This window comes from Solanum dulcamara, chromosome 5, assembly GCF_947179165.1.
Source record: "Solanum dulcamara chromosome 5, daSolDulc1.2, whole genome shotgun sequence".
Classification (NCBI taxonomy): Eukaryota; Viridiplantae; Streptophyta; class Magnoliopsida; order Solanales; family Solanaceae; genus Solanum; species Solanum dulcamara.
Window position 1 is genome coordinate 69,764,399 of NC_077241.1, and position 72,089 is coordinate 69,836,487.

Sequence of the window (72,089 nt, forward strand, 5' to 3'; positions counted from 1 at the left end):
TACAACTGTAGAAAGAAAGGGCACTTCAAGAAAGATTATCGGTTCAAGAAAAAGAGTGAACACCCTAAGCCATCAAATGCTCAAGGGAATGTTGCATGTACCTCGGATGATGGCGATATTTTATGTAGTGAAGCAATATCAAATAATGAAGGCAGAAAATATTTCACTAATGTTTAGATCATGGACACAGGAGCAACAAGGCACATGACTTCTTGGAGAGAATGGTTCCATCAATATAATCCTATCTCAAGAGGGTCTGTGTTCATGGGAAATGATCATGCTTTAGATGTTATTGGTATTGGGTCCATCAAAATAAAGATGTATGATAGCACGATACGCACCATCCAAGAGGTACGACATGTAAAAGACTTGAAAAAGAATCAATTGTCTTTAGGACAACTAGATGATAATGGATGTTCATATAAGACTCATGGTGGAGTCATGAAAATATCCAAAGGAGCGCTTGTAGTGATGAAAGCGGAAAAACTTGCTGCAAACCTATATGTTCTTAAAGGTAAAACACACCAAGAAGGAGAAGCATCAACCGCATCAGCAAGTTCATTTGAAGAATCAACGATGATATGACATCGTAAACTTGGCCATATGTCGGAATGAGGTTTGAAGATTCTTGCTGAGCAAAAGCTTCTTCTAGGGCTCAAAAAGGTTTTACTACCCTTTTGTGAGCATTGTGTTATCAGTAAGCAGAATAGACTGAAGTTTAGCAATTCCTCTGCTAAAAGCAAGGAAATATTAGATCTGGTCCACTCTGATGTTTGGCAAGCGCCGGTGGAGTCCCTAGGAGGAGCGAAATATTTTATGTCATTTAATCGACAATTACTCCAGGAGAAGTTGGGTGTATCCAATCAAGAGGAAGGCAAATATTTTTTCTGTTTTCAAAGAGTTCAAAGCGCTGGTGGAACTTGAATCTGAGAAAAAGATCAAGTATTTGAGGACAGATAATGGAGGAGAATACACTGGTGATGAATTTACTAACTTTTGTAAACAAAAAGATATTAAACGGTAGTTCACGGTGGCATATACTCCACAATAAAATAGAGTAGAAAATCGGATGAACAGAATCTTGTTGGAATGGACAAGAGCTATGTTGGAAACTACAGGGTTGGAAAAACCATTTTGGACAGAAGCAGTCAAAACCGCCTATTATGTGATCAATCGGTCACCATCAATCGCAATTGATCTGAAAACGCCAATGGAGATGTGGACAGAAAAACCAACTGATTATTCTCGCTTACATATATTCGGAAGTCCTACTTATGTTATGTACAATACCTAAGAAAAATCGAAGTTGGATCCAAAATCCAGGGAATGCATTTTCTTAGGGTATGCTCATAGAGTCAAGAGGTATTGCTTGTGGGATTCCACAGACCGCAAGGTGGTAATCAGCAGGGATGTTGTATTTATTGAAAACAAGATACAACAAATGTTGATAGCACTTCAAAAGAAAAATCAGAGACTACTACAGTTGAAGTTGAAGAAATAGAAGTTCCAGTTTCTTCTGAAACAGTACCAAAGCACGAAGAACAAGAGCAAGCTGAGATCGAAACTCCATAAATTTGACGGTCAACTAGGGAGAGAAGAGAACCAGCTTGGCACTCAGATTATTCTATGGAGAGCAATGTTGCATACTGTCTATTAACAGAGGATGGAGAACCTTCAACTTTTCACGAGGCTGTGAAAGGCCAAGAATCATATCTATGGATGGCAACAATGCAAGGAAAAATTGAAACTCTTCATAAAAATAAAACATGAGATCTTGTTCAATTACCACAAGGAAGGAAGGCCATTGGAAATAAATGGGTCTACAAGATCAAACGCAATGGTAATGATTAAGTGGAGAAGTATCGTGCAAGATTGGTGGTAAAAGGATTCGCTCAGAAAGAAGGTATAGACTTCAATGAAATATTTTTTCCGATGGTTTGACTCACAATAATTCGAGTGGTCCTGGCGATGTGTGCTACATTTGACTTATACTCGGAGCAATTAGATGTCAAAACTGCATTTCTTTACGGAGAGCTTGAAGAAGAAATTTACATGCTCCAACCAGAAGGTTTTGAAGAACAGGGAAAAGAGAACTTGGTTTGCAGGTTGAACAAATCTCTATATGGTCTCAAACAGACGCCGAGATGTTGGTATAAGAGATTTGATTCCTTCATTATAAGCCTTGGATACAACAGACATAGTTCAGATCCCTGTGTTTTTTACAAGAGATTTGGTGATAATGATTTTGTTATTTTGTTGTTGTATGTTGATGACATATTGGTAGCAGGCCCCAACAAAGATCGTCTCACAAATTTAAAGGCACAGTTGGCTAGGAAGTTTGAAATGAAGGACTTGGGACCAGTAAACAAGATTCTCGGGATGCAAATTCACCGAGACAGAAATAATAGAAAGATTTGGCTTTATCAAAAGAACTACTTGAAAAAAATCTTGAGACGCTTCAAGATGCAAGATTGTAAGTCAATTTCTACCCCACTTCCTATTAATTTCAAGTTATCCTCAAGTATGAGTCCTAGCAATGAAACAGATAGGATGGAGATGTCTCGAGTACCGTATGCATCAGCAATGAGAAGTTTAATATTCGCCATGGTATGTACAAGATCTGACATTGCACAAGCAGTGGGAGTGATCAGTCGATACATGGCTAATCCTGGTAGAGAGCATTGGAATACTGTTAAGAGAATCCTGAGATACATCAAGGGTACCTCAGATGTTACAATGTGTTATGGAGGATCAAACTTTACTGTTAAAGGTTATGTTGATTCAGATTATGCAGGTGATCTTGATAAAAGCAAGTCCACCACAGGTTATGTGTTTACTCTTGCTGGAGGAGCTGTAAGCTGGGTTTCAAAACTGCAATCTATCGTGGATACATCTATGATAGAAGCAGAATATGTAGCAGCTACACAAGATAGCAAAGAGTCAATATGGATGCAGATGTTACTAGAGGAGCTCGGGCACAAACAAGAAAATGTTACTCTATTTTGTGACAGTCAGAATGCTTTGGATCTTGCAAAGAATCCGGCATTTCATTCAAGGAAAAAGCACATACGAGTTCAATATCACTTTGTTCGTGAGAAGGTGGAAGAAGGCAGTGTTTGGATCTCTGCTAATGACAACCTAGCAGATATGTTTACGAAGCCGATCAACAGTAACAATTTCACATGGTGTTGATCTTCTATTGGCCCAGTAGAAACGTAATATTGCAGTCGTTGGGTAGAGAGAATGGTGTGAAGACTTAATTGATTCTCAATTAAATCTTCAAGTGGGAGAATGTAAAAGTCAAAAAAGGGGGGCAAAAGTTGCTGTGAATGTAAAAGTCAAAAAAAAGGGGCAAAGTTGGCAGCAACTTTGTTTGACAAAGTTGGCAGCAATTTTGTTTGACACAGAAAGAAAACGCGTATACGCGTTTTCTTTCTGCTATAAATAGAGGGCCTCTTGCCCTTATTTAAATCATCCCAGAAAGAAAGAGTAAGAATACAAAGAGAGTTATACACCAAGATAATTATTGTAGTCTTGAGTGTCCTTTTTAGTAGTTGTTCCTTTTACAAGAGAGAAGTGTTAATTGTTGTTTTCTCCTTGTATTTGAGAGCTGTGTACTCCATGTTAAAATAGTGAGATCCTTCTACCCCGTGGTTTTTTCCCTCTATCAGTTAGAGGGGTTTCCACGTAAAATTCTCGTGTTCAGTTTATTTGTCATATTATTTGTCATATCAAATTTTAGTTGTGGTGCTTCCTCCTCCAATAGTGAAATCTCTTAGATATTTTTCATTAGGAATACATGTCTTTATTGGTAGTTGATTAAGAGCTACTAGTACAAAATTGGAGAATCAATCAGAGCGTTGAATAAAACTTTTATTATTACTATGCATTGCATTGATTTTTATCAATTATGACCAGAGTTTGGAAATATTAATAAAGGTTGTTATCATATTTTCTACAATCTGCTAATGCCATAGAAAATATAAAGAATATCATGCAAATTCGCTCCGATATCATCATTTTATTCATAATTCCTGCAAAAATAAACAATCATACTATTATATTAAAGAGTTTCATAATCACAATATTTTTTTTTATAAACTAAAAATATTGTATAGTAGAAAGTGCAATCATGTCCTTAGATTACCACTTCAATTGATTATTAAAGGAATAATAATGTAGGTAGATATGATATAACGCCTAAAATCACATTAGTAACAAAGATCAATTTTGCTATTACATTTGTATGGTAAATGTAGTGAGCAATTGCTTTTCCAAAACTCATAATGTATAAATTTAGGGGTGGCAAAATCAAATTCAATTCTTCCAATCCGTTTAAGTTTGCACCGAGTATTGATCCATCATATACTAGCTCAATCCATTTTAACTCATTAAAAATGATTGGTATTTAACCCAAATTGACTCATCAGAGAGATCATGTTAAAAATTTCTAAATTTTTTTTTATATAAAATTTGAAATATTGTATATAACAATAATAAAGAAAAAAATAATTCTATTAAGTACTAAATATTTTAAAAGAACATATAAAACATTTGAAACTAAGTAAAAAGTAGATTGTATTGGGTATTGAACCATTTTATGACATATAACCTCACCCATTTTGATCAAATCCATTTTTTCCCAAAGAAATTTGAATTGAGTGAATATGATCTATTTGTTATTTTGACCAATTATAATTCATCCAAATTTAATTTGACCCGCCCAATCGCCCCGGGTACATCAACTTAAGTAATTGTTGCCACCCAACAAATTTCGAGTGTAAAGAGTAAATATTGTTTCAAATATAGAAGCATGGATATCAAGAACCAGCTAAATAAAAAGGAGAAATCCTCTTAAAAAAACACTTAAAAAGAAATTTGTTTACCTTTTTTTTGACAGAACAATAATGAATGATTTAGACTTATCTTTTTCAAAGGCAATGTTGGCGTGTATATATAGTGAGAGCAATTAACAAAATTAAATATGTGTCACGCGTTATAGATGAATAAATGGTTCGTTAATTTTAATTAAGAGAGGAAAAAACTCTTAATTAAGTTCAGATGAATCAATCTGTTGGGCCCTCTTCATTCAATGTCCAAAAGGGACCATTAATGAAGTTTCATTAATATGAGAAAAAGTGCTAACAATTACTGCCTCCGTTATACTAAAAATATAAATTTCATTTTACATGTTCATTTTAGTAAAATAAAAGATTTCTTTTTCTTTCTACAATACCCTTAGTATTAAATTAATGTACTTTCTCTGGTTCATATTTAGTTAATTATTGGTGTATGGCCGGTGTTGGAATAATAATTTAAAGTTGGAGTAAAAATCTTAAGTTGTTCAGGATTTGTTTTTTTTTTATTATTTATTTAATTAATGTCTTGTTAAGATTTGTTTGTCCTAGTTCATATAGGAATAGATTTTCTAGTCCTAATTTAATTTGATTCTTACTATTATAAATAGCATAGTCCTAGTTTAATTTGATTTTTTACTATTATAAATAGGAATGTTGCTAGGTTATTTTTCAAAATACAGAAACTGAGAGAACTTGAAGTAAAACTCAAGAAAATTGAGTTTATGAATAAAATATTTTTCTTCAAATTGGTATCAAACCATATATGATCCTAGTAGAGAATCAAAGAGTTTCTACTGTCGGCCGGCAGCTATGACCCATATATGTCGTCCGCCTGACCAATAATCATGATAACAAGCGTCAGACGAATGATATATGCATGAAAACATCATGCTAGGGAAGGACTTACAAAGACATTGCAGTGTAAAAGAAATGCAAGCAAACATGAATGCAAGCAAACATGAATGCAAGCAAACATGACACAAGAAGAAGAAAATTTTCTCTAATTAAAAGTTGGAGAAAGTTAAAAAAAAATTGATGGAAAGGGCATCAACGAGAGTTCGAGACAACGTGCTCCAACACAAAAAAAATTGGTGGAAAGGACATCAACGAGAGTTGGAGACAACGTGCTCCAACACCAAAAAAAGACAAAAAAAAACCAAAAAAGGGAGTTGGTGGGAAGGGCGTCAATGCGAGTTGGAGACAATGTGCTCCAACAACTAAAACAAAAAACAAAACAAAAAAAGAGTTGGTGGGAAGGGCATCAACGAGAGTAGGAGACAAAGTGCTCTAACACTAGACCGAGCCTACGGTCCGGGTAGACCGTACCTATGGGACGGACAGATTGTACCTACGGGGAAGCATATATGTATTACATCACTTGGAAGTTGGAGAGAAAGTGTAAATTGAAGATTGAATAGAAGTTCTCCAATACAACAACAACAACAAGAATGAAACTGAAGATTGAAGAAAGGTGCTTTCAAATACAACAACAATGACAAGAAGAAAAAGGCAAGAGTATACAACTTTGAATTACGGATGAATGTTGGAATAATAATTCAAAGTTGGAGTAGGATTCCTAACTTGCTTAGGATTTTTGGTATTTATTTAATTAATGTCTAGTTAGAATTTGTTTGTCCTAGTCCATATAGGAATAGGTCTTCCAGTCATAGTTTAATTTAATTTTTTACTATTAGAAATAAGGATGCTGTTAGGTTATTTTTCAATGTACAGAAAATACAGAAATTGAGAGTACTGAAGTAAGATTTTAGAGATTTTTAGTTTATGAATAAAATACTTTCTTCTGCCGGTACATCCTTAAGAAAAATATATGAGGAAAAAATTAAAAGCTACTTCTTCTAGTCCATATTAAGTGAATTCTTGGGGTTTGACACACCCCTTATGAAAAAAATTTAAGGACAAAAATGAAAAGGCTATTTTCCACTACTATCCTTTTGATTGTTCCTAAACTATTCTCTAATAAAATGCAAAGTAATTAAGAGCTTCATTAAAAAGAAGGGTAAATATGGAGGAAAAAAATCTCAACAATTCTCTTAAACTTTGAAAAATCACTTATTTTGAATTATGAAAAAAGTTTCAATAATTCACACAGGGATTGTTTGGTAGCTGGTTAGAGTTATGTGATAGATAATTAGTTAGTCACACAAATCAATTTTGCTATTGCATTTTCATGGTAAATTGCAGTGAGCAATTGCTTTCCAAAAACTCATAATGTATGAACTTAAGTAGGTGTTGCCATCCAACAAATTTCAAGTGTAAAGAATAAAGATTGTTTCAAATAGAAGCATGGATATTAAGAACCAACTAAATAAAAAGGAGAAGTTTTCATATTATGTTTTTATTAAAAAAAAGACTTGCTTACCCCTTTTTTGATAGCACAATAATGTATGGTTTAGACTTATCTATTTCAAAGACAATATTGCCTTGTATCTATAGTGAAAGCAATTAATAGAATTTAGATATGTAACACACGTCATAGATGAATACATGTTTCATTAAATTTAATGAAGAGATGAAAAAACTCTTAATTATGTTCAGATGAATCAATCCCATGGTCCCTCTTCATTCAATGGTCCAAAAGAGACTATTAATGAAGTTTCATTAATATGAAAAAAAAACTGCTACCAGCTACTCCCTCGGTTTCATTTTTTTAATTGACCATTATATCAAAAGTAGATATTTCATTTTACATATTCATTTTAGCAAATTAAAAGATTTTTTTTTCCTATTTTACTTTTAAGTTTAAGTGACTATATAAAATAATAATAGGCAAAAATACACCTGAAGATAACTCTCAAACTACTACACTAAGGGACCGAAAAAGTGACTAAGCAGCCTATTTAGGGACAACGCGAGCCGACCAACTTTTTCCATACAGTATTGTCTTTTAAGAACCAAAATTCCGGTCCTTAAAGGCCGTTTTTCTGGTAGTGAACATTTGTTCGTTAATCATCATAATCAAAACTCATTTTAACACATGACAACTCTTATTATTCTTATTTACTTCGTTACTGTGTATGCATTTTACTGATAAATTAAAATTAATTATGGTTCTTCAAATTCATATTCCCTGCAATGCACCTCAAATCTACCGATGTTCTTATGTATTACGCGCGCCTTTAAGCATATTCAGGATACTTTTTATTGAGGCCTTGCTGAATTCTTTTCACTGAGTCCATTGATTTTAATATATGTTGATTGGAAAGTGTTAATTTGATATATATGCCTAATTTTGTAATTTATTGACTAGAGTAGTCGTATCGATTTTTTTTGGTGTGAGTATGTCGTATCACGTATATATGTATGTAAATACCTAACATTTCTTATTGAGGTTATAAGAGAAGGAACAATACATTTATTTACTTTATTCAAAACCTTTTTAGTTGCTCTGCATTTTGCGGATAATTATGATGATGATGTCTTTTGGAATTACTTTTTAATTGAAATGAAAATATATAATTGCTTCTGGGATAAACAGTTTTCAGAAACATCAATACTTAATAGTGTAGGGTTACATAGATTTTTATAATACTTTGATGGGACACATACATAAACGAAAGAATGATGGCTTGGGTAAAATTAAATTGTTTGTGTAGGATGGCAAACTCATACAAAAAAAACTTTGTGATAGAGTTTTCTTAGGACTTTAATTCACATTCAATACACTTTTAACATTTAAGACTTGACCCTTTTTAACCTAGATACAATTAAATTCATTGGGTTAGGATCTAATCCCATGCGTAGCTATGAAGATACGAGGTGTTACAAAGTGTATCCATTATTAGTAGTTGATTAAGAGCTAGCATAAAATTAGAGAATCAATAGTAGAGCGTTGAATAAAGCTTTTATTAATATGCGTTGCTTATATTTTTATTAATGGTGATCACAGTCTGGAAATACTAAATAGGCTGTTTTATCAATGGCATTGCCATACTCATCCTTAACGTATCGTAACGATTAAAATCAGAAAGTGATCCCTCTCTTCACACATTTTTCACCCACGGTGTAGGAATTTCTTGTCTTGAACCGATCCAATAAAGAAAAGCACGCATATCCGCTCTAATATCATCATCCGTTTATAAGCCATCATTTTATCATAGTTTCTACGAAAATAAACAATTAAGTTAAATAGCTTCATAAGCACAATTTTAATTTCTTTTATAAACTAAAAGTATTGTATTAATAGAAAGTGCACACTTCAAATGATTATTAAAGGAATGATGTAGGTAGATATGATATTATACGCCTAAAATGTAATGATCCTCCAGGTCATTTTAGAAATAAAACATTCATTTCATTGTTTAGAGTGTTCCTATTGCGATCCCAAGTCATTTATGAATGGCTGACACTGACTGTTCGATCGCCAAGTCGTTCGTTTGAGTTTTAGGCCCGTTTTCCTGTATTGGAACTTTTATAACTTGAAAAGTTGACTTCGGTCATAACTTCAGAAAAACGACCTTAGAAAGAAATTCGGACGGTTCCATCAGCTCTGAAATGACCAAATTAGGCTAGTAGCATGGTCGGCATGAGTATCAAGGCAGTCAATACGAGTTTGGAACTATTTGACACTTTTGCCTTTGAAATTTGGCCTATAATTGACTTTGGTCAATATTCTTGGAAAATGCATTCGGATAAAAATTTTGACAGTGCGATTAGTTCTGGAATGTCGATTTTAGTCTAGAATGACCTTATGTTTGCTACCCGAGGCTTCCAGTCTAATCCCGAGGCTCGTTATGAAATTTGGCTTAAAATGACACTTGGATGTGGGACCTACTTTTTATTAAAATGAACTCATATGAAAATTTTAAATTATCCATTAAGTCTGGAACGTCGAATTTGGTAGGGCAACGTATCTTGTTTGTGCGCACGGGGTTCCGAACGAATTCCGAGTAACCCGTCGGAGATTTTGGACTATGACAAAAAGAGGTGTTGCAGCAGTGTTGGTGCAACCCATTTTTGGTCTTTGTCTCCAACTTCAAAACCCCATAACTTGAGTTTTAGAGCTCCAAATTGGGTGGTTCAAGGCAAATTTGTGAGATTTTTTTAGGAGAACGCATTGATGAGCTTAGAAACTGATTTGGGGCATTCGATTGAGGTAAAATCTTGATTTTAGCTGCTGCGCTTGGTATTTTCGGATTGAATTTTTGAAGAACTTTGGGAACTAGTTTCTTGGTCTATATAAACCCCATTTTTGCGATTCAAGGGTTTAACTTCAACGAAATTTCGTGCAGAATCAATTGGTGATCTCGGAATCATGAGGGAAGACTTCATGTGAGGTAAAATCATGGATTTAACTGTTGTTTTTAACATTTTCGAGTTGGAAGTGTTGTAACAACCCCTAAAATGTTGTACGTCGGTATTTCAATTCTCGATGAAAATAATACAACCTTTGTATTTTGGGCATAACTTTTCATAGAGTAGTCCAAATTAGGTGATTCAAATTTCGGAGTAACCACAACATCATTACCTACAACTTTCATGAAGAACATATCTTAAGATTCGGAGTATAAGTAGATCAAATAAATTAATCTTTGCAAGATATAGTGCTGTGATGGAATTGGGTGTTTATAGAAGAAAATTCATATCTCACTGTAGGTTGCTCCAAATTGGTTGATGCTTGAACGATATAAAACTAGACTTCCATATCTATAATTCTTATGAAGACACCAAATCCTAATAAGGAATTTATCTTATTCAAACGCAGCTCCGAAAAAGAGTATTCTGTTAAAAAGAACTCATCTTATCTACTATGGAAAGATCTAGATACATTTGGCATCACTCATGACATAAATTGTCCTCCATTTAACATCATCCATGATATCAATATATTCCATTAAATTTTCAGATTTTTTTTATAATTATTTTATTTATTGTTAGGTCCCTCTTTCCCACCTATAAATACCCACCTTATTCCCTCATTTTATTCATCAAGCTTTCTTAAGCAACTCTTCTCTCTATATACTTCTTCTCAAATATAGTTTTAGTTTTAATAGTATAAAAATACTACTCCGGTGATTCTTATACTCCGGGTAGTACACAAAACGCTCCGGCGAGAAGAAAAAGCTAGGGGTCCAAAAGTGTTCTAATTCGGAGTAAAGCTTCGGATTTAAGGTATGTAAGGCTTTCATAGCATTGGATTGAGTTCGTCCATGCGCTCAATATTTAAATTCATTATAATTGAGTTATAGTTGAGTTTTATCCAAATCTTGAATTCTAAATAAATAAATTCTTCTTCTATTGAGTTTGATATATTTATGCATTAATATTATTATTATTGTTATCTCTCATATTATTGGAATTATTGTTCATGACTACTTTCCCATGAATCCTAATTGATTTGATGTTCATGAATATTTTTACACATGTTTTGAGTAAAGATGTTGGCTTTTTATTACTTTCATTGATAAAAAGAAAGTTATATGAATTAATACTATATATGTATTTTATTGAGTTTTGAAAGAGCAAAAGAATTGAGTTTGAATGAATTTGAGCAAATGATATTTTGAGCAAGATGTTTTGATGAGATGTAAATGATGTTTTTGGAAGTATAATGATTGATGAACATGAAATGAGATGAGTTTGATGATTTAAATTAAAGTCCAATGAGACTAGATGATGAGTTTAATATGAGCACATATTTTGGGAGTAGTATTGAGCACCGAGTTGGGTAAGAGTTTAATTGACTCAAACCCCAGAACTACGTAGCCAGCGTAGGATGGAGGCTATGCCTCTTAAGTCCCAAAAAGAGGACTTTGATGAGTGGATCCAAGATGGTAATGTCCTTTACCCTGGCAAGGTATTGGATGGATGTGGCAATAACATCGCTTCGTTGTATCATCGCTAGCTCATAAGTGATGGTTGTCGGTTAGAGAAACTCCCAACTGAGTAAGAATTGCTTATTACTATTATTTTTATTATTATATTTTAAACTTGTATTACATATTGATGTTGAGATGATATTGAGTTTTGAGCTGAGTTTTCTTGAGAGGAGTTTATTGATATCTGTCCTTACCTTCTTTCCATTTTACATACTCGTACATTCCACGTACTGACGTCATTCGACCTGCATCATAAAATGATGCAGATACAGGTGTTAGAGATCCTCAACAGGCGTTTCGTTGAAGATCATTATTTTTCAGCTATTTGGTGAGTCCTTCTTGTATTCGAAGGAACTCTTTATATTTTATTATTGTTGAGTATTATATTTCTTTTAAGGTAGCCATGGACATGTCATTGGCACCATCTAAGAGTATTAGAGGCTTCATAGACAGAGTTTGATGATGTAATCGGAGTAGTTCTCCTTAAAAACTACTTCTTCTAAGAATTATCTATTTTTCCTTTGATTATGACAAGCCTACATTAGTATTCTTAAGTCTTCCACTGATGAATAAATAAGAAATGAGACCAAGTGGTTCTCTCGAAAGCCAGAAATAGTTTCTGAGTACCGGCCATGCCTAGGGTACCCTCTCGGATCGTGACAAGTGTGTTGAATTTTGAGGTCCTATTTCTTGACTATTGTAGATCCATTTTCAGCGATTCTTGGGGCTAAGTTGTGCGGTTTTCTACAAGAAATATCGTGGTATAATTTGTTTGGATCGTGGGAGCTTCATTTTCAATAATTTTCTTGTCCCTAAATGCTGCCTCATTTCATTTTTAGCTTAAACTTGGGATTGTGTTGCATGTTTGGTTGTAGCTGATTTTTATGTGTGAATTGTGTTCCTTTTTGGAAATGAGCTGAGGGTAGTAGTTAGAACCTATTTTTGGAGTCAATTCCGTGAGTTACAGAGCGGGTCCCACAATTTCTGATTTGACTCCGAATTAGACCATCTTTGAATTCAATAATTTTAGTGTCATAACGACCGTATTGACATTGTGATTCTATTGTTGATAGTGTGGCAGCGTTCAGAGATTGTTCAGAAATAAAATCTCCGATTCTGTGAGTTGGAGCACGCTCGGTAGGCCTACAGGTAGGCTACAGTTTTTCCTTCTTTAGATTAAGCATGTTTAGGCATTTGTATACTAAATTGTGTGAGATTGGAGGGGTTGAGGCATCGAGTATGCTAAGTTCCTAGAATTCATGTCCTAGGCGTTATTTTTGGGGAATTTTTGGACTGTTAGAGCATGTCTTCTATTATTGTTGCTCATCCGTACTTGTGGTGTGTGTTGTGCCTTTGGTTGATATCTTTTGAAGCATGTTTGGCCTTAGACTAAGCTTAGACTAGTGTTGCCTTAGATTTACGTGATTTTGGTGCTATTGGGCCTTAGAACTTCTCCGACGTTATTTCGGACAGTTTAGCTCCCTGTAGATTGATATAACAGACTTGAGTCTGATAGTCTGAGTTTTAGATAAGAAGTAACATAGACTGGGAATCTTACCTCCATTATTTCCTATTCTTCTATTGGTCCCGTATCACTTGGTTCTTGGTTTCGGAAGTCTATTCATCAATTCTGGCTACGTGTGGTTCATGCTGGAGTGATTTATTAATGGTACTCGGAATAAGGGTACTCCCCGTGATGCTCGGTTGGCCGCTGATCCTAATTCTAGCCGACTCGCCTCTATTCATTGTTCAAGTCCCTAATTCACTCCACCGGATGGGATTCAAGTCCCTAGCTTGGTATTATTGCCTCGGTTCAAGTCCTTAGCCTTACTTAGCAGTGGTTTGAGTCCACCGCCTTTATCAACTTTGGTTCAAGTCCATCTCTCCTCACTAGCATTGGTTTGAGTCCTTAGCTACCATTACCCGATTTGAGTCTGTGGTCTCTTTTGCATGTGGTTCAAGTCCACGATAATCTATTACCGAGGTTCGAGTCCTCGGTCCCTTTTACATGTGGTTTAAGTCCACGATTATCTATCACCATGATTCAAGTCCTTGGTTGCTTTCAAATCTCGGTACGAATCCCTGATCCTCTAATGAATCTTCGGTTTAAGTTCTTATCTATTCTCAGATTTGGGGTTAAAGCTTCAAGCTTTAAGGATGGTTCGCTTCAAGTCTGTGGAAATTTGTGGCATTATTTGAACTTCATCAGATCAGTTCATTTTATGAAAGTCCGTTCAGATTGTTACTTTTAGACTTGTGCACGAGCGTATCCGTTGGATTTAGGGGAGCCCGTCGGATTTAGTTAGCTACTCTACTTGTCTTTTTGTGTTGATTACGCTCATATACATACCTAATGTGATTTCTTGTTCTGTCCTTAGTTGTGATTAGTTTCTCGCATTTCAATTTACTTTTGCTTATCTTGTTCAGTCGGTCTATGATGTCTACTGGGAACCTGTTGTTGTGGTACTCATACTACACTCTGCATCTGTTTTCGTGTGCAGGTCCGAGTACTAGCTATCGGCGTTGATTCGAGCTAGATGTTGTCTTGATCGGAGGCAAGGGTGAGCACATAGCGTCTTGGATTTACTCGTATCCATCTGTACATATATTTTGCATATCTTTTACTTTTTGAGACAACCCTGTTTCCGTGGTCCACTTTTGGAACTTGTACTCTTTTGTAGTAGCTTTGTACATATGACTTCCAGGTTCTGGGAGAGATCTATTATTTGTGTATATTTTCTTTTGATTCCGCCGTTCAGTTACATTCTTGTTATTTCAGTATTGTTTTTAGTTGTATTATTGGTCTTCTACCCTAACATTTCATTACTAACAGTTTCGAGATATGGGTTGGCTTGCCTGCTGGTGGGTCATAGTAGGCGCCATCATGACCTGAGAAATCGAATCGTGACATAAAATCACACTAGTCACATAAATCAAATTTGTTCATTTGTACAGTAAATTGCTGCGAGCAATTGTTTTTTCAAAACTCCCAAGTGTTGCCAACAAATTTCAAGTGTAAATAATAAATATTGTTTCAAATATAGAAGCATGAATATTAAGAAACAAACAAATAAAAAGGAGAAGTTCTCCTTTTTTTTTAAAAAAAAACAATCAAAAAAAACTTGCTTTACCTTTGCATAATAATTTGTGGTTTAAACTTACATTTTTTAAAGACAATGTTGCAGCGTATTACGTATATATAGAGAGATCGAAATTAATAGAATTTAGATACGCAACACACGTTATTAGATGAATAAATTAAGAGATGAAAAAACTCTTAATTATGTTCAGATGAAACAATCCCTCTTCATTCAATGGTCCCAAAGGTACAATTAATGAACTTTCATTAATATGAGAAAAAGGTGTTAACAGTTACCCCCCTCCGTTTTGTTTTTTACTTTACCGTTATACTAAAAATAAATATTTTATTTTATTTATTTATTTTCTCAAATAAAAGAGAACTTTATTTGTTCGACCACCTCAAATTTATCACTGTTCTTTTTATATTCCGTGCGCCTTTAATTAAGTATAAGATGAACAAGCGAGAATACATTCTATTGAGGCTAAAAAGTTTGTTGAAGTCGTTTCTCTTAGTCCATTGATTTTGATATAGATTGGTAGAAAAGTTTTGATATTCCTAATTCTGTGATTTATTGACTAGAGTACTAGAATAACTAATGTCAACAAGTGTCAGGCTGAATACACCAGATGGATGAGGATGTAAGGTAACCTCCTCAGAAAAAAATCTCGAGTTAAATAGTTTGAGGGGGGAGATAAGAATACCAAGTATCTCAACAGTGTGATTAAGGGCAGAAGAAGCAGATTGAAGATTCATACTATCAAAAATAATAGAGGAAACTTCGTAACTTCAGAGGACAAAATCTCTAAGGCTGTTGTCAATCATTTCAGTAGATTCTTTAATCTTCTCAAAAAAAAATTGAATCTCAATATTCTCGAATGCATCATCAAATTAATTAACGAGAGGATGATAATGAAAGGATCACTGAGATTTCTGGGGAAGAAGAAATCCATGATGCTATTTTTATGATGTCAGGAGACAGATCAGCAGTTTCAGATGGTTTTAACGAAATATTATACCAAAGTTGTTGGGAGATTATTAAATTTGACGTGATCAAATTTTTTCAATCTTTATTCAATGGAAAATATATCACTAAGTTCTTTTCCTACACTTGTTTAACTTTGATTCCAAAAGTAGAGACTCCTTCTACCTTTTCAGAATTCAGACCCATTAGCTTGAGCAATTTCTCCATTAAAATTATTTCTAAGATATTGACTAACAGGCTTAATTCTTTTCTCTCTAACTTGATCTCAGAAAATTAGAGTGATTTTATTAAAGAAAGATCGATCACAGAGAATATTTTACTATGTCAGGAGATTACACATGACATTAAAGAGAAAAATTCAGGGGGTAATGTGTTCTTGAAATTAGACATAGAGAAGACTTAAGACAGAATGACTTGGGATTTCAAAGCAGCAGTTATGAGGAAGTTTGGCTTCAGTGAACAGTGAATAGATGTACTGAAAACTTATGTCTAATGTGTTTGATACTCATTAATAGTCAATGGAAATAGATCAAGAGGATTCTTTACACATCTCAAGAGCCTAAATAGGGAGATCCTTTATCTCTTCTTTATTCATTTTGTGTTCAGAAGTGCTTACTTGACTTCTTAATAATTTATATTTGGACATAATTTTATTCCTTTCACTATGAAACCAAATGGGCCTCAAATTAACCATATTGCATATTTTGATGATCGGGTGATTTTCTGTGCAGGAAAAATAAAGACCATTAAAATGGTGATGAAACAAATCAAACTCTATAAAAGAGCCTCCGGCCAAAAGCTGAATGTGGACAAAAGTTGTTTCATTACAGAACCAAACACTAAGGCTACGAGGATCAACAAATTAAAATCAGAAAGGTGACAGATTTCATGGACAAACAATTACCTTTCATATACTTGGGTTGTCCTATTTTCCTAGGGAAAAAAAGAATATGTTATTTTTATTATAACATGGTCTCCAAAATCTCTAAGAAAATTAGTGGAGGTCAAGGTAAAATGTTTTCCTTTGGTGGTAAGATCCTCGAATTTCCTTTCTTGTATGTGTGGGTGAGTAATGGAAATGAGGTGAGGAGTTATTATTCATGTAAATTAACCTTAACAAAGTAACGGGGTTAACAAAAAGGCAAGTGTGCTATTGTTGTGATTGAAAATGTGAAGTGATTTGAAATTGATATTGATGTGAATTTGATGAAATGTTATGATAGCTCATTGTGATTGTGATCTTAATGAAATTGTCATATTGCTTATAATTGATAATGAGAATTGGCTTGAAGTGCTTGCTCATTGGCTGAGCCTAATTGTGGTGATAACAGTGGTGATAAATCGGAGATTTTATGAGTCATTTGATGTGATTTATGTAAATGATGGTGTTGATATACTAGTGAAAATGTGACATGATTTTTCTCAATATGAATTGCGTGTTATTGTGGTCATCATCATATTCTCATTATTTGTGTGAACATGCCTATTTGCATTAAATCTGGAGCACTATGATGAGATTCGAATGATGGTTATGCCGAAGGAAAATGGTGCTGGCAAGTATTATGAATGAAAAAGAAAGACAAAAATGAATCGAGTGACATGCCACACGCCGTGGTAGATACTATATAATATTTGAGAGACGTGTCACACGCCGTGGGAGATACTAAATGATATTCGAGGGACGTGCCACATACTGTGGTGGAGATTATATGATATTCCAGGGACGTGCCATACGTCGTGGTAGATGCATGGACAGATATGACCCCATGAGTTTCAAACTGAGTTACAACCGATGCGTATCTTTAGGAAAGACATGCATCACTTTACTTGACATCACATTGCATTGTATTATATTTTATTATGTCATCGGTGAAATAGTGTATACCCTTTTTGTCTCTGTGATTGCCATACTTGATATTTGGTGATGTTGATGAGCGCGCTATTGTTGGCCTATGTGCCATGTGAACTGTGAACTCTAGGTTGGGCTGATTTCTGTACAGATTGTAGTTGAAGAGGTTCGGTTGGGATGAAAGGAGTTCATGTGCTCTGTTAGATTTGCCTTTTTTGTTAGTTGACTTGTTGAGTACCGTATTGTTTGGTACTCACCCTAAGGTTCCGAGCTCGGAGTATGAGTTGAGTTCTATTTCTTTTTATCCGAGGCTTGGAGGTGACTTGAGAGGTAGTTGATTGAAGCCTGGTAATCTCCCTTGTCCTTTTTACTTATGCTTGGTTCTATTTGAGAAACAAAGACACCGAAACTTGTACTTATGTTTCATTTTCATTTTAAGTAGAGACTTGTACACACGACAACCAAATTTTGAGGGTTATTTGAGTTTATTTAAGTCTTTCGCATTATTTTCGCTTTGTTGGGTTTAGACTGACTTGTCCTGACAGAATAGGACAAATGACATCACATCCAGTTTTGGATCGTGATAGCTGCCAGCAACAACAAAGGCAAACTTTTGCACTTTTTATTATACAAAAAACAACGAATTTATCCAAAAAAAACCTTTGCTAAGATTTCACAAAAATATATGACCAGCGTATATTGTTACAGTGGCAACAACACCACGAATCGATTTGATCAATAAGAGTCCCCAACATTGCTTTGTCATAAAAGGAATTTAAACGATGCCAGAAAAAAATATCAATATCAATTTCTTTTCAGCAAATAGGACTTCACCCCGATATCCATTCAGACTAGAAAACAAATAAAGCAGGCTTTAATGTCAATAAAGAATCTAAACAAACACTTAATTTGCAGGATCATTAAATTTGTTTCACTAGTCAAAAAGTATAATCACATGTATATAAACACGAACTATACCAAAATAGCCACAGTCTAAAATCTAATCTGTTATAGTCGTTCGCTTTTCGAAGAAAAAATCTCCACAAGAATCTTCACAAGAACTTTACAGGAATTGGAGAAGGAAGCTAGAAGGAGAAGACGGATGCATCTTTTCTTTTTTAATTCTGTTTTGAGAAAGGTACAGTGTTTTTCCGTGAAAAAAAAACCCTTTTATAATTCTAAAGAAACACAACTTTTCAAATTACTCATAGTTGTGTCTCTTCCTTTTTAATAATAAATAAATATAACAATTATATATTATTTATATCTTAATACGGATCCTGATTGATCCACATGGTGACCCAATCCAATTTCCTTCAATAACATTAAAGAGTTCCATAAGCACAATTCTAAAAAAAACTAGTATAAACTAGAAATATTGTATTAACAGAAAGTCCACTTGCCTATATATATTCTCACTTCAGTTCATAATTTTTGGAATATTTAAATTGATTAATTGATGTAGGTAGATATAACGTCTAAAATACGTTGATGCTTGCTTCTGTCGAAATTAAGATATAAAAAAAAACTATTGCTCACTTTTTCTTCTAATTAATATTTTGATAGTTAATACACTTAATGGATGAATAACTCATGTTTTATTAATTTTAATGAAGGATGAATCATTTGTTTGGTCCCTATTCACTCAATGGTTTCAAATGGGACATTAATAAAGTATCATTGATATGAAGAAAAGAAACTGCTAACAATTCAATGACATTACGATAGTACTTCCTCTAATCCATATTAAGTAAATTCAATCAAACAAATCACGGTAAAATCAGAAACATTTGGCTGGTTGTTGTTGAAGACCATTAGTTTTCCAACCATTAATGCACTTTATGGCCTCTTCTTTTTCTTCTTTGGTTGTGATAATTAATATCATTCATGTTTTTTTCATTTTACCCAAATGTTATGTACCTCTAAAACTCATAAAAAACTTACCAAAGATATTTTGCTCCTTTTTTATCTCCTTCATTGACCATTAATCACATCATAGATATTTGCTTTCATATTTAGATAAAAGCTCAAAAATAAAAATGATCTTGATCCAATTTTTCGCTGAAGGAGTGTTTTGATGAGTATAATAAGCATTTTATGGAGTTCTTTTAGTTTTGGAATGATAATCGTCATAAGGTATTTTCTCTTTATCTACATTTTACTAACTTTGTCAAGGTTACTTTGTTCTTTTTGTTACCATAATCCAATTTTTCGACATGCTTATTTTTGTCTACACCCTTCATTTTATATCTTTAATTGTGTTCCCAAGCAACACGAGAGGTGCTTGTTGAGTAAGGCCAGCTTTCGAGCACAAGCCCATGTATAGGTTGGGTGCTTGAGCACATCCTTTTTATACCAATCAAGGATTTTCTTGAATTTGAAATAAGGAGCAAAAATCAAAGGTGTAGCAGCTACGCGAAAGTCGTTGTGTCTTAGGGCATCCCTTTTTTTTAGGAGTGCTAACGCGCGACCTTACCTTTTCTTTCGCTTGCTCAACAGGAAAAGCCTCATACAGAGCCACAGTTCTTTAATATAATGAGCCTATTGCTTAAAAAAAATATGACAAAGCAGATAAATTATATCCACCCATTCTCAGGGGGAATATAATTTAAAATTACCTTATTTAGAGTGTAGACTTTTTTCGTATAAATCTAATTCCTATATCTTGGTCTTGTTTAAAGATTACATCGTCAAGACACCTATAGTGTTGCAGGTGAAATGATTAACGATTTATGCGGAACACCACTATGAAAGCTTTAAATTAATAAGACATTCAGGTAAACATCTCACAATAAATTTAGAGCTTAATTGGTTTGAGGACGTGGTTTTTAATTTACTGAGCTAGAGAAATAAGATCAATGTTCATCATTTTTAACAATTCAAGCTTTTCTTGATTTCTATTTTTTTTATGTTATAAATCAAACACTTAAGTACTTGCGCATTTTTGAAAATTTAGATGAATATAGAGTACACGCGCAAAGCGCGTGCCTCAGTGACTAGTTTGCTTATAAATAAAGGTAAACTCAGACCTTCTCATTCACCTCTACTAAGCTTGTACCCTCACAAGCATTGTACGTTTGCTTTCTCACTTTAATTCTCTTCATTCCCAGCCCTTTTAAGAAGAACAATAGTTTCTTGATGATAACATATAATATTCATCATTCACATGTCTAATTTGTTTCACTTTTTCTTGTTTTAATTCTAGAACTTGGTAATGATGCCTCAAGTATAATTTATACTTGTTTTTTTTGATTGTAGGATGACAACATTTCTATTGGCTTTGCTAGCATGTCTAGCATTATTTTGTACAACTTATGGTCTCGACGCCAAAGATGATTATTTATATGTTAATATCACAATACTCCAAAGCGCAACTGTTCAAGGCGCAGGTAATGTCTAGCTAGTGTACATATGTCTATACTCTTAACTCTTCAAAGAAAATTAATCAGATAATAGTCATTTGTTTTGTCAACAGTATGCCTAGATGGAAGTCCACCAGCATATCATTTGGATAGGGGACATGCTACCGGACTTAACAACTGGATTATATACTTGGATGTTAGTTATTTACTTCTTAACTAAATTTTTTTTATTTATATTTCATATTTAACATAACTAATTAGTCCAGAGAAATAATTCATATTTATAGGGAGGTAGTTGGTGCGACAGTATCCCAGATTGTCTTGATCGTTCAACTAAGTTATTAGGTTCTTCCAACCATATGAAACAACGAGGTTTTTTCGCCGGTATACTTCATAATACTTCTAAACAGAATCCAGGTGATACACATTATTATTTATATAAATATATCTTGTTAGCTATGTTCTTTTTTCTTTGTGTGCATATATGAATTTTACTCCACCTCTTCTAACTCCAAAACATTGTTGGAATTGGTAGAGTTTTACAATTGGAACAGGGTGAGGGTGAAGTATTGTGATGGTTCATCTTTCACCGGTGATGTTGAACAAGTTCACCCTGTAAGAAATATATATATATATATACTACACACACATATATATTGATTTCGTAATTTCTGATTAAATTGCCAAATAATGTACATTAGGAGAACAAGTTATATTTTAGAGGAGCAAGAATATTTAAGGCTATTATGGAAGATTTATGGAGCAAAGGAATGAAAAATGCTGAAAATGTAAGAATATCTTATTGAATGAAGTCATTGTCTAGCTTCATATTTCTAATTACAAGTCATATATGTACTACTACCTTATTCTATTATATCATCTTCTTATTCAACAAAATCCTACTTGGCTATATCTTGACTATCAAAATGTTGTCAGGCAATTCTCTCAGGAACATCAGCAGGAGGGTTGGCAACAATCTTGAACTGTGACAAGTTCAAATGCCTCCTTCCAGAGAGTGCCAGAGTTAAATGTGTCGCAGATGCTGCCTTCTTCATCAATAGGTCAACACACTTTTCTTATATATATTCTACAAATTCCATTAATTAACTTTATTAGTGTCTAATCTGATTCTGTTGGCACGTTCATGATTCAATTTATATGCAGGAAGACAATCTATGGTACTTCATATATTCAAGAGATGTATCAAAAAATTGTTAATCTACATGTGAGTCACATCTTTTCTTTTATTGTTTTAGTAATTTGATGTGCTTAAAAAGTAGATACCAGGGATGAATCTTTTCCTCTTTCGTTCTCAGGGATCGGCTAAGAATTTGCCGTCAGCTTGCACTTCTGTAATGGAACCAAGTCTTGTAAGAGCTTAAGCTTTGAAAACAAAAACAGTTCCCTTAATTATATGCTACAGTAGTATAAATATTTCCCTCTAATTATAACATTATATTTCCTAATTAATGATATATGGTGCAGTGTTTTTTCCCTCAAAATGTTGTTCCATACATTCAGACTCCACTTTTCATAATCAATTCAATTTATGACTCTTGGCAGGTCAATTAGATAAATGCTAATTTCTCTCGGTTTTAATTCTTTCTTTCTTTAGCTTCTATAAATCTAAACGAAAATAATTATTCTGTAAACTCTAATGAACTCCAGATTAATAACACTTTGGTTCCTCTATACCTTGATCCTCAACATGCCTGGAAGGACTGCATCAATAACATAAGTAGATGCACATCCAAACAACGTATACTTATTCAAGGTTAACATTTCTCTTGTGATTAACTAATGTATTACGACGTTACACATGTATAATGGCTCTTCTTCTCCTTTGATTCTTTTTTAGTTTGTTTTGATTTAATTTAGCTTTTGGAGTGAAGTTCTTGAAGACATTCGACGGACTACCTCCTTGTTGTACAAGAGGTTATTTCCTCACGTCTTGCTATTCTCATGGCGATCTTCGTTTCCCGACATACTGGTTCAGTACTAGCTCTCCAAGGCTACTTAATAAGGTAATGTTTCATTTGTTTGTCATATAAAGTTTGAATACACACTTCTTTTTCTTTTTGAAATGTTATCATGTGTCTATCATTCTTAATTTTGATGAGTTAATAACAAATTTTAACTTTTTGTAACATTTTATGTGTAGACAATTGCAGAAGTTGTTGCGGATTGGTACTTTGAAAGAGCAGGGTTTCAACATAAAGACCCGTACCCTTGTGCTAGAGATTGCAAGTTATAATAAGTTAGTGAAATTTTATAATGAATAGGCTTGCAGATGTTGTACCTACTGCTTATTTGGTGTTATGTAGTTGTTGAGGAGTAGCTAAGTTGGAGTTGAAAGTTTTTGTGTTACATGAGTCATATTAGATTTTAGTAGATAAGTTTCTAGTTGTTCAGTTTAACCTCAAGTTTAATGTATTTCAATTTAGTCCACAAAAAGATTAAGAAAACATAGTCCATTCGTGTAAGTTAGAGATTGTGGATACAATGTTGTGGTTTTATTGTAAATGGAAATTCTTATCCTCCTCTCTTTCAACTCTTTTCTTTCCTCGTTTGTCTTTCTCATGATTGGTTTAGTAAACCTGATACCTTTGAAAGTTATCATTATTCTGGTTTGGCGAAATACATAAGTAGCCCCTTTAAGTTGTCCGGTTATTTCTTACAGGTACCTCAACATAGTTTTGTTTTTATTAAACTCTTGAATTCATAAAAAAGTATGCCAATTAAACACACACGGCTAACTTGGCACTCAACGTGAGCTTGCATTTGTACGCATGATATATAAATTACCTCAATTCCTTGTAGTTGCCATTGTTCAATTGAATCAGATACAATTTCTTTAACCTTTCGCTTATTTTTTGAAATCAACACATCATCTCTGTTGTGTTTTTTCTATTCAACTCCTTTTTTGTTCTTCTTTGAAGAATTAGTAACGTGCAAACTTTGTTGCATCTTCAGTGGGTCATTGTGGTGCTTTGATCTAATCTCTTGTTGCTTAAGTTGAAATTTAACAATAGATCCTCAAATTTCTTGGAAATTCTGAGTTAGGCCTAAAGAAAAAGATGGAAATTCATCCAATTTTTGTTGAATCGTTTGTATACCTTTAGTGATTATCTTAGAAGATGTTTCTTCATCAATGGTTTGATTGTATCTAGAGATAAAACAGAAAACAAGAGAAAATCACTATCATATACAAAATACAAATAAAAATAATGAAATCGTCGAAATAAAAAAATTCAAAAAATAAAAATGATAACCGCTCAACAGTGGACCTAAAAATTTGAAAACGCGAATTGAGAGGGAAAGGAAAAGAGAATGAAATTTTCAAATTTTGAAATTGATTTGAGTTGAGCATATTAAGGAGAAAATATGGTAAAAGGATTATGGAGAGAGAATGTCTGATATGTATAATTGGTTCAAAAGGAAAAGTGATTCCTTATACAAAAGCAACATGTCTGCGCATAATTAGTGTAACATGTTAGTTGTAATTTAGTGAAACTATAGTTATGTTAACTAGTTAACTAGTACATGTTTGCTTAACCACATAATTTACTCTTTTGAAGGAACTGGTCCTTTGATTATCTTATTAAATGGACCAAGTCAACCCTTCAATATCCCAACTACTGGATCCACCATTAGTAGATCTGGCCCAATTTTATTCAAAACTAGTTCAGGCCATATTTTCCCTTAACCTCTTTCCTCTTCTGGAAACGTGAGAAAATTGAGCAATAGATAACAAAAAAGTTCTCAATTAAAAAAATGTGATATTGACTTGATCAAATCAAATTAAATAAAATATGAACTTGATTCGAATGATTAAAAACTTTGAGGTACATATTAAAATTTCAAAATTTTAAAAAGTCTTCCCTTTTGTTTCAAATTTCAAAATTTGAAATTACCCCCTTTTTTATTAACTATCAATCACTCTTTTTTTTCTCCTTCTCCTCCTCCTCCTCCTCCTCCTCCTCCTCCTTCTCCTCCTCCTTCTTCTTCTTCTTCTTCTTCTTCTCACCATTGTCATCGCCGCCGTCGTTCATTTTTTTTCACTTTTTCTTTTTTGTTTTTATTTTTTACGAATTGTTTTGCTTTGATTTTGAGAATTTTAAAAAAAAAATTGTTGGAAAAACAAATTCTGCAAAAAATCAAGCAAATATGATAGTTGTTGCAGCAAATGCAATAGTTGTTGCAACAACTATTGCAGTTGCTACAACAACTACAATAGTTGCTTGATTTTGTACAATAATTTTAACAATTGTTTGAGTTGTTTCAATAATTTATTGAATTATTGTAGCAACTTCTGCATAGTTATTGCAGTACATTCGACAATTGTTAATTTTTTTAATAAAAAATAAAATATCAAAGGAGCTGGTAAAGGAGATAGTGGCTATGTAGGAAGAAAAGGCCAGTGGTGTTGGTGGTGGCAGTGGAAGAAGAGGTGACAGTCGTATTGGCTATGGTGAAGGAGGAGGAGAAGTAGAAAAATATGGTGAAGAGGAGGAGGTGATAGTAAGAGTGGAGGAGGGAGAAAATTGTGGTGGTGATGGAGCAGGAGGTGACGATTGTAGCGGAGGAGATGATGAAAACGGCGGTGACGGTAGAAGGGGTAAGAATGACATTAGCGATAGAGGAGTGTAATGACCTTGAGGGTCATTTTTAAAAAATTGCTCAAAATTATCATTTTACCCCTATCATTAGCGCCCCTGAGTATTATTTGTTTAGTTTGTGTGGTTGAATGAGTTAAAATCTTAATAGTTAGTGAAATTGGTAAATTTTTGAGTTCTATAGAGTTAAGTTGAGAAAATGTGGTTTTTAGGACCAAACGGAGCTACGGATTTCAAAATGGGATTTCATCAGATCCATCAGCTCCGAAATGTAGAAGTTGGTATAGGAGAATCGTTGGAAATAAATTTGGAGTGGATATGTGAATTTGCGATCTTGCTTAGTGACTATCCGGGGTTATGAGACTAGAGTTGATCTCATTCTGCTAGATATGATTTATTTTGATGTAATTTTGGGCATCGACTGGTTATCCTCCTACCATGCGGTCTTAGATTGATATGCTAAGACTGTTACCTTATCCATGCCTGGCATTTCTCTGGTGTTGTGGCAGGGCTCAGCAGTTGGATTCTTTTAGGTGTTTAGCTTATTTGGTCCATGTATGAGATTTTAGTCGAAAGGTCCCTTTAGTTGATTCGGTTCCTATAGTCTGGAAGTTTGCAGATGTGTTTCCTACATACCTACCTGGCCTACCCTTAGAGCGTGATGTTGATTTTTTCATAGACTTGGAGACAAGTACTCTCCCTATTGTTATTCCATCTTATCAGATGGCACCTATAGAGCTTAACGAGCTTAGTGTTCAGCTTGAGAACCTCTTAGGTAAGGGGTTCATTTGACCGAGTATATCATCGTAGGGTGCTCCATTCTTTTTGTGAGGAACAAAGATGGGAAGATGAGGATGTGCATTAATTACAGACAGTTGAATAAGGTGATGGTGAAGATCTGTTACCCCATACCTCATATTAATGACCCATTTGATCAGCTTCAGGGTGTCACGATATTTTTGAACATTGACTTGAGATCTGGTTACCATCAATTGAGGATTAGTGCACGGACATCCCTAAGACTATAGTGAATACTCGATACAGCCATTATGATTCCTATTGATGTCTTTTGGGTTGACTAATTTCCTTGACACCTTCACGGACTTGATGACCTCGTGTATTCAGGCCATACCTTGATTTCTTTGGCATAGTCTTCATTGATGATATATTGGTATACTCGTGGAGCTGGAGTGAGCATGAGAAGCATTTGAGATTAGTGGTCCAAACTTCGAAAGATCGGCGGCTTTATGCCAAGTTCTCAAAGTGTGAGTTTTGGCTTGATTCAATAGCATTTTTGGGGCATGTGGTGTCCAAGGATGACATTATGGTAGATCCAAAAAAATATTGAGGCTATTTGAGATTGGGCCAGGCCCAACCCTGTTACTGATATTTGCAGCTTCATCAAACTAGCGAGTTACTACCATCGCTTTGTTGACTCACCAGGATGTTCCATTTAAGTGGTCTGAGGAATGTGAGTTGAGCTTTCGGAATCTCAAGGAGATACTTACCACTGCTCCTATATTGACTCTTCTAGTTGAGGGCGAGAGCTTCACTTTGTACTATGACGCATTCGGTGTTGGTTTGGGTTAAGTATTAATGCAGCGTGACTAGGTTATAGCATATGCGTCGAGGCAGCTTAAGTTGCATGAGCGCAACTACCTCACTCATTACTTGGAGTTGGCGGTGGTAGTTTTTGCGTTTAAGATTTGGAGACACTACCTACATAAAGTTAGTTGAGAGATCTACACTGATCACAAAAGCCTTCATTATATTATAAGTGATCGAGAACTTAGTTCAAGGAAACACCATTGGATTGAACTCCCAAAGAACTATGAACTCTCTATTCTCTACCATTCAGGCAAGGCGAATGAAATAGTGGAAGCCTTAAGCTGAAAGGCGGTGAGTATGGTTAGTCTAGCCTTTCTTTCTATGTCGTAGCGGCCTTTGGCTTTGGACATCCAGTCCTTAGCCAATGATATAATATGATTTAATATTTCAAATTACAGTGGAGTGTTAGGCTATATGGGAGTTCAGTTATCCCTTCTACATCAGATCTGTGGTCGATAGTTTGAGGATGAATCTTTGGTGGTACTCAGAGACAGAGTATTGGTAGGTGATTTCGGGCATGCTACTTTAGATTCAGATAGAGATTTGAGGTTTTTCGGCCGATTATGTATACCGAGAATTAGAGATTTGATTCAGCTGATCCTTAGCGAGGCCTATGATTCCAGATATTTTAACCATCCGGGCATCGCTTAGATATATCGTGACTTGAGGCAGCATTACTAGTAAAGTGCTATGAGGAGAAGGTATCACCATAGACTTTATTATGGGTTTGCCTCGGACTTCTAAAGGTGCTGACAACATTTAGGTCATTTTGGATTGATTGACCAAGTCAGCATAATTTTTCCCATTTCATATTTCTTATAGTGCCGAGAGATTAGCTCGTATCTACATTCAGGAGGTAGTTCATCTTCATGGTGTGCTAGTATCTATCATCTTTGATCGGGGTTCATAGTTCACTTCTAGCTTTTAGAAGGCTTTTTAGGAGGAGTTGGACACCCATGTCGACCTTAGCTATGCATTTCACTTGCAAACTAATGGCCAGTAAAAGCATACATACTATTTAAGCCTTGAAGTATATGTTGCGGGCCTATTTTATGAATTTTAGAGGTCAGTGCGATCAGTTCTTGCCTTTGGTGGAGTTTGCGTACAATAAAAACTACCACCTATTATTCAAATAGCCATGTATGAGACCTTATATGGTAGACATTATCTCTCTCTAGTTGGTTGGTTTGAGTCTACAGAGCCTAAACAGTGTGGTACAGATTTGCTTCAGAAGGCCTTAGATCATGTGAAAGTGATTCAGGATTGGTTCAAGACAACTCAGAGTAGACATCGCAGTTATGCGGATCGTAGGCATCGACCTTTAAGGTTCACCATCGGTGAAACAGTATTTCTTTGAGTATCTTCCATAAAAGGCTTGATGATATTTGGGAGGCGGGGCAAGCTTAGCCCCAGATATATTGGCCTTTTGAGATCTTGAGGACAGTTGGTGAGGTTGCGTATGAGTTAGCTTTACCTCCATCATTCTCAGGTATTTATCCGATTTTTCACGTTTTGATGTTGCGTCAGTATGCTCTAGATGAATCTCATGTTCTCTAGTATGATTCAGTTAAGTTAGATGATCGTCTAATCTTTATAGATGAGTCATTTGTCATTCTTGGCATAGATGTGAGGCGGTTGAGGTTGAGATCCATTTATGTGGGTAAGTTCCTTTAGATACATCGCCCAGTCGAGGAGTTAAGGAGGCTACTTGGGAAACCAGCCAGGAGATGTGGGAGTAGTTTCCAGATTATTTGAGCCTTCAGGTACTTCTTGACTTTTACTTTAACGGATGAAAGTTCTTTTAGTAGTTAATGTTGTAATGACACTCTAGGTCAATTTTGAGTTAATGCATTTATTTCAAAGATTAGAGCATTCCAATAGTGACTCCAAGTCATTTATGACTTAGTGGCACTAATCGTTCGATTGTTTGGTCGTTCATTTGGATTTTATGTTTGTTTTCTTATTTTAGAGCTTTTGAAACTTAAATAGTTGACTTTATTCAAAATATTAGGTTAACGACCTCAGAACGGATTTCTGGCGGTTCCATCATCTCTGAATGGCCAAACTAGGCAACAAGCATGGTTGGTGCGAGTCCCGAGGCTTTTGGTGCGAGTTTGGATCATTTTGCATTTTAGCCTTTGAAATTTGGCCTAAGTTTGACTTTGGTCAACATTCTTAAAAAATACGCTCATATGAAAATTACATCAGTGCAGTTAGTTTTGGAATATCAAGTTTGGTCTAAAACGACCCTTCATGCGTTTCCCAGGGATTTCAGTCTAATTTCGATGCCCGTTATGGAATTTGGCTAAAATAGTACTTGGGTTTGAGACCCACTCTTTGTTGAGATGACCTCGTATGGAAATTTCGACTGCGCTATTGAGCTCGTAACATCAAATTTGGTGAGGAAGCATAGTCTATTTGCGCACACGGAATTCTAAATGAATTCCGAACATCTTGTCAAAGAATTTAGAGTTGGAAAATCAGCTATTGCAATTGATGCTAGTGTAGGCGACTTTTGTCCTTTACATTCGCGGGCCCTCATTATCGCATTCGCAAAGTACTGGCCTGCTAGGCCTTCGCATTCGCTTGCCATTGGCCACGATTGCGGACCTCAATGTCTTAACCTTCATGATTGCGGTCCCCTGGCGGCGTTCGCGGAGGGTACCTCTACTAGGCCTTTACATTTGCGGGCCACTTGGGTCGTGTTTGTGAAGGGTAAATCCCTGATTTTTTAATTAACGCCAAGGAGGGAAATCAACTCACCTTCAAAGTTTCCAACTTCGATTTCTCCCTCAACTTAGGGCCAAATTGAATGATTTCACACCTAGGTGTCCAGATTGTCGTGTCTATGTGGGTTAGTGATCGTAGAATGTCGGGGAGGCACTTTTAGAGGTAAATTCTCGATTATAGCTGTTGTCCCATAGCTTTTTTGTTGATCAATTATTGAAAATATTGCATATTTGATTTTCCACTATTTCGAGCCCTGAATTATGCTTCATTTTAGAAAATAAGTTCGGGGAGGTGTTTTGAACCTTTTTAAGAAGTCAATTTCAAAATTTCTGCCGCGGGTCCCACTTTTCCATTTCAGACTCTGAAAATTGGTCTATCTCCATTTAATGTAATTTTAGTGTCTAAATGACCGTGCTAATATTGTGAACCTATTTTTGATAGTGTGGTAGAGTTCGGAGATCGTTCGAAAAGGAAAACCCTTGATGACTTAATTTTGAAACGTGAATGATTGCCCTACAGGTAGGCTACGACTTCTCTATTCCTAGATTGAGCTTGTTTATGTGATGGCATGAAGATTATTTAGAATTTGGGGATGGTTAGGTGATTGATCATGCCTAATAATGTAAAAGTCTTGTTTTAGGTTTTTTCTGGTAGTACCAGGTGCTTGTGAGCATGTTTTTATTTTAAATGCGATCATCCTTACCTTATGGCTTTGAGTATTATTATTTTCTACTGATATGAGCATGTTGGTCTTAGTCTAGGCTTAGAGTAGTATTGCCTTAGACTTGCGATAGTTAAAACCCTTAGATCTTGTTATTAACCCAACGTCGATTCGAACGGCTAGCTCTTTATGGACTAGAGTAGCAGACTTGCGTCTGGTAGTTGAGCCTTAGATTAGCCGTTGTCTTAGCTTGATGACCTCCTACCTTCCTCTCTCTCTCCATATGGCCTGTGCGTGGACAAATTGAGTTGTCGGACTTCGCTTGGTATTTTGGGATCAAGTTCTGGTTCAAGCCTGGAGTGCTAATACTATTTGGCAGCCACTGTCGTCGTAGATTTAAGGACTGGTCATGCTTCCCTCTTATCCTTTAAGACTCATCCGCGATTCGAGGTTAGGGCACTGAGCTTCATAGTTGGGCTGACATTACTGGTTACTTGGAGGCTACCCGTGGTTTGAGGTCCGGGCTACGCTTTCTGACTCTGGGCTCACATTTTCTCATTCTTAGTAGTGTAGCAATTATGTACACCCGTGGGCTATAGGGGCCTGATAGAGTTTTTACTTAAACTTGAGCACGAGTGTACCTTCTCTTAGTTAAGTTTAGTTAAATATACTTCCTTACACTCGTGCATGTGCATCTCCCTTATTTTCTAGCTCTTACAGTCATTTAACTCAGATTCTATCTTTTTTATTGCTTTTACTTTCCAAGCCCATTCGACCTATAATGTATACTGGGCACCTGTTTTTTTTGTACCCATACTACACTATGCATCTGTTTTCGTGATGTAGGTTTGAGCACCAATTACCAGCGTTGATTCGAGCCAGTTGCAGTCTACACTAGAGACGAGGATGAACACTTGGCGTTTTGGGATCTTCTTGTCTCCATTTGTACATAGTTGATTAGTCTTTTGCTTTTTGAGACAGTCTTTGTTTCCGTGGTCCACTAGTAGCTTTGTACTTGTGATTTCCAAGTTCTGAAAGGGATCTTAGGTTTTGATGTACATATTTATTCAATGTTCTTCCGCTTAGTCATGTTATTCTAGTCATTCCTATTATTGCTTTATTTTTGTTTAGTTTCTACCCCTAATTCCATTACTTGTAGTGTCGGGATACAGATCGGCTTACCTATTGGAAGGCTATAGTAGGTGTCATAATGACTCGAGAGATAGGATCGTGACATTGATATATCAACTTATTATTCTTTTATAGATATTAAGATCAAACTTTACTTTCTGATCTTCACAGGTAGAATATTTCATGCATTACTCTAATTTCTCTTTTAAAAAATAGATGTAGACCTTGATTAGTTTTAGCTTTTGCTTTACATAATTCAAGTTCAAGTATTTGTTTTTAAAAAAATTATTCTTGATCTTCACAAGTAGAATGTTTCATGCATTACGCTAATTTCTCTTTCAAAAAGTAGATGTAGACCTTAATTAGTTTTAGCTTTTGCTTTACGTAATTCAAGTTCAAGTATTTTTTTGACGTAATGGTACACTTTATTGAAGGGAAACTTACATAAATATACAATATTAAAAAAATATTTATTATCTATAGCAATAAAAAAATCACTGAACACTTATAATATATTTATAATACAATTTTAATACATATTGCAGAGAACTATTTATAAAACATATATAATACAAGTTTCATAGATGGATAATACATTTATCACATACTTTAATAGACTTATAATACATTATATTAGTTTTTTACTACACAAACATAATATATATATTAAAACACTTATAATACATTTATATTATATGCATAATTCACTTTTAATACAAGTGTAGATTTATCATAGTATTGCAGTATTGCTATGTATTGCTATAAATGGTAATAAATAAAAAATATCGCTAAAATCAGTAATTAATTTTTAAAAAACACTCAATCAAGTAATTTTTCTATTATTGAATGTTAAGTTATTTATCCATAAACAGAGATCAATTCTATTTAATTCTTTCTCTTTTTACTTTAAAATTTGCGGAATTTTATGTAAGGAAATTGTGTGAATGACAAAGGCTTATGTTATGAATGAGACAGGAACAGTTTTGGGAAATAAGCCCAACATTAAATTATTTGGCTATGTTAGAGATTTTGGTTGATAAATAGAAGGGATAATTACGTCAAATGACTATTTGGTTATTTTAATTACCACAAAAATGGTTATGTGGTGTAGATTCATGTATACTTAGTGTATATTTTATGTATAAAGTGTATCATAATATTTATTCGGTGTATAACTTAGGTATAAGTAATCTATATTGTTTAGTCTATGTATACTTTCTATGACTTTTGACAAACTATATTATATAGTCACTATATATTTTCTATGATTTTGACTATTTTTTATATAAATAAAACATTACTATATTTATTGTAAATTAATTAATTTATTGTATATTTTTAAAATTCTCGATAAATAGAAGTCTTGATGGATAAAAAGTTATGATTATGCTTAGGCAAAGTCAATGCTCCTCATCTTTACTCTTCTGATGTTTGAAACTTCTCATCCCCTTTTAATTGTCCTTTTCTAGTTCTTATAATTCTCAGTTAATTGTTGTTTTAGTATTTGTATTTCAGTGTAATTCCGTTCAGTGATTATAATATACATCAATCTTTGGAGATAAAATATTTGCCCAAATAAAGAAAGCTAATAGTAAGCCATACGTAACATGACAAGTTGATTTTGTCTGTTGATTTTTTTTTTCATTTTATGATGTAGTTATAGGATAAAATATTTCTTATAATTATATGAAAATTACACTAAAGTTTAAAATTTTATTGAATTTACAATTTTTAAATTTTAATTTGTTAGGAAAATATTAGTTACATTTTTATTTAAGATATTGTATTATTTTTAATTAAGTTTACAAAAAAAGAATTATCATAACCAGCCTGGATCCGGATGGTATAGCCCGGCCACACAGGCCAATTAAAGCCCTTTCAAACCCGGACCGGTTGGAACCTGACCAACCCGAACCTCAGACTAGCCTGGTTAAATTTTTTTTGAACCGGACCAGGTCAGCCTCTTGAAAATTAATCCCACTTAATTTGCATCATAGAATATTTTCAAATTTAAATTTGTAGTATGTACATTTGAAATCACCAAAGTAGCTTCTACTTAAGTTTTTATCCTTATTAAGATGTGGTATTTATTAATAATATATTATGTTGTTAGTTACATGTATCACAGATTATCTGCCAGAAAACATATTTTAAAGGTTTTCCAAAATTACCTAAATTGGTATTTTGGTATATTCATGAATTAAATTTGTAGTATGTACATTTGAAATCACCAAAGTAGCTTCTACTTAAGTTTTTATCCTTATTAAGATGTGGTATTTATTAATAATATATTATGTTGTTAGTTACATGTATCACAGATTATCTGCCAGAAAACATATTTTAAAGGTTTTCCAAAATTACCTAAATTGGTATTTTGCTATATTCATGAATTAAATTTGTAGTATGTACATTTGAAATCACCAAAGTAGCTTCTACTTAAGTTTTTATCCTTATTAAGATGTGGTATTTATTAATAATATATTATGTTGTTAGTTACATGTATCACAGATTATCTGCCAGAAAACATATTTTAAAGGTTTTCCAAAATTACCTAAATTGGTATTTTGCTATATTCATGAATTAAATTCCACTTACTTCACTGTCAAGAATCCCAATTCACAAATATTCCATTTATGGCTTTAGTTTACACTTTATTACTTGATATAAAATCAGTTTCTTTGTTAAAAAACGATATCAATATATATATATATGTGTATTTCTTTTGCCCATCTTTAGCAATATTATTTTATTAAGAGATATTAAAGTAGCAAAATGGTGACTAATTTTTTGTTCTTTTTTGTTTCTTTGCTGAATTTTATTACAACAGAAAGTCTCCTTGTTAATATCACTATACTTCAAACTGCCGTTGCAAAAGGAGCTGGTGATTAACACTTCTCTTTTGTGTGTTTGTAGATACATATATAGACACGCACACATGTGTATAAATTATAATTATTTTTGTTATTTATTTATTATTATTATTAATGTGTGTTTATTATAGTTTGCTTGGATGGAACTCCACCAGCATACCATCTTGATAGAGGATCAGATACAGGAGTAAATAATTGGGTAATATCAGTTGAGGTTAGTTTTGTTTTTTTAAAACTCCGTTTATCTCTATGGAATTTATTTCAATAATAATGAAAAAAATAATTAGTATTCCAAAACCAAACCCCCATCCTTGAGAATTGAGATTTAAATAAAAAATTTACTTTAAATCAAGGAAAATGATTTACTAGAAAATATTTTCTTCAAAAATAAGTGAATCTCTTGCTTATTTTTTTTTATAGATTGTAATTAAGTAAGTAAGCAAGAAAATATTGTCGTAAGAGCATTTATATGTTATTAGCAAAATGTTATGGAGGCAGATAGGGATGGAGAGTGGAGGTTTGGGGGTGACAGGGGGTGGGCTAGGATGGTCAAGGAGTGAGTGTTGGGGGGCGAGTGGATGGGTGGAGACAATAAGCTTTGGAATGTTATTTATGCAACTTTTTTTCTCTCTTTTCGTGAGAAAAGTCATTTTCCTCACTTTTAAGGAGCTTGTTTTTCTAAAGAAAATATTTTTCAAACACTTTGATTAATCAAACGTAAAAAAATTGTAAAATATTTTCCTTCCGTACCAAACACACCCTATATATTGTTGTGAATTTCTTCTATCTTAGAATATCAACTTATCAATTAAATTTTGGATATTTAAGGGAGGTGGATGGTGCCAAAATGTTGCACAATGTCTGCTGAGGAAGAATAGTAAGTTGGGATCTAGTGCAAAAATGGAAAAACAAGTTCTTTTCTCTGGGATGTTGAGTAATGATCAGAAATTTAATCCAGGTAATATTCTAATTTAATTTTTAATTCATGTTACATTTATTCATTATTTTAATATTTTATGTATTTTTTTATTTTTTAAAAAAATTGGGGATAAGGGAACGGGAAATGAGGTGGGCTTTACAAGGTGGGAATCAAACCCTTACCAATAGGGTAAGGGTAAAAATTCAGGTAGCCAACTAACTGAGCTACTAAAATTCTCCTATTTAATGTATATATAAAGTGTAGTTTGATTAAGGAAAAGTTACACATTTGGTCGATCGATTGGCTAAACTAATTACATTCACTAGACAAATATTAGGGGGGAAAAACACACACTATTATATATAAAAATATTTATATTTATAAATATGATACGTTAATGTATATGCTAATTTGAGCGATGACCTTTCGAAAATAGTATTTTTATCTTCATAGGCAGGGTAAGATTTGTGTACACTTACCCACTTCAGACCTCACTTGTGGAATTACAGTTTTGAATATGTTGTTATTCTTATTATGTTATACATTAATGTACAAAAATTATTTATTTTTCTACTATTATTTTGATGGACTAATATACAAGGTAAAAATCTCTTTAATTAATACAATGATGGTGCTTTTGAAATTTGTAGAATTTTACAATTGGAATAGAGTTTTTGTTAGATATTGTGATGGAGGATCTTTCACAGGAGATGTTGAAGCAATTGATCCTGTAAGTCACTATATATATTCTTCAGAACTCCTAATTTGTTAATTAGTAGTACTTGTTATAAAAATAACTAGCTTGGCAAAATTAAGTAAAATTATTGAAAAAGAGATATTGAGGGAAACAGAACACAAGAGAGAAAGAGAGGAATTGCGTATATGTATTTCTGTTCTTCACTTTCTTTCATTGCCAATTCATGGCAATATATATAGAGAAATTAGTGTTAGAAGATGATTAGTGGGCTGCCCACTTTTAGTGGGCCCCACTTTAATATATTATGTAGTGGACATTCCACTTAATATGTGGACATTCCACTTAACACTCCCCTTTGAATGTCCACGTGTAATGTGTTTACATAAAAATATTTTACAAGAAATAATATACTAAGTTATTCTGATGTTGTGCCTCGTTAAAACCTTACTAGGAAAAAACCCAGTGGGAAAAGCCTAATGAAGGAAAAAGAGTACACAGATCTGGTAATACGCCTTGATTGTTGCCTCATTAAAAACTTTGCCAGGAAAACCCAGTGGACCAAAACCGTGGTTAAGGGAAAAAGAGTGCAGCGCGTATTTTACTCCCCCTGATGAAAACTTCATTTGATATTTTGGAGACGGCGCATTCCAACCTTATGCCTTAACTTCTCAAAAGTTGATGTTGGTAATGCCTTTGTGAATAAATCTGCAAGATTATCACTTGAACGAACTTGTTGTACATCAATTTCACCATTCTTCTGAAGATCATGTGTGAAGAATAATTTTGGTGAAATGTGTTTCATTCTGTCTCCTTTTATGAAGCCACCTTTCAATTGAGCTATGCACGCGGCATTGTCTTCGAATATAATTGTGGGTATTTTAACATTATTTTCCAGACCACATCTTTCTTTGATGAACTGTATCATCGATCTCAACCACACACATTCTCTACTTGCTTTATGAATTGCTATTATTTCAGCATGATTTGAAGAAGTAGCAACAATAGACTGTTTTGTAGATCGCCATGATATAGCAGTCCCTCTGTGTGTAAGCAGATAACCTGTCTGAGATCGAGCTTTATGTGGGTCTGATAAATAACCTACATCTGCATAACCAATAAGGTCTGTGCAACCTTTGTTAGTATAAAACAAACTCATATCAATAGTACCCTTCAGGTATCGCAAAATATGTTTGATACCGTTCCAATGCCTTCGTGTTGGGGATGAATTATACCTTGCTAGAAAATTAACAGAAAATGTAATATCAGGTCTAGTTGCGTTAGCAAGATACATAAGTGCGCCAATAGCACTGAGATATGGTACTTCAGGACCAAGAATTTCTTCATCCTCTTCTGGAGGTCGAAATTGATCTTTTTCCACTTCAAGTGATCGAACAACCATTAGAGTACTTAATGGATGTACTTTGTCCATGTAAAATCTTTTTAAGATTTTCTCCGTGTAGGCAGATTGATAAATAAAAACTCCGTCTGCTAAATGTTCAATTTGCAGACCTAGACAAAGTTTTGTCTTTCCAAGGTCTTTCATTTCAAATTCTTTCTTTAGATATTCAATTGCCTTTTGTACCTCTTCAGGGGTTCCAATGAGATTATGTCATCAACATAAACGGCGAGTATAACAAACTCTGATTCCGTTTTCTTAATAAAAACACATGGACAAATAACATCATTAATATAGCCTTCATTTATTAAGTACTCATTTAGGCGATTATACCACATGCGCCCTGATTGTTTCAGACCATATAATGATCTTTATTATTTTATTGAGTATACTTCCCGAGACTTTTTACATGCTTCAGGCAATTTTAATCCTTCTGGATTTTCATATAAATTTCATTATCAAGTGAACCATAAAGGTAAGCTGTAACCACATCCATTAGGTGTATTTCAAGATTTTTATGTACAGCTAAACTGATGAGATATCGAAATGTTATTCCATCCATAACCGGTGAATATGTTTCTTCATAGTTGACTCCGGGTCTTTGAGAGAATCTTTGTGCAACAAGGCGTGCCTTATATCTTACAATTTCATTTCTCTCATTTCGTTTTCTAACAAAAACCCATTTATAGCCAACTGGTTTTACACCTTCAGGGGTTTGGACTACAGGTCCAAAAACCTAACGTTTAGCAAATGAGTCTAATTCTGATTGAATTGCCTTTTGCCATTCTGGCCAATCACATCTTCGTCGACATTCTTCGACGGATTTAGGCTCAAGACTTTCACTATCTTGCATGAGGTTAAGTGCAACATTATATGCAAAAACATTATCAACCGTGATTTTAGATCGATCTAATTTTATCTCATCACCAAAAGAACTTATTGAAAGTTCTTCATTCACTTGAGTCTCGGGTTCACTGATTTCTTTAGGAATATCAGGTTTACTCAAATCTTGACCTTCTTCAGGAGGTTCTATTGTAGTATCATCTTTATTTTTTCTCACGCTTCTCTTTCTAGGATTTTTATCCTTTGAACCCAACGGTCTACCACGCTTTTGGAGTGTTTGGGATTCAGAAGCTATGATACTTGTAGATGATCCTTTTGGGACATCAATCCGGATAGGTACATTCACTGCAGGGATATGTGACTTAGTTATCCGTTTCAAATCAGTAAATGCATCTGACATTTAATTTGCTATTTTCTGTAAGTGGATGATCTTCTGGACTTCTTGTTCACATGTGCGGGTACGTGGATCAAAATGTGATAGTGATGAAACTTTTCACGCAATTTCTTTTTCTTTTTCGGGTTCCTTTTTCTCTCCCCCTAATGGCGGGAAAATTGTTTCATCAAACCGACAATCTGCAAATCGAGCAGTGAATAAATCTCCAGTCAACGGTTCAAGGTATCGAATAATAGAGGGTGAGTCAAACCCAACATATATGCCCAACCTTCGTTGAGGGCCCATTTTTGTACGTTGTGGTGGTGCTACAGGCACGTATACTGCACAACCAAAATTCTTAAATGGGCTATATTTGGTTCATGACCAAATACTAATTATGACGGAGAATATTTATTATAATGTGTCGGTCAGAGACGTACAAGTGCTGCAGCATGTAAGATAGCATGACCCCAAACAGTAATTGACAATTTTGTTTTCATTAGTAAAGGTCTTGCTATCAATTGTAGGCGCTTTATAAATGACTCTGCAAGGCCATTTTGAGTATGAACATGAGCAACAGGATGTTCAATTTTTATCCCAATTGATAAGCAATAATCATTAAAAGCTTGGGATGTAAATTCTCCAGCATTATTAAGGCGAATGGCCTTAATTGGATAATCTGGGATTTGCGCCCTTAATCTTATTATTTCTGCTAACAACTTTGCAAACGTCAGGTTGCGAGATGATAATAAGCACATGAGACCATCTAGATGATGCATCTATTAGGACCATAAAATATCTAAACAATCCACTAGGTGGATGAATAGGTCCACATATATCTTCATGTATACGCTCTAAAAATCCAGGAGATTCGATGCCAACCTTCAGGGTCGATGGTCTGGCAATTAATTTGCCTTGATAACAAGCAGCACATGAAAATTCATCATTTGTAAGAATCTTCTGGTTCTTTAACGGATGTCCAGTTGAATTTTCAAGAATTCGTCTCATCATTATTGATCCAGGATGACCTATTCGATCATGCCATAGCACAAATATATTTGAATCAGTAAACTTCTGGTTTACGATCATATGTGCTTCAATTGCACTAATTTTTGCATAATATAGGCCAGATGACAGAGTTGGTAATTTTTCCAAAATATATTTCTGGCCCGAGACACTCTTGGTTATACCAAGATATTCAATATTTATTTCATTTAGTGTCTCAACATGATATCCATTTCTGCGGATATCTTTAAAACTTAACAAGTTTCTTGGGGATTTAGAAGAAAATAGTGCATCTTCTATAACAATTTTTGTTTCCTTAGGCAGAATTATAGTAGCTCTTCCGGAGCCTTCTATCATTTTTGAATTACCAGAAATTGTAGTAACATTAGCTTTTCTTCTAAGTAAATTGGAAAAATATTTCTCGTCTTTAAATATAGCATGGGTTATTCCACTATCAATTACACAAATATCCTCGTGATTTATCATTGATCCAAATAAGATTTGAGGCATTTCCATATTTTCTTCACAAAGAAAGAAAGTCAATATTATAATTAATACATAATTTATTATACAAAATTTTATTTTATTATATGGATCTAGAAAAATACAAATATAATATTTAATACATACAACAAAAAAGAGAATTGTTTAAATATTATCGGGCTTATCAACATTCATATTTACTTTTGGAAAATTAAAGAAATCAGCTACATCCAAATGCATGGACTCAATATTATCTTCAGAGATAAAATTTGTCTCTAGATTATTTTCTGCCCTTTTCAGAGATGCCTGATATAGCTGAACAAGACGCTTTGATGGCCGGCAAATTCGCGACCAGTGCCCCACACCTCCACATCTATGACATATTGTTTCTGAATTATTCTTCGGTAAAGCTTCTGGCTTTTTACCCTGCCTTTTATATTGCTGATTATTTCTCGGTGTCAGCCGAGCATCATGATTAAAAAATTTTCTTTGACTACGACCATGACTGGGGCCATGGCCTCTTTCTCGTTGGTTTGAATTTGCCTGATTCACTTCAAGGAGTAGCAAAGAACCAACGGGCCGACTATCATGATTTTTCATTAATAATTCATTATGGCGTTCAGCATAAGTAAGTGAGATAATAATTCACAAATTTTGTAAAGCCTTTTTCGCGATATTGCTGCTGTAGGAGCATATTCGCGGGTGGAAATGTGGAGTATATTTTTTCAAGTTTATCTTGTTCCGTGATTTCATCTCCGCATAAAGTTAACTGAGCTATAATTCGAAATAAAGCAGAATTATATTCAGTTATATTTTTAAAGTCCATTAGTCTCAGATTTAACCAGTCATGACGTGCTTGTGGAAGCATGACCAACTTCAGGTGGTCATACCTTTCTTTTAATTTTTTTCACAATTTCAAGGGATCTTTTAATGTAAGATATTGTAATTTAAGACCCTCGTCAAGATGGTGGCGGAGGAAAATCATAACTTTTGCACGGTCTTGACTAGATGCCTGGTTATCATCTTTGATGGTGTCTGCCAGACCCATCGATTCAAGATGAATTTCGGCATCTAGTGCCCATGAGGAGTAGTCTTTTCCAGAAATATCAAGAGCAGTAAATTCAATTTTGAAAATATATGCCATTTTATAAAAATAAAATTAAATAAAACTCTTACCACTTTTGTTACCTTGAAAAATTAGCCGGAGCCACGTGCTGATAACGTGTTATAAAAATAACTAGCTTGGCAAAATTAAGTAAAATTATTGAAAAAGAGATATTGAGGGAAACAGAACACAAGAGAGAAAGAGAGGAATTGCGTATATGTATTTCTGTTCTTCACTTTCTTTCATTGCCAATTCATGGCAATATATATAGAGAAATTAGTGTTAGAAGATGATTAGTGGGCTGCCCACTTTTAGTGGGCCCCACTTTAATATATTATGTAGTGGACATTCCACTTAATATGTGGACATTCCACTTAACAGTACTAATTATAATATTTAAAGCTAAGATTGTTGGAAGTGAAGCTGTCAGCAGTGGAAGCCAGTTGTCATAGTTAATTTAACTAATTTAAAATTAGTTAGTGTGGTAAATGAACGGTAGTTATATGTTAGTTAGTAGATTAGATATTTTCCCCAATTAATTTAGTTAGACTAGATAAATAGCTGAGAGCTTTGTATCAAACTCAGTTCTGCAAATTAGAGAATGAATTTTCTTCTCTCCAATTGTCTCTCTAGTACTCTTTTCTGATTTTCTTCTTAAGTTACTGTATTCATCACTTTGATCATTGGTTTTAAGAAAGATTTTTATATTCTAATTAAAACTCCAAAATTTGATAGGGTACTGGGCTTCATTACAGAGGGGCAAGAATATTCAAAGCTATTATGGAGGCATTGTTGGCCCAGGGAATGAAGAAATCTCAAAATGTATGATCACATTGAACTTCTTATTTATATATATACGCTTCACGGAAAAATAATATGGTATTTATATCAAAATTAGTTTTTAACATATCGTAGTAAATAAATTATCCATTATTTTATTTTGGGAAAAGGGTTAAAAATATTCTTAAACTATGAGAAATGAACAAAAATGTCCTTCATTTATAGGTTGGTTCAAAAATCCTCTTACAGTCAATACTTTGATCCAAAAATGCTCTTGTCGTCTATAGTTTGATTTAAAAATGCCCCCATTATTACTAAATGTGTCAAAAATACCTTTTTTGAATAAATATATTATTTTTTTTCATTTTAAACACATCTTGTTAAGAATAAAAAATTGCTTTTAAAGAACTCTAGTCTTGTTTTTTTCTTTTAAAGCCACTTTAACTGATAAAAATATACGAAATAATTTTTTTTCCTGCTTAATCTCATTTTATTAATTAAAATAGAATAATTTTATGTACCTTTTAACGGATAATTTATATCGTATATATAAGATCATAAACCCATCATTAATTTTTATTTAGATAACGATAAAAATAATTTTAATAAACTATATAATATTTTTATATTATATTTTTTTTCGAATTGAAGTAGGATAAATATTTACTAATAAAAAAATTTATTAGGAAAATATGTGTTCAAAAATAAATAAAAAATAATAATAATAAAAAAAAAAAAAAATATATATATATATATATATATATATATATATATATATTTGAAAATGGGCATTTTTTAACTATTAAGTAATAATAGAGACATTTTTTGACCAAACTATTGACGAAAAAGACATTTTTGGACTAAACTATAAATGAAAGACATTTTTATTCATTTCACATAGTTTAAGGGCATTTTAGATCCTTTTCTGTTTTATTTTTAATGTTATTGGTTTTACTTTATATAAATAGTTACTTGTAGTAATTTTTTAGGCGATCTCACATATAGTGTATGAAAGTTTGGCTTCATTCAATTTGGCGGACAATGCTATAGTGGTTTAGTTTGTTTTTCAATAGAAACAGCAACACAACACCTCTGTTGAACTATATGAACTCTTAGGGGTCGTTTGGTGTGAGGGATAGTAATTAATAGTTTTGGGATAAAAAAATAATTTAGAGATAAAATTTTGGTGTCTTGTTTGATTGTCAAGTTTGGGATAACTTATCCCGCCATTTTTACCATAGAGATGGGATTAGTTATCCCATATACTTGGTGGGACAAGTTATCCCAGGATAGTTAATTTTGAGATAACTTCTTTCCAACCAATTATAGAGGCCGTTTGGATTGGCTTATAAGCTGTTTTCAGCTTTTTTTGAGTGTTTGGCTGGCCAACTTAAAGTTATTTTGTGCTTAAAATAAGCTCCAATAAATAGTAGGGTTTATTTGGATGAACTTATTTTAAGCAGTTTATAAGTTGAAAACAGCTTATAAGTCAAAAAATAAAAGTTGGCATGTACCTACCTTTTTTTTTAACAAACTATTTAAAAATAAGTCAATTCGAACAGGCTAATAATAGTCTAGTAATAGTAATGAAACTCTAATAACATGTGTGGACTCAACGGTCTCCCTTTTCCTCCTCGCTTTCCTCTTATTTCAACTTTTTAACTCTACATATCTTAAGTCTAAAGTTTTTCTTAGTTTTTTTATTTTTTATTTTAATTTTTTGAAATGGTAGGCTATACTCTCTGGATGCTCAGCTGGAGGATTGACAACAATCTTGCATTGTGACAACTTCAGAGCTTTATTATCAAAGAATATTAAAGTTAAATGCTTTTCAGATGCTGGTTATTTTGTTGACATGTAAATATTCTTCTTCCTCATTAAATTTTTATTTTTTTTGATAATTAAACTCTCACAATTTATGTTCAATAATTATTACCTTTTATCTATTTAATTCTTCATACTATTAACAGTTTAATCTATATATATTCCCAGCAAGGATATTTCAGGGAAAGCATTTATTGAAAAATACTTCAACGATGTTCTCACTTTACATGTATGTTTATTTTCCCACTTTTTCATTGTCTATTATTAAATTGAAAAGTGTATATTTTTTTTTTGCTCTTACATTTTATTTTATTTTTTGAATTTAGGGCTCCGCCAAGAATTTGCCTCCATCATGTACTTCAAAGTTGAAATTGGGTTTGGTAAGTGCAATATAATATCAAGCACTAATACTTGGTTGAGCAGGGGATCTCTCAAATGTAAGATCTTAAGCTCGAATTCATAGATTTGTCTAGCGTGGTTGATTTGCCAATTATTACACTGTAATGAGGTTTACCCCGTACGCATTCAAAAAAAAAATAACAACTGCCGGTTCCTTTGTCGTGAAAAAGTAATATCAAGAACTATTTTTTTATTCAACAACATTATGGGGGTCTTGTTAATCAATTCCTCTATGGCAATAACAATTTTACCAATAATTATTTAAAATTTTGTAATTTAATTCCTCTAGGTAATTACATATATTACGAATTATCAAATAAATTAATGAAATTCCAAATGTAAGATTATTATTTTTTTATTTAAATGGTGCAGTGTTTTTTCCCTCAAAATGTGGCTCAACAAATTCAAACGCCACTTTTCATTATAAATTCAGCCTATGATGATTGGCAGGTTAGTTTATTAGATCTTTCAAATATGTTTCACAATATTTTTTTTCATTTTTTCCTTTATATTTTATTTGCTTTTTTCCTGAACTTTTTATGTGTTTTCTTTAAACTAAGATAAGGAACATTTTGGTGCCTCCTGGTACTGATCCTAAGGGTGTATGGAAGAGCTGCGGAGCTAATATAAAATATTGCACACAAGATCAGCTCAAAGTTCTTCAAGGTTAGTAATATTTTCAAATTTTTCAATTCATTATTTATTCGTCATCAGTTTATTTACTTTTCCCTAAATAGCCTGGTAAACAAAGCATCCCGCGATAGCAGTATTTGGAGAAGGGCCGCACCCCAAGAGATGTTATGTAGATCGTCGATCTATCCTATTGATGCTTCCATGGTTCAAACTCGTGACTTATAGATCACATGGAGACAATTTAACTGTTGTTGTAAACAATTTTCTAATTTATCAAATTTTGTTTTAACTAACTTCGAAAAATTATTTTAGGTTTCAGAGTGAATTTTTTGAAGGCATTGGAAGGGCTAGGGCAATCTTCAACAAGAGGATATTACATCAACTCTTGCTTTTCACATTGCCAAACTCAAAAACAAGCTTATTGGTTTGGTCCCAATTCACCTAGATTATTCAACAAGGTAAAGCTAATTAGTAGATTTATAGTTTGTTTGGTCAAGGTTTTGGGAGGTCAAAAATATTTTTTTTTTCTTTTAAAAATTATTTTTAAAAAAATAAATAAAAATATGGTATTTGGCTAAGCTTTTGAAAGAAAATAAGTAATTGAGAGTAGTAGAAATTGTTTTTCCCCAAAAGTATTTTTTTTTTTTTGAAAAACACTTTTGATAAAAATACATTCTTAAAAATTTGGTCAAACACTAATTGTTGCTCAAAAGTGTTTTAAAATTTATTGGTCAAACACAAACTGCTTCTTACAAAAATTACTTTTAGAAAAATACTTTTTAAAATAAATTGATTTTAGAAACTTGGCTAAACATGCAAATATTAAGCTCTCTCACTTCAGAAATTTCTTCGTCCTTTTTTCCTATATAATTTTGTTTAATAATTGCCGTTTTGGGCTTAAAATGAATATATAATATTTCCTTCCTTGAAAATCTATGAATATTAGAGTCTACATGATATATAGCTATTAAAGCAAGAACTGCTCCTTTTTTCTTATTACAGACAATAGCTGAAGCAGTAGGAGATTGGTTTTTGGATAGAAATCAATTTCGACAGATTGATTGCCCTTATCCTTGTGACAAAACATGTGTTTAATTATATGTCTTTTGCTTTGAGCTTTGATATGGAGATTGTGATATAGGAAGAAGGATAACTAGTTCTTTGGATCAATGGAATTGTATCATCATCATAAAAATGAGAAATTTATACATTTATTTGGACAAATTCCTATATGAAACGTTGTATTTTCTTTAGTTATCATTTGTATACGATGTTTATACAGCACGAGCAAAGGCCGGAATCATCGTAGGGAAAATTATCCATCAAATTGCAAGTGTAATGTTTTGGTTTCCCAAATAATTGAATCCCTTGATAAAGATATAAGTATTTGTCATTTAATGGTGTAACTTTCACAACTGTTAGATTTTAAATTTTTATTTTAATTATAAATATTGTTAATTTCATTTTTCCTGGGTGCATTTATAATAATTTATATCCTATGATACACTATTACTATAATTGTAAAATCATATCGATTGCTGTTTTTTTTATTAAAAAAAATTGCTGATTATTTGTTTTAAAAAATTGCAAACATGGGAGATTTAAAATAAAATATACTTAAAACTGCCAAGTGGCAGATGCACACAATAAAAGTGATAAATTGGGTGGTTTTTTTCTTGCACCCACATCCCTTTTTCTCTTTCTTTTTGATTTTTTTTTCTTTCTAGTTTTCTTCATATCTATATATTAGAAACAAATAACTAATTAAAAAACATAATTACTAACTAAAGAACTTAATTACGTAATTTTTTAAAAAAGAAAAACGTAAACGTCAAAGCCACATTAATCGGTTAACAGAATTCGCAGAGAAACTTTAGGAAAAGGTGAAAACTAAATTATGTAATTTGAAAATAATAACATATTTTTAAATGATTAAATAGATGCCAATCGATAAAGATAAGTATTCTGATTCTGACTAGGATACAAATAAGAGTCCAAAATTTTTTTATAGATTTTTTAACATTTTTAAATTGAAATTGAAATTACTAGCAAATAAAAAATTAAATTATTTGAAATTTTAATTATTTAAAAATGAAATATTGCGGTTTATGATCCCTTTCCCCTAAAATGGATGCGGTATATAAAAAAATTGAATTTTTGGTATTATTATTTTATTAAATGATAAATTCGAATTGTGTATCAAAAATTGATTTTAAAAAAAAGATGTCAAAGTTTAAAAGTTAGTTAATTATTTATAAAATATGTATATTTTACAAATATTATACATTAACGTACTACTTTGATATGCGTTACTTGAGCTGACAGTTTTTTGAAAACTATTTTTTTATCTTTACAGGGTAAGGTAAGGTCTACGTATATTTTACCATTTTAAGACTTTACTTGTGAAATTACATTAGTATATTATTGTTATTATATTATATATTATTATTGTAGAACAGATAACACATTTTTCTTCTATTATTTTGGTGGACTGCTATACAAGTAATTAAAAATCTCTTTAATTAATTAATACAACTATGGTGCTTTTAAAATTTGTAGAATTTTACAATTGGAATAGAATTTATGTTAAATATTGTGATGGAGGATCCATTACGGGAGATGTTGAAGCAATTGATCCTGTAAGTCAAATTATATATATATTCTTCAAAACTCCTAATTTTTTAATTAGTGGAGTACTGATTATAATATTTAAAGGTTTTTTTTCTAATTAAAACTCCAAATTTGACAGGGTACTGGACTTCATTATAGAGGGCAAGGATATTCAAAGCTATTATGGAGGAATTATTGGCCCAAGGAATGAAGAAATCTCAAAATGTACGATCACATCGAACTTCTTACTTTTATATATATTTCTATTTCTTCTATATTAGAAAAGGCTTAGTTTCAACATGGCATAATGTTAATAAATTATGAGGATATACTTGACTTTTCAAGTATTAATATTGCATTTCCAAATTGTACAAAAAGTAAGATGAGTAGTACTTTTAGCTTGGTGTTTATTGTTTACATGTGTATTGCACTACCTCTTATCAAAACTTTTACTCTTTTCCACAGGCTTTATCCCCATTTCTTTCTTCAGAAATGTCACCATAGAACAGTTGAGAGGAAAACATACTTCAAAATAGCAAGAAATTCTTGAAAGTTCTGTTCTTTTGGAAAACAAATCGAGTCTAACTTAGTTGTGTAATCCGACAATGTCTGCCTAATCTGATAAGCATCTATAAAAAATAAAGAGATCTGCAAAAATAGCTTACCAAAGCCAAGATGAGTAAGAGGAAGAGAATCGATATTTATCCAAGGTAATATTGCTTCCGCTTTACTTCTATTTTCAGTTGTCCTTTGCTTTGTTCATCATTTCAGATTTTTCATTTTATATCTCACTTTTTTTGGATTCTTTTTCAGAAATTTGTAATAGCAGTTCGACCTTTGCTCTAGCAATACTGTATTTATCACTAACAGGAAAAAAAAATCTTTTATATTTTTCATCGTCCTATTTCGATATCTTAGATCATATTTTTCAAGCATAAAATTTAAAAGGACAATAATAGAAGTATTGTTCTAGGGATTTTTTTCTCTGTCGGGCCCAACAGAAAAAATTGAATTTACTGAAGGCTACTGCAAAATTTCACTTTTATCTCTTTGATCAAGCTTTTTGGAAGTTTTTTAAATAGCCTGTTTGGCTTGACTTTTAAAATTATCTTATTTTGGAAAATATTTTTGGTAAGAACTCTTTTGTATTTGATCGATCAATTTCAAATATATCTTTGAGAAATTATTAGTGTTTGGATAACTTTTAAAAAGTGACCCCAAATATATTTTTTTAAAAGGTGAATTTAAGCAGAATTATATTTTTTAGCTCCTGAAAACTGCTACTTTCTAGATGTATTTATTTTTTGACAAAAATTTAGTCAAATAATTTATTTTAAAAAAATAAACACTTTACATATCTCAAAAAGTTTAGCCAAATACGCTATGTACTATTTGAGATGCTAGCGCTAACTTCCACAAAGAAAAATTTGAAAAATGGTCAGTTTATTTTTTATTTAATTTATTAGGAGTCGGCTAGACTTTAATATACTTGCTTAATAATTAAGTGGTGAGAATAATTGTACTTCAAACAAATGACAAATATTTCATCTTTTAATGGTAACATTAGTAGACCTAGACAAGTGTAACACTCCCTAAAATGTTGTATGTGGTGATACTGCTTCTATATTTTTGGCATAACTTTTTATAGGATGGTCCAACTAAGGTGATTCAAATTTTTGAATAACTCCAACATTATTACCTACAACTTTCGTGAGACCATATCTTACGATTCGGAAGTTAAGTAGTTCAAATAAATTATATTTTGCAAGACATGGTGTTGTGACGAAATGAAGTATTTGTAGAAGAAAAATCATATCTCAATGTAAGGTACTCCAAATCGGTTGATTCTTGAACGACATGAAAGTTGACTTCTAGAGCTACAATTCATATAACACCAAATCCTAATGAGGAAGTTATCTTGTTCAAACGCAGCTTCGAAAAAGAGTATTCCGTTAAAAGAAGGTTCATCTCAGCAATCATGAAAAGATCTAGATCCATTTGACATCACTCATGATATCAATAGTCCTCCATTTGACATCATTCATGACATCGCAATCCTCCATTGAATTTTCAAGATCATTCTTTGTAATTATTTTTATTTATTGTTAGGTCCCTCCTCCACACCTATAAATACTCACCTCATTTTCTCATTTTATTCATCAAGCTTTCTCAAACAACTCTTCTCTCGATACACTTCTTTACTCATTCTCAAATATAATTTAATTTTTTAGTAGTGTAGAAATACTATTCCGACAATTCTTATACTCCGGGTAGTACACAAAATGCTCCGGCGAGAAGAATAGGCTAGGGGTTCAAGAGTGTTCATTGAGTTCTTCAATTTGGAGTAAAGCTTCAGATTTCAGGTATGTAAGGCATTCATAGCATTGGATTGAGTTCGTCTATGCGCCCAATATTTAAATTCATCATAATTGAGTTAAAGTTGAGTTTTATCCTAATTCTTGAATTCTAAATGAGTTAATTCTTCTTCTATTGAGTTAGATATATTTATGCATTGAGATTATTATTATTTTTATCTCTCATATTATTGGAATTGTTGTTCGTGGCTACTTTCTCATGAATCCTAATTGATTTGATGTTCATGAATATTTTTACATGTGTGGCTTTTAATATTCATTGACAAAAAGAGTGATTTGAATTAATACTATATATGTATTTTATTGAGTTTTGAAAGAGCAAAAAAATTGAGTTTAAATAAATTTGATTCTTTGGATTAAATGATGTTTTGCGCAAGATGTTTTGAAGTATAATGATTGATGAAGAGGTAATGAGATAAGTTTGACGTTTTAAATAAAAGTCCAATAAGACAAGATGATGAGGTCAATATGAGCACATATTTTGGGAGAAGTATTGAGCACCGAGTTGGATAAGAGTTTAATTGACTCAAATCCCAGAACTACGTAGCCAGCGTAGGATGGAGGCTATGCTCTTAAGTCCTAAAAAAAGGACTTTGATGATTGGATCAAAAATGGTGATGTCCTTTACCCTGGCAAGGTATTGAATGGATGTGGCAACGACATCGCTTTGTTGTATCATCACTAGCTCATAAGTGATGGTTGTCGGTTAAAGAAACTCCCAACTGAGTAAGCATTGCTTATTATTATTTTTAAACTTGCATTACATATTGATGTTGAGATGATGTTGAGTTCTGAGCTGAGTCTTCCTGAGAGGAGTTTTTTGATATCTGTCCTTACTTTTCTGTCATTTTACATACTCTACATTTCATGTACTGACGTCATTTGACTTGCATCGTTTTATGATGCAGATACAGGTGTTAGAGATCCTCAACAGGCGCATCATTGAAAATCATTACTTTCCAGCTGTTTGGTGAGTCTTTCTTGTATTCGGAGGAATTCTTTATCCTTTTTATTATTGTTGAGTATTATGTTTCTTTTGAGGTAGCCATGGACATGTCATTGTCACCGTCTGATAGTGTTAGAGGCTTCGTAGACTGAGTTTGATGATGTAATTGGAGTAGTTCTCCTTTGAAACTACTTCTTCTAAAGATTATTTCTTTTCTTTGATGTTGATGATGGTGAGCCCACATAAGTATTCTTATTTTCACTTAAGTCTTCCGCTAATGAACGAATGAGTGATGAGACCAAGTGGTTCTTTTGGAGGCTAGAGATGGTTTCTGAGTGCCGGTCACGCGTAGGATAACCTCTCGGGGCGTAAAAATAAGTCTATGATTTAGATTGGAATATTGGACGGTTTTGCCTAAGCCAACTCTACCAATAAGTTGCTGCTTCATTTTTGAATAAAGAAACACATAATAAAAGTTTAAATCTATTTGTCCTTGTTTTGGAGTTTTAATTAAAGAATTAATCTAACCAATCGTCCACTAAATTATTTAAGTTAAAGAAAATTCTATTGTCGAGTATTTAGGTAAAGATTCCTTTTAATTATGTGTAATTTATATAAATCTCATAGTGTTAAGAGTTAATTACATTATTTTTTATTTTTTTAAAATTACAAAAAATCATTAAAATTTATGAATTTTGAATATATCACTGGACTTCCAGATACATCAGCAGACATCTTGATATATATATATATGGGAGGGATGTATCCAAGAAGAGATAAAAATGTGTCATAGAGGGGATAGGACATCCGAATACATAGGTGAGGGAGGTATCTGAGAGGGGAGAGATGTTTCAGAGAGGAAAGAGATGTATCCGACAGGGGAATATGGATGTATCAGCGAGAGTGGAGTGATCTATTCGAGAGAAAATTTTTGAATTTTTTTTAAATGATAGAGAATTTTAGAAATTATGGTAAAATAAGATGTATATTTAAGTAATTTTTCCTTAATTGTACAAATAAAACTTCAAGATCTTTGAGTATATATAAATAAACTAATTCATTTCATTGCAATTTTAAGGGTAATGAAAAATTATGCTCCCTCAGTCTAATTTTTTATGTTTTACTTGGCACACTTCTTAACAAATAATAAATAAAATGATAATTTTATCATGTCACTCCTATTAATTATAAGTAAAATAAATAGTATTTAATAATAAAGATAAAATAGATATAAAGTGATAAATTATCATTTGACACATAAGTGCAGGCCATAAAGCATTAATTTTTTTGAAGATGTATCAATTCACCCATCTAAAATAGTGCAAACTAATTATGTAGACATGATTCTTCACATGTATTATAATCAACCACAAAATATAATATCTATAACTATGAAGCTTCCTTCCCCAATTCTACCTGTTATGGTATTAAATTATTTGTCACATCATTTCTTTTTTATAGCTCTATGTTATCGTCAATAACAACATTAGACTTGCAATACAATTATTTTCTTTATATTAAATAGGGAGATAATGATCAAAGTCATAGTTGTATTATCATATTTTCTCTAAGTTTCACACTACACCTAATTGAGTAGATGGTGATAGTTTAAATTGAAAAATAGAATAATTGATAGTTAATCTAATCACCAACATGAGTTGTGGTGCAATGATGAGACTGTTTCACCCTTAACCAGAGGTCTTGGGTTTGAGCCTAGATATGAAGAAAATCATGTGGGAACATCACGTTCGAATGGGCCTTGCAGTACGCGATCTGAATTTAATCGAAGTTCAAATGAAGGCTTCGAACACCGACAGAGAAAAATGACTTTGAGAAGTGTATATATAGAGGGCGCCATTGAAATTGAAAGAATTTGACAGGGAAAATGGGCATATAAAAATGGACCTCCACCAACAAAAGTGGTGCTTAAAGGTCTTCTTGACCCGAAATGTAAAAAGTCGTAACTAAACCAACTTTATGCCTCAAATGACCAAAACACCCTTAGAGCTTTCGAAAAATACACAAAAACTCTCTCCCTAGGCCTAAAATCACCCTCTGAATCCAATGAAGTCGTCAAAATTCAATTTCGAGCATCCGATCCCCGAATGTTAACCACAGTCAATTCTATAGCCAAAAACTTGGCTTGTACTTTGTTTGGGCATGGCCTATGACTCAATAACACCAAAAATGGATGAATGTTACATGATCTCAATGCAATTTGTCTAAGTTTTGAACATTAGAGTTATATATGTTATCAAATATGTATGTTGATAAAAGATGGTAGGTATATTCGATGAATGAATTAAAGGCGCATATAAAATTGATTCGAACACACGAACGGAAGAGGTTCATCAGAACTCCCTTTAATAAAAAAATCATGCTGTATGCATATATGAGGTTAAGTTCACATGTCTAAGTTTTGAGGAGTGAAAATAATTATTCGATGATTAAATCAAGAAACAAACAACTTGACATGCGCGGACATATATAGAGGCGGAGTTAAAGGGGTATAAAGAGGTTAACATAAATTATAATGTGTTTCTTAGTAAAAAAATGTTAGATATTTTTCGATTGATTTGTCTAAGTTTTGATGGAAGAATTATTAAGCACTTGTGTTGATAAAAGACAGTAGGTATCCTATGAAAGAATGAGGACACACAATTATATTACATAAATGTCGAATTCGTCAATAAAATTTTTGTCCCCGCCACTCCTTACAAACTACCGATATTGAAGGATGTATTTCTTGATTACGATTTTACAGACTACCAAACATTCATCATTGATTAGGACATGTAAACAACTCCAATTCTAGATAGTTAAACTACGATATAATAAATCCAAATAAATCATGACAACAGCAAAAATATAGATTTAATATATAGATTTCTTTCAATTTTCATATGGGATTATAGAAAACGACCCTTCATTAGTTTTCTTGATACTCAAATATTTGTCTTTTTAGAAACTTTTAATTTGAAGTAACTTTGTTTTAGTAATTTTAAGTTATGCGTTGAGTCTTGAAGAAGAGTTAGACCACAAAGATATAATTATACAATTGGCCAACCAAACAAATCTCGATGATTTTAGAGATTTTTCAAGGGGAAACCGAACAAAAAAAAAGGTATAATTTTTTGGTCTTTGCCATAATTTCATGAATCCAATATTTCTTGGCTAACAAATCTTGATGATTTTAGAGATTTTTCAAGGGAAAACCAACCAAAAAAAAGATATAATTTTTTGGTCTTTGCCGTAATTTCATGAATCCAACACTTCTTGGCCCAAACTCAGGCCTCCCACAGCCCATTTAACTTTAAGAACTTGCAAAGAAAATTGGATAAGATTCACAAATAACCACATTTTCAATTCTTGTAATTAATGCAGCCATGGATATAAACAAGTAAACTTTACCTAAATCCCATAATGGAAAAGTTTAATTACTATACATCCCTCATTGTATCAAAATTACCCGATATCCCTTTTTTTCAACTTTTCTGATACATTATATTTATATCTGATACATCAATTAACCAATCAGTAATTAATGAAGATCATCTATTTATGGATAGTATCTTAATATAAGGGATGATTGGTTCTTCAAATCAATTAGTAAACTAATTAATGGGATTAATTTGGTTAAAAAAAGAACGGTTGTGCAGTTGAAGATTTAAGCCAAAAAAACAGAGCAGAAAAACAAACCAACTTCGTTTCCATTTTTTTTTCCAGTTTGGGTTATGTATCTGATAGATCAGTTATGTATATGATACATCAATTGTTAAAAAAACAATTGTTATGTCCATGAAGATTCAAGCCAAAAAACATAGCGTCGTCTCGAATGGAAAAAACAGAGCATCAATTCATACCGAAGTTGATTTCAATTAATTTTCAACTTTTGCTGATACATAAGTTATGTATCTGATACATAACTTTAGCTATAGAATAGTTAATGCACATCAGCTATTTATGGATAAAAAATTGGCTCTTTATATCAATTACTGATCTATTAAAGAAGGCGATAGTTATGTAGATGAATTTTGAAGTCAAAAGTCAGAGCATCGACTACAAGGAAAACAACAGAGCATCAATTCAAAGAAAACTTCGCGTTTCATCAATTAATCGATATGAATATCCCGATACTACTGAGACATTTTGGAGTTTGGCAATCTGATATTACTTATGAACAATACAAAAGTGATGGAATCGTTGTCGGTGACAATGTATCTTACTCAAATTTAAAAGCAGCAATCGCTGCTGAATTGAGTGTGGATGAATCAGAGAAAGAAATTGAAATCCGATACATAGTTGAAGGTAACTCGTCGCCAATATATATTCGTAATGATATGGGTGTTAATCTTTACATAGAGTTGAAGAAGAAAGAGCCTAGTTTCGTGAATTATCCCCTGTGCATATCAAGCTTTGATATAAAAAGATGTGAGATAAAATCATTCGACAGTACATCTGGAGCAATCGTTTGTGCCGAATCAAATGCGAATGAGTTCCATAATTTTGGTTTAGAAGAATCTGGTAAAGTTGCAAGTTGTTATATAGCAGAATTGGAGTTGACGAACTACATAGATGATACAAATGGTGCGGAAGTAAAGGAGAATCAATTCTATAAGGATAAAGCAACTCTAGTTGATGTAATGGCCAAATACAAAATCAATAATGAATTTAATTTCAAGGTTAAAAGATCCGACAGTAAAAGGTATGCGCATATTATGCATTTGAAAATTTTAATGTTGGATAGTATCCAACAGTATGTATCAGATACATATTACAGTGTGTATCTGATACATTCTTAAAGTAAAATAATTTTTTATGTCATGATACATCAAAACTACATTTCTGCATCTGGAAATTTTGATGTTGGATACTATCCAACAGTATGTATCAGATACATATTACAGTGTGTATCTGATACATTCTTAAAGTAAAATAATTTTTTATGTAATGATACATCAAAACTACATTTCTGCATCTGGAAATTTTGATGTTGGATACCATCCAACAGTATGTATCAGATACATATTACTGTGTGTATCTGATACATTCTTAAAATAAAATAATTTTTCATGTCATGATACATCAAATCTCCATTTCTGCATTTGGAAATTTTGATGTTGGATAGTATCCAACAGTATGTATCAGATATATATTACTGTTTGTATCTGATACATTCTTAAAATAAAATAATTTTTCATGTCATGATACATCAAAACTCGATTTCTGCATTTGGAAATTTTGATGTTGGATAGTATCCAACAGTATGTATCAGATACATATTACTGTCTTTGCATGATACATTCTTAAAATAAAATAATATTTCATGTCATGATACATCAAAACTCGATTTCTGCATTTGGAAATTTTGATGTTGGATAGTATCCAACAGTATGTATCAGATACGTATTACTATCTTTGCATGATACATTCTTAAAATAAAATAATATTTTATGTCATGATACATCAAAACTACATTCCTGTAACTCAGTCAAAAAATGATAATAATGTTGTCAGTATGTATCAGATTCATAATACTCTATGTATCAGATGTTTTTTTTTAACAATACATACAAAGAAGCATGTATCAAGTACATGGGTTGACACACTTCCTATCAGTATGTCACTGTATTTGTTGATATTATAAATGAAAAAATATTGATATGATACATGTCATTTTTTTAATACAAATGCAGTTATGTGATAGTATGCCTTTCAGAAGGATGTTGTTGGAGAATGAAAGCTTCATGTTGGAAAAAAACGGATATATTCAAAGTTAGATATTTCAATAGTGAACATTCATGTGCACTGAGAGATAGGATTTTCAACAAAGTTCATGCTACAAAGGCTTTTGTTAGTGCATTCACAGCCCCTAAATTGGTTAATCATAAGAGAATTGTCACCCCTAATGATATACGAGAGGATATTAAATCAGCATATGGGATTGATATTACCTATCAACAGGCATGGCGTTCAAAGGAGCATGATTTGCAGATGTTAAGGGGAAAACCTGCTGATGGATATAGACAGCTGCCTGTATATATACATATTCTAAAAACCGTATATCCAAATTCGTACATAAGTATGCACAAGTCATCAACTGATGAATTCATGTATTTGTTCATAGCGTTAAGGCCTTTGATGAGGGGGTTTCAGTTTTGTCGACCAGTAGTTGTTGTTGACGGTGCACATCTTGATGGACCTTATAAAGGGACGTTTGTATCAGCTAGCACACTTGATGGGGCAGGTATTACTTTCTTATACTGTTTCTTATTGAATAATAGTGTGTCATCTCATTTTTCACGTTTGTTGTGTTTCTGATGAATTCTAATAACTATTGTATCGATATTATTGATTTATTAGGTTGCATATTGCCGTTGGCGTATGGTATTGTTGATACAGAAAATGATTCATCATGGACGTGGATTTTTCAGAATTTCAAGAATGCATTTGGAGAGAGGGATAATATGTGTGTTGTATCAGATAGGAACGAAAGCATAATCAAGAGTGTAAGCATGGTATTTCCCAATGTTCCTCATTTTGCATGCATATGGCATATATGGAAAAATGTATGTACTAAATACAGAAGGAGCAAAGTTGTACTAAGTGACATCTTCTATTCAATGGCCAAGGCATACCGAAAAGATGAAGTCGATAAATTAATGGCCAAAATTGAAAGAATCGATCAACGGGTGGCACAATATTTAAAAAATACAGGATACGAAAAGTGGTCAAGGGTTCATGCCACTGTCAACAGGGGTAGAATGATGACTTCTAACATCGCAGAATGTATCAATGGATGTCTTGTTGAAGCACGAGAGCTGCCTATAATTGACTTTTTGGAGCAAACGAGAATGTTATTTGGTTCTTGGAACTGCAGAAATAGAGAAATAGCATCTTATACAAAACATACTTTGGGTAGAAAATTCGAAGACATCCTAGTTTCAAACACGATCAAGTGTTCGAGAATGAAGGTACACGATACATACTTTCTGACACATATATACTGATACATCAGTTCTGGTACATGATAGATACTTTCTGATACATACTTTCTGATACATATATATTGATACATCCGTTCTAATACATCTTTTCTGTAATTGAATCATAATTTATGATACATATATGTGTTATTTATTTCTTGGTGGCTGATGATTCATCAGTTATGTATAACATGTGCTAATTAAATAATAAAACTTCAATTATGATACATAAGTTCTACATTTGATACATAAGTTCTTGTACATATATGTAAAGATTATTTTCCTTCAGGCTGATGATTAATCAGTTATGCATAAATTGTTCTAAATATATACTGATACATTAGTGTAGATACATTATTAATGTAGATGATACATAAGTACTATTAGATATATGTGAAGTTTATTTATATCAGTTTGTTGCTTCGTTATTCAAGTAAAGCCTGTGCTCATTATACACTGATATATCAATTCGGATACATCAAATGTGTAGTTGATACATAAGTACTGACACATATAAACATAACATGTTTAAAATACATACTGATACATCAGTTCTGATACATTATTTCTGTAATTGATACGTACTTTCTGATACATATATGTGAAATTTATTTCTGGCTGGCTGTTGATTCATCTGATATGTATATCCTGTGATAATTATTACCCTTTAACATCAGTTTCGATACATAGTTGTGTATGTGAGGAAGCAGTACTGATACATAAATTTGAAATATAATTCCTGCAGGTTGTTGCTTCATCAGAGTATCTTTATTCTGTTTACGAATTAGGTATAAGATACATTGTGTGTCTAGAGAGAAAAACATGCACTTGTGGTAGATTTCAATTAGACGAGATACCATGTCCACATGCAATTGCAGTGTTGAAGAGCAAGAACATTACTGACCTGCACCCATATTGTTCTGATTACTACAAACCAGAGGCGTTGGCAAATACTTATGAATTACCAATGGTTCCAATGCCAGATAAGAAAGACTGGACTGCTCCGAAGGAAATTTTGGAAGAAATTGTCTTGCCGCCAATATACAAAAGGATGCCAGGAAGACCAAAGAAAGAGAGAAAAAAGTTCGCTAATGAGAAAATAACAAGTAGCACAAATTCTTGTGGACGTTGTGGCCACGAAGACCACAACAGAAAGACTTGTAATTTCATTCCTAAATAGATATGATGTTTGTGGTATCTCGGTGTACATTCTAATTGAATCATAAAATAACATCTATTATTATATTTTATATTTGAGTTTGACACGTGACATAAATATAAAAATCTTTTAATGACAATTTTTTTATGTATCAAGATTAGAACATTTTATTGCTACAATTTTTTTTAAAATAAAATACAGGACGTCCATCGGTTCGCCATGACATGGATTAATGACAAATCTCACATGGTTTATTTTTTGGATCGTTATTTTCCCAAACATAAACATTCTTGTCTTTTCGACAACCATAATTACACAAAAGTTGTTGGTGATACATAAGATCCTATTTGATATAGGTTGTAGATTATCATATGCAGTAAATCTTGATAAATGCGAATCTGATACATAAGCAAGATGTATCATATACTTTAAATCTTGAGACATAGAATTCTTATGCAAAAAATTAATGTATCAGAATCATTAAATATTGAGAAATGAGAATCTGATACATGTGCATGATGTATCATAATAAAAGAAACTTGATTCATGTATCAGAATTCACAAAATGTGACACTTATGAATATTATACTCGATACAAGTTTGATACAGTAGAGTATAAAACATAAACTTTGAATTTATATTCCATTTTGACACCAGAGAAAAACATAATAAATCTGAGGTATAGAAATATTAAAATATACTAAATCTGATACATTACAGTTTATGTATCAGATACATTGGAAGAATCAGAATCACCTAAAATGTTTACTATCAAAAAAAAAATTATTAGACATCAATCAGTTCTCCTTGGTTTGGAGATATGTCTCTCCTTGGTTTTTTTGGATCGTCGTTATCGCTAACATAACCATCCATGGCCTTCTGACAACCATATCTCCATAAGAGTGCGGCATATCTTGAACGGAAGAATTCAGCGTTTAGTCCGGTACTTGGAATAGAAATTCCATCACTAAGATATTCAGCAAACATGGCCAGGAAAACTCCACAATCCCTGCAAATAAAGGAATACAGGAATTTAAAAAAAGTAAAATTGACATATGAATGATTTAGGTATACATAGCCGATGTTAATACTCACAAGCTGCCACTTCCCTGTTGCGCAATTCCTTCAACATACTCAACTGCTAATGGGTGATGTGGTTCAAGCATATTACCGATTGATTTGTCCTTGTATGAATCAAGAGACGACCAATCAGTACGTTCGTTGTTGTCAAAGAAACCACTGTCTTGCAGGTATGTTGGTAGCATTGCTGCTATCTTTTGGATATCTTGGGAAGGGTTGCTACTTCTTCGTCTAGGCGATGAATCATACACACGTATCAATCTCTCTTTCAACACAACTACCGCAAGAACCCAATGAAAATCCATGTCGCAGTTCACTGGAATGTATACCTCATCTACCAAATGCCACGGCAAACCGGCTGGTATTGAGAAACCTCTTATTATGTTCTTCACGGATCTCTCTTGATGAGCTGTAACAGTGGCCCTTGTCATATCTTCTTGTGTAGAAATGTTAGGTGGAAGGTGATAGTAGCGTGTGTGTGCATATTCGATGTAATTTTTGAAAATGTAATTTGTCGTTGTGTATCGATACTGATTGCTCAACTGCATCTTCGATTTCTTCCGAAGGTAGTAAAATATTACATCGATGTGCTGCACATTTTAAGAAAGTATTAGTTATATAACAACTAGCATCACATATCAGATTATGTATGTATCAGATACATTTATCTATCTATGTATCAGATACATTAATATGTATGTATCAGGTAGTTAGTATGAGTTGTATCATATTATTTATGATGAAATTTTTACCTCATCCTTCCAGCATCTGTCCGGCTGTGACATTAGGTAGAACCAGTTCTTATCTTTAGGAAATGCCACAACAAGGTCCATTTTTTCAAAGCCGAATGAAGAGCACTTAGATCTGTAATGATCCTCCTTCGAATTCCTGAATGGAAACTTGTAGTTTAATAACATAACAAATATAATACACGACTTGTATGGGTATAAGTTGAATATGTCATACTTACTTGTTGCCATGTGATTTTAGAAGTCCTTTATCTATCCATTCAGAGTAGTCTGTGACAAGCTCGGAAGGGGGTTGATAGCATATACCAAAACCTTCAAAAGGGTGTGTCTGATGCGTAACATCTGACAAATTTTCCTTTTCCTTTTCACTCGACCCAAAGTTTGAAAGATACGGCGACTGTAAGATCTTCGAAGGAATCCTGCTTCTTCGAGATGGTGTCTTCGCATCGTCAGACAATACATTAGCTTTTGATGGAAGAGTGGTTGGTAGCTGGCTATCGCGTAATAGACATTCATCCTGAACTTGCTCATGACTAACAGCTGTCAATGGCATGGCTGGTAATGGAAGTCCGTATATTAGAGCATCTATCACATCCAGAGTTTCGGTCGAAAATGGTGCTGAAGTATTGGATTCTGATGTGCTTGGTTTGATTTTTTCTTTTTCAATCTCCTCGACTTGCTCTTCTACTTTGGCAGATTTATCATCAGCTACTCTTCCATCTTTCTTTACAGTGTTCTACACGTAATGTATAACGTCATTAAAAAAATTAATAATGTTGATTTTATCTCAGTAAAGAATCTGATACATTACCTGTAATGTATCAGAATCAGCAATAAGCTGATCAGTATCTGCTCTTTGTGGTTCCATTTGGTGTGCTGATACATCCTTGACGGATGGTTCATCTTCCTGGAAACATAATAACATTTACTTATGATATATATGTACTAAATATCTAGATATATATATATATATATATATATTTAAAGAGGTAGAGCTTATACAAAATATATATATAGAATCAAATTATTCATCAATTTGTTTCTGATACATTACCTTTAATGTATCAGAATAAACTTGCTGATCAAATAATTCAGGAACATCTGCTAAAATGCTTTGTTCCGATATGTTGTCCACCTGATTTATCATGGTAGATGGTTCAGGTCCCTGAAAACATAATAACATTTACAATTGATACATGACAATGAAAATTATCCAGAAGTTTAAAAGCATAAATATCAAATATTACATGATGTATGTACCTTAATATCTTCCTGGACATTAGATTTGTCATTTTTTTGGGGTGGGTCAAATTTATTTGCAAAATTATGCACCTCCAATCCAGTAGGTGCTTCTTGTTGTTCAACCACATGGAATGATTGATCAAAATCATCTTTTTTAACTTGAGATGATGTGCCAGTCATTCGGTTCGCCATACTGTCGATGGCTTTCAAAAGATCAATGTGATTTGAATCCATTTTGTTCTCCAAACGCTTGAACTTCCGGTCAACCTTGATACAAGTATATGAAAAATCAGAATGTATCACCTAATTAAAAGTATATTGTACGTGATACATCTTAAAGTAATAACTTACGTATCTCTTTAGAGACTTCTTTATGGACTTCTTCAATGCTTTGAATTGCATATGAATAATTCGATCCGAATGACCGGAAGATTCACCTCCTAAAGCTGACTTCGCCCCTGGTACATTGTCAGGAGAAACAGGCTTTTCTGATTCCTTTGGTGACTTTGCCCCCGGTTCATTGTCAGGAGAAACAAGATTTTCTGATTCATTTGGTGGTATGAAATCCTTATGCATGTTGGCTGTTTCTACTTGAATTGGCTTTTTAGCAGGGGAAGTCTTCATTCTCTTGGAAGGAGGTGGAGAAGATGTCTCAGCGACATCCCTGGATCTCTTTAAAAATTCAGTGGGTGGTGTTGTTGAGAAGTCCTCAAATCCAGTGACTTCATGAGGTTTTCTGAAATTGACCTTGGCAGCCGATGTTGAATCTTCAGGTTTCTATTGGCTGTCATGAACGACAATAGATTCCATTTCATGTTGAGATTGGACAATGTTGGAGCATGGATACTGCAAAAAAATTGAATAATTGATACATGTTAATTCTGATACATAAACATGATGTATCAGAAACATTAATCCTTCATACATGCTAAATTGATAGAAAAACAACATTATCTGATACATACATTCAGATGTATCATGAGATGTAATTCTAGATACATTATAATTTGATACATAAGATAGAGTTTTCATGAGTTGTAAATACTGATAAATGAGTTTTCATGAGCTGTAAATACCTTTCTGATACATACCATTATATGTATCAGAAAGGTTATATAAAGTATATGTATAAGATACATTATATCTTGATACATTTATATCCTGATACATAAATATATGAGCTGATACATCTACTTTATGAATCAAATTATACTGTATCAAGGTCATGGATATATAATGTATCTTAGATTTTATGTATAATGAATCAGTGCATAAACGAATAATATTCAAAGCATGTACCTCACTGAAGATGGTAGACATGAATGTCTCAAATTTTGGCTTCACGGCGACAACACGCCAGTTAAGAATTCTGGGAATTTTATTACCCACTCTTACAGCAATTTCAGAGGGAACTTGAGATGCACATTCATATATCCAAACATTCAGAGCGTATGGCATGCCGCCTAGACGATACATTTGTTTGGCATTTGAAAACTCCTGACGCATTCCTTTTATCAATTTTGAATATGCTAATTTCCCCCATGGATATTGCTCATAACTACCATCTTCTACCATCTTAAAATCATCAACTGATATAGGTGCATCACCTAGTTGAGAAAAAACAAAAGTATGGATGAAATAGAGAATGGCCATCTGAACGGCATCTTCGTTTGTTTTCCATCCTCCAACCAGAAAACGCTCAACGAAACGAGCTTTGTTGACCCCATTTTTGGCACCAGGAAAATATAAAGACAATAATCTACTTGCTTGATCATCAGAATACTTGAAGTCATTCATATTACCGGTGCATCGCAAACCAGTAATGATAGCAAAATCATTTATTGTAAATCGCAGTATATTACCCTGCACATGACGAATGTGCAGTTCTTCTTTGTTTTTTTGGTCTACCTCAAGAAGTAAGAGGCATTTGATGATTTGCCCTTGAAAGTTGCAGTTTGGCATATCTAAGTAGTGACCAAATATAGATTGCCTAAATAACTTTATACCTTCTTCACCTATTGATGATTCAAAATCATCAAGAAAATTAGCCCTATATGCCGTTTCGAATCTCAATGGGTGTGACGGGATCTTCTTGATGACGTATTTCATTCCCTGCATTGACATGAAAATGGTTAAATACAACTTGAACTCTATACATGGATACGATGTATCATATGCATTAAGATATCTGATGCATAAGATGAGATTCTGATACATACAGAAGATGTATCAGAAACAATTATATATTATATTCTGATACATACATGTATATGTATTAGAATCATTAAAATTTGAAACATCAAAAAATGACACTTACACATGGTGTATCAGAAATAGTAAATCCCAAAAAAAATTGCATTTGAAAAATACATTATGTATCTGATACATAAATATATATGTATCAGAATCATTAAAACTTGAAATAACAAATACTGAGGCTTAAAGATGATGAATCAGAATTAGTAATTCTCAAAAAATTTCATATGAAACATACATTATGTATCTGATACATAAATGTAGATGTATCAGATTCATTAAACTTGAAATAACATAAACTGAGACTTAAACATGATGTATCAGAAATAGTAAATCTCAAATATTTACATTTGAAAAATACATTATGTATCTGATACATAAATATATATGTATCAGAGTCATTAAAAATTAAAATAACAGAAACTAAAACTTAATAATGATGTATCAGAAATATAAAAGCTCCAAAAAAAATACATTTGAAAAAGATAATATGTATCTGATACATAAATGTATATGTATCAGAATCATTAAAAATTAAAACAACAGACACTTAAACATGATGTATCGGAAATAAAAAACCTCCAAAAGATTTCCTTTTAAAAAGATATTATGTATCTGATACATAAATGATATGTATCAGAAACATTAAAACCTTCACAAAAAATTCATTCTAAAACAAAAAAACTTAATTGAACACATACCTTTGGGAGATTAGGGCGTGTTGTAACCCCTTCAATCTTTTTGACTATTTCATTGGGTGCATGTTTAACTGTAGCTTTTGACTTCAAATTCTCTCGTAGCTTATTCATCACTGCTGGATCGTTACGATGTTTTGATCTAACTTCGTCGTAACCTTCCCAAGACGAATCAGACCCGGGAGAAACAAGAATTCGTTGATTTTTAGTGGACTGTTTGAGACCATGAACGGAATCCATATGTATAAGCTAAAGTATGAGAAACACAAATAGATAGATTTACAGAAGAAAGCAAATGATAAAAAATTAGAAGATTTATCAAAGATTTTCAGAAGAAATCAAAATATACAAATTTTAGGAGAAATCATATTGAATGAGGATGAATTAAAGTTTCATATAAGGAAAGATTGATACATTACCTTATTTGGAACCTGATTAACACTTGAAGGAGCAAATTAGGGCAAGAAAAGAGGGATAGGGCGGATGTATCAGTGACTTTTAGAGAGAGAAAGGAAAAGGAGGAAATTTGGAAATTTTTTGGTGTATATGGGAGTAAAAGTAAATATATTAGGGGAAGTTGTGTAAAAAGGTAATTTGGCCTATAAACAATGTAACACTTAGCTAAGAAAATTGTTTCAACGTTGGCCCTTGCTAGCAAGGGCCAACACTATTTGTTCATATATAAATATGTGTGTTCCATGGAAAATATACGACATTTATATCAAAAACATCTCATAGTAAATAACATATTTTATTTTTACTATTACTGATGAAAAAATTACCTAATTACATAACTTATTTTATCACATTCCCTAAAAAAAATTATCATTTAAAAATTTTACAAAAATTCCTACTCTTTCCTATTCTCTGATACATCACTTTACGCGATGTATCGGTCGGATACATCACGTGATGTATCGGTCGGAGATATCACTTTACGTGATGTATCTGTCAGATACATCATTTACGTGATGTATCAGGACATTAGATACATTACTTTATGCGATTAATCGATCGGATACATCGCTTTACGTGATGTATCAGGACGTACGTGATGTATTCGGATTCCATCAAAAAAAGGAATTTCGGATAATTTTTAAAAGAGTAAAAATAAAATATAATTGAAAAGAATCACAATGGATTATATAGGTAAAATTTACATTATTGATTTCACTTTATGTGAATTGATTTCACAGCAAGGATATTTCAGGGAAAGCAATTATTTAACAGTACTTCAATGATGTTGTTACTTTACATTGTATGTTTTATTTTCCCACCTTTTCATGGTCTATTAGTATTATTTTTGAAAAATGTATCTTTTGCTCTTACATTTTATTTTATTTTTTGAATTTTAGGGCTCCGCCAAGAATTTGCATACATCGTGTACTTCAAAGTTAAAATCAGGTTTGGTAGATCAAGAATTAATACCCCCAGGATTGTCAAGTTGATTGAGCAGGGGATCTCTCAAATGGGGGTTTTTAGGTTCGAACACCTATATCCTTTTTTGATTAAGCTCGTCGCATGGAGTTTGTCTAGTGTGGTTATCTCCTTTTTATGTGGTTTACAGATTATTATATTGGAATGAGGTTTACTTCATGTGCACCCAAAAGATAGCGTGGGTTCTCTTGTGATGAAAAAAATAATATCAAGAACTAAGGGTTAACCATTCCAGGGGGCAGGGGTCTTGTTAACCAATTCCGCCATGGCAAATGGCAGTAACAAATTTTACCAATAATTATTTTTAAATTTTGAAATTTAATTCCTCAAGGTAATTACATATATTACGAATTATCAAACAAATTAATGAAATTTCAAATATAATATTTTTTAAATTTTAAATGGTGCAGTGCTTTTCCTTCAAAATGTGGCTCGACAAATTTAAACGCCACTTTTCATTATAAATACAGCCTATGATCATTATCAGGTCAATATATCAGATTTACTAAGATTTTTCAAATATGCTTCATAATACATTTTTCATTTTTCCCTTTACATTTTATTTGATTTTGTCCTGAATTTATTTTATATATTAACTTTAAATTAAGATACGGAACATTTTGTTGCCTCCTAGTACTGATCCTAAGGGTGCCTGGAAGAGCTGCAGAGATGATATAAAAAATTGCACACCAGATCAGCTCAAAGTTCTTCATGGTTAGTAGTACTCATTATTTATTCATCAATTTATTTATTTTCTCCTAAGCAAGTCGATGCACAAAGCATCGTGTGATAACAGGGTTTGAGAAAGAGATACACCTCAAGGGGTATGATGTAAACAGTCTATCTTAATGCGAGCATTAATGACTGTTTCCACAGCTACAAGCCTACAACTCGTCACCTATAGGTCACACGGAGACAACTTAACCATGGCTCCAAACAATTTTTGAGTTTAACCGATCTTGTTTTAAGTACTAATTTTTTTAACAATTATTTTAGGTTTCAGATTGAACTTTTTAAAGGCATTGGAAGGGCTAGGGCCATCTTCAACAAGAGGATATTACATCAACTCTTGCTTTACACATTGCCAAACTCTACAAAAAAAGACTATTGGTTTGGTCCCAATTCACCTAGATTATTCAACAAGGTACAACTAATCAATTAGTAGACTTATTAAGCTCAATTTCCAACTCCCCCCCCCCCCTCCCACCCACCCCACATAATTTTGTTTAATAATTGTCGTTTTGGACTTAAAATGAATATTTTATTCTATTCCTTGAAAGTCTGAATACTAGTTTCAGTGACATAGTATATAACTACTAAAGCATGAACGGCTCGTTTTTCCTTATTACAGATAATAGCTGAAGCAGTAGGAGATTTTTTTTGAATAGAAATCAATTTCAACATATTGATTGCCCTTATCCTTGTGACAAAACATGTATCAATGACATAATTAGTTTGCAAGATATATAATTAGTTTGAATTAATGGAATTGTCTCATCAATAGAAGTGAGAAATTTATATATTGATTTGGACAAATTCCTGTATGAAACATTGTGTTTTCTTCAGTTATCGTCCAACTCCCCCAAATACAAGGGAACAGGCACTGCTCTCAATCTGTCGTAACAACGAAAGAAAACTCCACATACCGAAAAATTTTTTACCTTAATCATCCAACTGGGGGGTCCTGGCTCAGTTGGTTAAGCACCTCCACCCACGACCAGTAGGTCCTGGGTTCGAGTCATACCGGAGGGGAAGTGTGGAAATACTATAAATCCTCCAAAATGGGGGTGAAAAAAAAGAAAAAAAAAAGTGTTTTTCAATGTTTTGATCTCCCAAGTAGTTGAATTCCGTGACAAATATTTTAGTATGAACAAATGCCTCAAGGGCTAGATCCACCAAAAATTTTACTATTTACCCTCACGATTTATATGATATTTTTTAACTACTCGCAAAAATTTAAAATTGGAAGAAACATTTTTTAAACTTGTGGTCCAAAATAAACAAAGTTATTTGTACGACTATAATACATCTCACTAAAGGTAAAAATAAAAAATTTAAAATTAAATTGTTACTAACAGTATATACATATATTTGGAACAAAGGATGATTGTTTTCCTAGCGAACAAGCTTTCTTCTTCACAATAATGTTCTTATCTTTGATCCTCAACCCTCAACTTACATATATCTACTTTTTTCCAATTGCTCCTTGGCTAAACTCTATTGATAAATACTTATTTGCACCTAATATTTTCATGAAATCATATTTATTTATCATATTTAGATAATTTTAATGAAATGAATATTAACTATATCCATCCTGCTACTTAGCTTAGTTGACAATCAATCATGTAACTGGGCTCCTTCCCTCTCCCCAGCCACATCCAGCAGGGGCTAATTGCGCGTGAAAACATCACCTACTTATCAAAACTAGAATTTTAATGTCTAATAAATCACAAATGCCATCAATTAGTGAGGTGATACAACCTTGCAGCTTAAGAAATACTGATTCAACAACAACAACAAAAAATCCCATCCATTGAGATGCAGAGACCATGGATCTATGTAACATATTTTGACATATATACAAAGCAATCAATGATTTCTTCGACTAAGTTGCCATGCAAACTGATCAAGAACTACCATTGCACGGGATGCTGAACCAATCGAGCCATCATACCTGTATGAACAAGTGAATTCATGGTTCCAGTGAGTCAAATCCCAATTTCAAGTAAATTCTGTAGGCTGCAAGTGCTCGGTTTAAATGAGGAATTACAGACTTTAAGAGCAAACTTTGATTTTGGACCTGGGCACATAAAACCCTCATTTACTAGGCCTAAGTGCTTTAAATCCAATGACAAAGAGGTTCATGTGCCCTGCAAGTTTTTTATTTTTTTAAAGAATCCGAACAACATAAAATCTCTCGTATACCAAAAGGCATCATTGATCAGTAGCAAATGATAATAGAGAAATGTCATAGTCTAGATAGTTGGGAAGAAGTGGAACTTTTTTTTTAACCCTCCCTAGGAGCTCCTGCCTTTTTTGCTCCCTTGGTGACATCGAACCCACAAACTTAGGGTCGGATAATTTTCCGAGAGATCTGCACATCCAAACTCAATCCTAAACCAGACATGTCCGATCAAACTCAAACATAACCATAGAAGAAAAAGAATAAGCTTCAACTACCATCCAACTTAATTAACACCAATGCCCCAGAGTCCCACTGAAGAATGACGAAAGAGGGATTTTTTTTTTCTATAAGTATAAAGAGGGATATAAATCGACAACAAGGCAACAAAATAATAGAAACTTTGGGCATATTTTGTAGACCTTTCGAGATCAAAACAATGAATAATTACTTAGCTCGATGGAGAGTTGTGAACCAAGAGAGGATGAAGAAGCCAATGGAACCAAACTTGTATCTTTGTGAGAATTTACATCGTCACGTTTAGATAACTTTATGCTTCTTTTAAACTGTGACTAAAGATCACCAACAAATGAATATTTGAAGTACTGAGATAGATTAAAGAGGACAACTATCCAAATATACATGTAAGAGAAGACCAAAAAATTGATTCTCCAAAGACCTTAACTTAGGAACATCTTGAATGAATTTAAGAAAAGATCAACAAAGAGCTCTGAAGGAATTTTTATGGAATCTTAACAGTCAAAAAAAGAATTTGAAGGAATCTTATTGTTATATATAAATGCATTTCTTCAAAATATACCAAGTCCTAAATAGAAACTTTGCCAATAATTAACAAGTATCTTGTTTCACGCATCAAAATCCAAAGAATGATGGTATGTTCCAAAGCATTTTGATTAGTCACTACACCATAGATCGTTGTGCTGAATTACCTGATGAATATAGGAAATAGACCATTTACCCGTTATACTAGCTCTTCCCACTTTGTTTCCATGACAATGTGACTTCTAGAATACAGACTAGAATTTGGCCAGGATTATACATGCATTATCATTTCTTTGGGTCTAATAGAATGGTGGGAGCAGATTGGACTGCTGTAACCTAAGTACGGAAATACTTACAATCCAATCAAGAAGAATGCCCCTGTGTGCATCAGAATAGCACCTTCACCAGCAGGTTTTGAAGTACTCATGCTTCTTGCACAGAACCAACTCTCATGAATTGATGTTACAAGATCTGTCCACAAAAATGGCAAAGATAGTTTTTAAGTGGTGTTTATTTTCATAAGACAATCCAGTTATTCTGGTTTTTAGTAAAAATATTTTTGAGATAGTTTTTTAAAAATTAAAAAAATTGAGATAGTTCTGATTTTAGTAATCCTTTGTAAAGAATTGCAATTACCAAAAAAAAAAAAAACACAGGCATGACAGTTTGTGTTTTGCTTGGCATTATTGACTGGGTGCACAAACAATGCTTTCAAACCCTATAAGCAGCCCACCACGCAGACACCACAAAACTGTTATTAAGAAAAGATAGGTATATTGCATTTACTTCTCAATATCACACGTGCAAGAGGCAAAGTACGAACATGAATGTAGGTACCCCATCACTATCTCTACACATTTCAACCAGAGTGCCAGCTCCAAGCTTCAGAATATTGGAATACCACAAATTGGCATACAGTTCAGATGACATGTTAAAGATGAAATACTTCCCGGAACTTAAAGTTCAAGCATGATATATTTTTATTTGTAAACAGCAATAAACTCACATTGATTCTGTCCAATGACAAAGCTCTCCGTCTGCAGTTTGTTTCTCTTGATAAAACTGATAAGCTCACACATTTCGGTTGGATCTGCCATTATACCCTCTTGCTCTGCACTACATGCACAAACACAAGGCTTTAAACCTACATCATTTTACAGAAGCACAGAGTGAAGCGAAAAACGAAACCAGTTTTGCACATAGTGACACTACTAAAAAGTCTCTAGAAATAACTTTTCTTTTTTGCTTCTTATCTGATCTTCTTGTTCCATATCAGAGGAAAGTATGTAAAGTTTCTTCTGTTACTTCACAACTAAAGCATTGGTTGTTTTCGGAGTGCAATAAAAGTTGAAAGCTGAACGAACCTTCCTACAAATACAGAGCACCATACTTGGTCTATTTTGGGAGCACTTGTGATGTTCATATATGTCCAGATTCAATGAACTTTGCAAAACCATCTTTTTGCATAAAGCAATCAGTGTAAATGTACAAAGCTTGGATATTGAGTCTTCTTACTGTCAATAAGTACATCTTTACTAATCGAAAAGGACCAGTAGAAAGCCAGTACTTACTTCACCCAAAGACTGTCAACTCCAAAGTATAGGACAAGAAAATGATACTTGAACTTTGATTTTCAGTATTTTGTTGTGGATACCCCTAAAGCAAGATCTTTAACCATGTAGGCTTCCAGGATCAGAACAAGGATAATGGTTGTACAGTCTCCTCTTCTAAAACTATAATAAATCTCAAGTCTCAAGGAAAGATGACCAAAAAGAAAGCCCCAGGAATGACGAGTCAAGTTGCTTATACTGAAGTGGAAAAGA

General features: G+C 33.0%; 5 protein-coding genes across 7 annotated transcripts in view; 3 read left to right on the forward strand and 2 right to left on the reverse strand.

The window, feature by feature from the left end:
• The first annotated feature begins 20,867 nt into the window (after positions 1-20,867).
• Positions 20,868-25,620, forward strand: LOC129890711 (pectin acetylesterase 8-like). Its single transcript, XM_055966205.1, has 14 exons — positions 20,868-20,997; positions 21,084-21,166; positions 21,258-21,387; positions 21,506-21,585; positions 21,672-21,758; positions 21,907-22,031; positions 22,135-22,195; positions 22,287-22,340; positions 22,456-22,533; positions 22,639-22,744; positions 22,849-22,994; positions 23,132-23,217; positions 23,563-23,650; positions 25,378-25,620. Exons 1-14 carry the CDS (start codon positions 20,868-20,870, stop codon positions 25,618-25,620), a joined length of 1,497 nt encoding a protein of 498 aa, XP_055822180.1.
• An 8,868-nt stretch (positions 25,621-34,488) lies between these two features.
• Positions 34,489-46,262, forward strand: LOC129890712 (pectin acetylesterase 8-like). Its single transcript, XM_055966206.1, has 12 exons — positions 34,489-34,597; positions 34,718-34,800; positions 35,415-35,544; positions 36,156-36,235; positions 42,143-42,229; positions 43,920-44,044; positions 44,180-44,240; positions 44,338-44,391; positions 44,783-44,860; positions 44,971-45,076; positions 45,356-45,501; positions 46,046-46,262. The coding sequence occupies exons 1-12, from the start codon at positions 34,489-34,491 to the stop codon at positions 46,136-46,138; spliced, it is 1,152 nt and encodes a 383-aa protein (XP_055822181.1). The 3' UTR covers positions 46,139-46,262.
• An 11,335-nt stretch (positions 46,263-57,597) lies between these two features.
• Positions 57,598-59,157, forward strand: LOC129888439 (uncharacterized). The gene is made up of 2 exons (XM_055963412.1): positions 57,598-57,948; positions 58,706-59,157. The coding sequence occupies exons 1-2, from the start codon at positions 57,598-57,600 to the stop codon at positions 59,138-59,140; spliced, it is 786 nt and encodes a 261-aa protein (XP_055819387.1). The 3' UTR covers positions 59,141-59,157.
• Positions 59,158-59,905: 748 nt separating this feature from the next.
• On the reverse strand, positions 59,906-63,765 carry LOC129890713 (uncharacterized). The gene is made up of 9 exons (XM_055966207.1): positions 63,490-63,765; positions 62,581-62,967; positions 62,281-62,457; positions 62,003-62,113; positions 61,760-61,855; positions 61,170-61,684; positions 60,952-61,087; positions 60,215-60,756; positions 59,906-60,128 (listed from the first exon to the last, which is right to left on the reverse strand). Exons 1-9 carry the CDS (start codon positions 63,763-63,765, stop codon positions 59,906-59,908), a joined length of 2,463 nt encoding a protein of 820 aa, XP_055822182.1.
• A 5,246-nt stretch (positions 63,766-69,011) lies between these two features.
• Positions 69,012-72,089, reverse strand: part of LOC129889534 (uncharacterized) — an 8,682-nt gene continuing 5,604 nt past the window's right edge. For 2 of the 3 annotated variants that reach the window (XM_055964874.1, XM_055964873.1), the window contains exons 4-6: positions 71,273-71,382; positions 70,623-70,737; positions 69,012-69,255 (exon numbers count right to left, since the gene is read on the reverse strand). In XM_055964874.1, the coding sequence (XP_055820849.1) occupies positions 69,171-69,255; positions 70,623-70,737; positions 71,273-71,382 (310 nt within the window). In that variant the 3' untranslated portion in view covers positions 69,012-69,170. Of the gene's footprint in view, positions 69,256-70,310; positions 70,434-70,622; positions 70,738-71,272; positions 71,383-72,089 lie in introns of those variants that run through there. The other variant, XM_055964875.1, reaches the window with a different exon arrangement.

Excerpts from the sequence above, each read along its gene's own strand:
- LOC129890711 (XM_055966205.1), top strand. The coding sequence starts at position 20,868 with ATGACAACATTTCTATTGGCTTTGCTAGCATGTCTAGCATTATTTTGT. Across the intron at positions 20,998-21,083 it reads CGCAACTGTTCAAGGCGCAG|TATGCCTAGATGGAAGTCCA; the intron begins GTAATGTCTAGC and ends TTTTGTCAACAG. Across the intron at positions 22,341-22,455 it reads CTGTAATGGAACCAAGTCTT|TGTTTTTTCCCTCAAAATGT; the intron begins GTAAGAGCTTAA and ends TATATGGTGCAG.
- LOC129890713 (XM_055966207.1), bottom strand. The coding sequence starts at position 63,765 with ATGGTAGAAGATGGTAGTTATGAGCAATATCCATGGGGGAAATTAGCA. Across the intron at positions 62,968-63,489 it reads TGTCTACCATCTTCAGTGAG|AAACCTGAAGATTCAACATC; the intron begins GTACATGCTTTG and ends GACAGCCAATAG. Across the intron at positions 61,685-61,759 it reads CTGATTCTGATACATTACAG|AACACTGTAAAGAAAGATGG; the intron begins GTAATGTATCAG and ends CATTACGTGTAG.
- LOC129890712 (XM_055966206.1), top strand. The coding sequence starts at position 34,489 with ATGGTGACTAATTTTTTGTTCTTTTTTGTTTCTTTGCTGAATTTTATT. Across the intron at positions 44,392-44,782 it reads CAAAGTTGAAATTGGGTTTG|TGTTTTTTCCCTCAAAATGT; the intron begins GTAAGTGCAATA and ends TAAATGGTGCAG. Across the intron at positions 45,077-45,355 it reads TCAGCTCAAAGTTCTTCAAG|GTTTCAGAGTGAATTTTTTG; the intron begins GTTAGTAATATT and ends AAATTATTTTAG.
- LOC129888439 (XM_055963412.1), top strand. The coding sequence starts at position 57,598 with ATGGCCAAGGCATACCGAAAAGATGAAGTCGATAAATTAATGGCCAAA. Across the intron at positions 57,949-58,705 it reads TCAAGTGTTCGAGAATGAAG|GTTGTTGCTTCATCAGAGTA; the intron begins GTACACGATACA and ends TAATTCCTGCAG.